This window comes from Diadema antillarum, unplaced genomic scaffold (genome assembly GCF_040938485.1).
Source record: "Diadema antillarum isolate AM-2024a unplaced genomic scaffold, OU_Dant_1.0 seq00000119_RagTag, whole genome shotgun sequence".
NCBI classification, from domain to species: Eukaryota; Metazoa; Echinodermata; class Echinoidea; order Diadematoida; family Diadematidae; genus Diadema; species Diadema antillarum.
Genome location: NW_027271200.1, coordinates 933,418 through 1,005,506, shown reverse-complemented (window position 1 = coordinate 1,005,506; position 72,089 = coordinate 933,418). Strand labels below are relative to the sequence as shown.

Genomic DNA, 72,089 nt, shown 5'->3' with positions numbered 1-72,089 from the left:
TTGTGTTCGAGACTCTGCGCGCGTAGCGCGCCGCAAAATTGAGAATAGTGATTTTCCTGGTGTTGTTTTAACTTTTATTTTTTCTATTGTATACCCGCGTTAGCAGGCCTGAAGCCAGGATTTTTAAAGGAAGGGGGGATTGCGTTAATTAACAAAACGGTCCTTTGATACTGTCCCGGGAGGGGTAGCGACAATCAAAAGGTGGACACCATGCATGCTTATACATGGACTTTCAAAATGGCCCCTGTAAACGAGTAATGATCATATGATTTTTTCGGGCCTTAAAAACAAGTATTCCTTAAATGTTTCCTGCACCCTAAAGAAGTACTTCATCATGATTGAACAATATACCATTTTCCCAAATTTCGGCCTTTTTGATACCCTTTGATTATATACGCTCGTACATCACACTTTCCATCTAATCCGTGAGAAAAAACGACCCCTATTACGCGTTTTCTTTAGCGAGTATGGTCACGGTGTCCACCTTTCAGTTGGAGTTTTCCATCCCATTGGATGCTGTTTGGAAGATGAAACATTCACTTTACTATACAGTATATCAGCCGTTGGTATGCGAGTTTGTCAAAAACGAAAATAAATAAGAACATTTTTAAAACAAAATGAATTGTAAATGTGAACCATTTATATTTTGCCTCCTTGTGGTAGGATATTTCCAGCATTTCCGAACTTTCAAATAATCATTTTAGATTTAATAATATTAAAGGTAGTAGATCCGATTCGCAAACATCTCCAATATCAGTCAAATGTCATATTAACCATCATGCTAAGAAGGTTTTCTTTGTGAAATTTGGAGGTCAGTGAAATTCAAAAATTAAACATCCGTTAGCCATTGGAAGAAGTTGAGTGCAAATTCAGACCTCAGGCTTAGTGCTCAGATGTTTTCCTATTTGATTTGATCTGTCTTACTGTGCACACTAAGATACATACTGGAATGGTTATTTCTTATTTATTAAATTACAGTAGCATATTTGGTTACTAGCTGTCTCTAGGCATTTTCGAATTTGGGCTGCAAAGAGATCCACTATCTTTAAGTTAGAAGAGAGATAAGTAAATAATGATAAAATAAACAAACAAAAAAGAATGAGTCTCTTTTGTAATCTGACAAACTTTTTACTTTACCATTTTACTTCATAGCTCAGCACTTTCCATTCTCTCTCATACCCTCTTACCCATTACATTTAAATGAAATACAACTAAAATGAGTTTGCGTGCCTGCATAATACTCTTTGGAAATTATAAGTGAAAATGTTCTTAGGTTTTGGCTCACTTTAAAATGAGAACCAATAGAACTGTCACAACATGAGAAAATGTATAAGTAATAATCAACACTACATTTCCGAATTTGGCCTGCAAAGAAATCCGCTACCTGTAAGTTAGAAAAGAGATTAGTAAATAATGATAAAATAAACAACAAAAAAGAATGAGTTTCTACCGCCGTATCCAGAACAGAGCCTGAAACGGTGCAGGCTCAAGAAATCGTTTGTACTATAATACGTCTTGAAGTACTGTGTGATACTGTTGACTCAGACTTCTACAAAGCTGTAAGTGAGAATTGTAATCCAATCCGACTCATTACCTGAGATATTTATGAAAATATATCAATAAAGAATGTAAATTAAATAACGATGCGTCACAATGCAGTCTAACGCTCTCACAATGCTATCATACATAGGGTTTTTCACTGACTGTTTTTACTCCGGAGCTCTTGCAATATTCAGGCTTTTCCTACTATATCTTTGTGAGACGTAGATATAAAATGTCTCAGGTTTTCGATTATAGTAATTTCGAGGAAATTTCTTTAATTTTTATCATATATGTAAACTTGAGGCTATTATTAGATTTTCATCCACTTACCTCTGTTCCTGTGAAAAAATGCAAGTGTCAACCTCAATGTCATCCACGAATCACACGTACTCGGGCGGCCAGTGGAAAAAAAAAACACCGGTCACACGCGCCAAGGGCCATGGCATGCAGTGCCAATATAATAATAGCTCGCACAAATTGATATATAACATTTGTGTTTGTGTGCATGGAGACGATCCGATGGTTCATACAACAAAAGGGTTTCGTACAATTATTGTTAACATTGTTAAACGTACTCTTCCACATTTACGTAGCGTATAATGTGTCTTTATATTTATTTGGATTGTTATCTTGAGAATCGCTAAAAACCGTTATTATGAAAGAGTGGACCTTTCAGAATTTTTTTTTTTTTTGGGGGGGGGGGTGCGTACGCACCCGACGCACCCCCCCCCCCCCCCCCCCCCCCCCTGGCTACGGGCCTGGTATATAGTAATAAAAAGAAAAGCTGCCTCCGGCGTCTTGAATATTAAAGTGCATAAGGAAGATGTGTGCAGTCCCATCATCATGTGTATTACGCAGGTGCAAGTGAATGCTTGCATACCAATGACCGCAGTCCACGACATGTGCTTCAAAGGAAAGAACTGTAAATCCTACCAAGGAGGTACTCTAGGACCTCCTTGATCCCACCGGATCATCTGGAGACGCTAGTAAGGTGTCTTAACATCACGCAGGTGTTTCCGGCACATCGAGGCCCGCTGGTTTCGTGTGTGGACTCTCCGAAACAACGACAACGTGCGAAGAGATAGGAAATCGGCCCCCCGAAGCCAGGGGGATGAGACGAGTCTCACCTCCCTGCCTGAATTCAACCAGCCTAGGTGATTTCACCTGACTTAACCAACAATTCGATGTGTGCATGTGTGTATGTGTGTATGTGTGTGTGTGTGTGTGTGCTTGTCTGTCGATCTGTATGTTTATCTGCCTGAGTAGCTCTCGTGTCTAGTCAATCAAACTCAGTAAAGATGTAGGGAGCGAAAATAATATGCGAAGAGAAAATGAAATGTAACATGAAGAGTCGAGAAGCGTGAGTCGGTAGCATTGGGGGCGGGTCTGTGAATCAGTTGCCATTTTAATCCTTTTCCTATGTAAACAGGAACGGTATGTGCCCTGTGTTAAGTCCTTAAAGGACAAGTTCACCTTCATAAACATGAGGATTGGGAGAATGCAACAATATTAGTAGAACACATCAGTGAAAGTTTGAGGAAAATTGGACAATCGATGCAAAAGTTATGAATTTTTAAAATTTTTGTGTTGGAACCGCTGGATGAGGAGACTACTACAGCTTGTGAGTCATATGCGTACAACAGTATAAAGAAAATGTAAAAGAAAATTCAACATATTTTCACTTTTTTCGCATAATAAAAGAGCTCTCGACTTGCCTCTTTCTAAAGGCAGGGGGAATAATATTACCCATAACATTTGTCGGTAACGAGTCAGGGGAATGTGTACTTTTTTCAAAAGATGGCATTTTGTGAAATTCTCTTTATATTTTCCTTATATTGTTGTACGCATGTGACATCTAAGTTATTCATACACTGCAGTAGTCTTCTCATCCAGCGGTTACAGCACAAAAACTTCAAACATTCATAACTTTTGAACGGATTGTCTGATTTTCCTCAAACTTTCAATGATGTGTTCTACTAATATTGCTACATTCTCTCAATCCTTATGTTTATGAAGGTGAACTTGTCCTTTAAGAAATTACAGTATGTCAAATGGAACAGGTTAGATGAGTATAAGAGGGTAACAAAATGTTGAAAGATGACATTCTGTTTCAGAAAAATGGGGAGCAAATGCCTCGGAAAAAAAAGTACGGTATTGAGATAACAAAATATTAAAAAGTGTTTTTCCTCTTTGACATTTCTACATCTTTCTACCACACTTTTTGCCAGTGTGTACATTATAGCCTGTTTCACTCCGAGAACCTCGATAGAAGGGGCTTACGTAAACGATGGCTACTACCGTTAGAGGGTGATATGAAACACTCCTTAAGACAGATCACTTACGGCTTACCGGTTTAGGAAACTCTCGGATCTCGATAAGACATAGATCAGTCTACTGTGCCAAAGCGTGGAATTATGAGAATCACTTCAAGGGGATTATAGTGATGTGTATGGTATATGATGATAAAAGGTCATCATGTCCCTGCTAGCTTTTTTTTTTTTTTTTTTTTTGGGGGGGGGGGCACTTTCGCCCCTCCCCGAAATGGCAAAGCAAGCAAGCAAGCAAGCAAAAAAACCCAAACAAACAAAATAAAACAAAACAAAACAAAACGACTACAACAGCCACGACAGAACAGTGACACAAAAACAGAGTAAAATCAAACACAAAACAAGGACGAAAACAAGAACATTAACAACAACAAAACCAAAGCATGCAAGCAAACAGACAATTTTAATTAAAATAAACAAAAAAGGGAGGAAAGAGTCGACTCGAGTGAAACGACAGCCGATCGAGTGCTTAGATTAGATTGTTATGTTACAAACAGGAGCCCCCACTTTGGACCCATGTGTGCTGTGGTTGGTGTTGTTGTCCCTTTTCTTATTGTATGATTTATATTCAGCGCTAAGTGATGCAATAATGCTATACACATCACTCAGACTACACTAAACTAATCATTATTTCATACGTCTTATTCATTTTTGTTACAATTGCAAAGTATGCATTGTTTCCGATTATAATATCCTTATATCTATTTTTTGTATAATACTTACGTGTTATGACAATATGATTTATAATTATATACATTGCTTAGTGTATATTTTGTATTACTCATTAATCATTTTACATTGATGGATTGAATTTTAATTGAATTGAATCACTCGTGCAGCATGGCTCGGTGAAGTTTGAACAAGAAAACAAAAAAATAAAGTTTCCTCCAGTCCTGTTGTATATATATATATATATATATATATATATATATATATATATATATAAACATTCTTGGTTGCTAGGCGACAAAATTGCTGTACTTTGGGCTTTCTGCACACCTTAGCAGCCATTGCCTGTCATTGCCTGTCAATCCTATTCAGCACTGTGAAAGAACATTATTTAATCAATACACAGTCATCACAGTCAATGTGGGTGAGATCTTGATAATAATTATTATCAGGTTCTGACACATGTCACTCTACAAACGAGGAGAATTTCCTTATGTATACTTCAATAAGTCACGTGTATTACAGGAACATCGGTAAGCGCATCCGGCATTTCAAAGCCAATTTGGATAAATTTTGATGCCCAAAATTAGTGTTCTGCTCCCTTGCTTGATCAAGCCAAACTGTGCTTCACCGGGTTAAAGGATGGGAGATCTTGTACTGTTTACCTTTAGGAGCAGTGATTTAAAAATGTTCAAGATATCGCTTGTAATGCATATGTGTAGGTCTGTTGTACCACAAAACATCGTACCACATAAACTTTTTGCTATAAAGCCTAAAATATAAGGATATATCAGTATTTTTCTCAATAAACCGTAACTGTAGATGGTTTAGTCTGGAGACATTTTCACTATAACTATTGTTCACATTTTGTATATTTAACAATACTTAACATCGGTTTTACTGAATCAAATTTTCACAGTTGTTTTCACGGTTGTTTCTATCCCTAACTCACATTTTAGAATTATTTTAAAGCACTAATGCTGGGTTTTTGTTTCATCTGCAAACGGTAAATTATGCCTTTTAATGAGTGGCTTATGATTTTTTTTTCGGCGGACATACACCATTACATTCTGAAATCCCGTGCAAGGGCAGGTAATATCACATCCATGTTATTCCACGTGCCGGGTGTAACATACTCTTCCATCCCAAGGGGACACGTGATCTCTCAATCACGTGGCAAATTAAAAGCATAAAACGCATCTTAAACCCTGCTGAATCACACACACACACTCACACACACACACACTCAAAGAAACAAAGCAAGAAAAGAATGCGATCTCTCTATACATACAAGGAACTTAGTACTGGTAGGAGCAAGGAGCTTCATTTTGAAGCTCCTTGATTAGTAAGGAGTAAGGAGCTTAAAAGAAGCTCCTTGCTGTCACGCACGTACATCCCCCAGAAACAAAGACAGCATGCCGAACCCGTCGTCCCTTTGATTTGTGGACGTAATTTCTGGAATGCAGTCCATAAATTTTCCCCGATAGATTAACTCGTTTCCTGAAGATCGGAAACAGTTTTAACATCAGAGCTAATTATGAGAGAGAAAGTCTGATGAAGCGTCAAAATCATCCAGAACTATGGTTTTTCTTTTTCCTTTTGGACGCGTGTTGTTAGTCACCAGATTTACTGTTGTGGTCAGAAGCTGTGCAGAGATCACGTTACCCACATTTTTGCTGAGACCAAGAACTTGGCTCGTGAACCGACACGACAGCCATCATCATAATTTACGATCAATGAACGAACACTGATTTTTTTTTTCCCGACAAGAAATAAAATATTATGTCCTGTACCATTTACATAACAAAATTTAGTCCAAAATGTCTTCACGGCTTCTTATATATACAGTGCAGGAGGGGGGGGGGGGGAGGGGTCAACTGATTCGAGAAAACGAATGTTATGATGAGACGGTGGGTTGACTCAGTCGGTAGCGCGTCTCTCTTACGATCCTAAGGGCCCGGGTTCGAACCCGAGTCTTGACTGAACAATATTGTTTGCAATCAGGCAAAACACTCTGTCAATCGGATAGGACATAGAGTGGAGGTCCCGTGTATGAGAGAGTCACAGCTCATGCACGTAAAAGATCCCGTTTCATTCATTCATCGCAAAGAGCTGGGTGTTTATCCCAGTGAAGTGGTTCCACCTCACATCCAACTGGACCCCATGGCAGACCAGCTTATCGTAGCTGAATACGAGCTATCCGGCCATCTCTTCAGACGGAAATGTACAAACAAACAACAGACTAGAATTAATTTGATCTGAGTTGATTTCTGCATTTCTTATGACAGCATGAATATGTATACTGTGATACTCTCGACGGGGCATTGATTGGATAAAAGCTAGTTTATAAAACAGGAATGTGAGAGGGGTGCATAAAGTCCTACAGGGGTGGGGCACAGATGGAAAGGGGGACAGAGAGGAGGAATAGATCGGAAGAGAGAAAGGAGAAGATAAGAGTGAGATGGAGGGGGAGGGACAGGAGAAGAGGATAGAGTGAATAAAGGAATAAAAGAGAAGGGACTAGATTTTGTTTGTTTGTTTGTTCATTTCTATCTGAGAAGATGGATGGACAGCTCATATTATTATTCAGCTACGCTAAGCTTGTGTGCCATGGGGTCCAGTTGGATGTGAGGTGGGACCACTTCACCGGGTTAAGCATCCTGCTCTTTGCGATAGATGAATGAAGCGGGATCTTTTGCGTGCATGAGTTGTGACTCTCTCATACACGGGACCTCCATTTTTAGATGTCCTATCCGAGGGACAGAGTGTTTTTGCCTCTTGCTAGAGGGTACGGTATGATTACACACAACATTGCTCAGTCCAGAGTCGGGTTCGAACCCGGGTCCTTAGGATCGTGAGGCAGACGCGCTACCGACTTAGCCAACTCACCGCCCAGTAAAGTAGAGTGAGAGAGAGAGAGAGAGAGAGAGAGAGAGAGAGAGAGAGAGAGAGAGAAGAGAGAGAGAGGGGGAGAGAGGGAGACGGAGAGAGACAGAAGTTGGATAAAAGGGAAGAGATTTCAATGTCAAAGAAAGGTGGCATCCGACAAAACAGATGCAGCGAGTGATATCGAGTACGGTACCATGGAAACGAAGCCAGGAATAGACTTTGGAATCTGTGCAGCCACGGAGGAAAAACCCGAACAGGCTTAGTACCACGTCAGTTGAAGGCAGACAATTCTTCCGGCTAGAAACATGAATAAATATACAAACACAACAGCGAAATCGTTCAAATTTGTTTTTACAGTAGACCAATCAGTGCACTCTGCGGCAGACATGTGATTAAAATGTGCTTAAGCGTGGTAGTGCAGGCTGCAAAAATGTGGAGAGAGTATTATAATTCCATGGTGAAGGAGAAAGAGAATTAGAAAATTAGTTAATTAGTTTTCTCTTGATTTCCCCGCGTTTGTACCTTGTGCCATTTTCAAAGGAGAACGAGTAAGAAATGTGTGCAGTTTGGAGTAGTGTAGAATATTTATTTTGCTTTTATTTCATACGAGTTATTTTTCAAACACACACACAAAAAAATATTATCCGCGTACTCTTACAATGAGTTCACTTTATTGCTCAGTGATAGGTCATTTGGGCCCTGTTGCGTAAAAGTTCAGATCAAGCATAAGTCAAAAAATCAAACATAAATCTCGGAATACTCGATCCTGACTGGCTCATACCTGACTTATGTTTGATTTTTTGACTTATGTTTGATTGCATCTTTTTAGGCAAATGGGCCCTGGATGAGTAACACCGTAAGTGGCGGCAGCTCGAGTCGCCAATTTGATCTCTGTGCACACACACACACACACACACACACACACACACACACACCCCACTGATCTTCACAGGAATACTTCCTATCAGTGCATGTGCATATCCCACGTCTTTTGCAGTCACCGATGGTCGTGTTCGACGATACTATAATTATATCGATCATGATCGTGATCCAGTCGGGTGGGCAGCTGTGTGCGCATGATTGTGAACACCCCCTCCATCATGAGCGGAAGATGCTTGGCACATGAGCATGGCTAATGGCTTGTTCGGTGGCGCGTTCACAAGGGTTCGTGGCGGCCGGCCCGTGAGGACGTCGGATCGCGGGACATTTTATATCGGAATTCAGCAATCATGAGCGATTTTGATATAGTCTGATGGGTAAATTGATTTTGATTTTGCAACTTTGCGCTCTAAGTTAATTGTCCTGGGGATTCAAGGTTCAGCACAGGGAATTGCATACCATAGACCCCTTGCATTCAAGGTGAGTACATACTGTTATTTACATTCACATGAATGATTGTTTTAGGTTGTTTAACCAACGTCTCTTCTTATTTTTCTTTTTTTTTTTGGGGGGGGGGGATGGGGATAGAGTTATTGAAAGTTTGGTTGTGATAATTGTTGTGTGTTGATAATTATATACAATATAGTATTATCCAGTATTATCCTCTATTATCCTTTATTTTAAAGGTTTCGTCTTGAGGTTAACATTCTATATAGATTGCATCCATTTCTTACACGGCATCACGGGGGAACTCAGCATGACATTGATTCATTTCAGCGTATGACGACAGCACTGAACATACGCAACGATGGATTCTCGATCATGACCTACCACTTTTCGCTTGTTAAATGAGGGGATCTAACCTTAGGGCTTATGGAGAAAAAAATACTAGACAAAACAAAACCTATGTTAGTGACCCATCACTGTCTCAAGCATCCACCCTCCCCATATCCTTGAAGCCAAATTTAGCACAAGAACTGATGAAAGAAATATTCTGAAATCATCAAAGGGGGCTATGGCAATATACTTCTTAACTTTGCTTTTTCCTTTGATGACTTCAGGCTGACTTATTCAGCTGTTTAAACCTTATTTTGCTTTAGTAGATGCAGAAAAAATTAGTAAAATCATATCTTCATTTCTGTAGCACAGTGAAAGAACACTTGTATATACACCTAAAGAAGACAGGGAGAATGATATTACACGTAACAAAATATTCATTTATCTCATTCCATTTCCAGCAGAAATATATACTTTTACAGAAATTGAATACATAAATTGTATTACAATACGTAATAAAAGTTAAGTTTACATATTTATTGTGAGTATAATGCTGGAAATATGTCAGTAATAGTCGAGGGAATGTGTACTTATAAGAAAATAAGTATAAATGAAATTATTTTAGAACACACTCTAAGGGCCAAGCACCACCCCAATCCCCTCACCGCCGTGACCCCATAGCCCCTCACGCACATGCACCTGCATCTCTTGTATTAAGAAAGTAAATTAAAACAGATGACAATTTTTTTTGAGGAGGGTGGGGTTGTTGCGTTTCAAGCTTTGTTGTTTCTGTAAATCCCTGCAAAACCATCAAATAATCTATTTCTAAACAGGAATAACACTAACTCATAATGCTTATTAATTATATTAACTCTGTATATTATATTGATTTACATCACGAATGTATTCAAATGTATTCAAACATGAAACTCGTGACCATTGTAATTGCAATTGTATATTGAATAATCTTTCCCTTTCTTGAGCGCATAGGAACATGTATGCTATGTTAACCACTATCAATCAGTATTATCATCATTGCTGTTATCCTTAGTACCATATTTTGTAAATACATTTCTGTGTAAAAAAAAATGTTCATGGAAAAGTGGCAGAAATAAAAAAATGAAATAGATAAAATGAAATGAAATGAAATTTTGAGAAAACATGTAGAAGTTTCTTTAAAATACTTTTTAATAATCTTCGTTGTCTAATGTAACATCACGCATAATTGTAGCCTACACATTATAATGATGATGTGAAGATTCATACCTTTGAACTATTGATCCATAATCCTCCATGCACTGATAACTGCACATGTTTTATTATGGTCTTGGGTAATTTCAACTGTCCAAAGGAAAAATAAATGTCTGTTCTGTCTAAAATTGCCTCCCTAAACATGGGTGTACCCATTGGATATTCTGTTTTCTCACATTACCAGACTGTTTAGATCTTTGAATCTTAAGTATTAAAATTCATGGTACCCCCTCATTCCCCCCCCCCCATGATACCAGTGTGAGGGTGATGTACCTTTGATCATGCAAAGATATTTGAACTTCGTTTGAGGAAAAACTCTCTCATCGCAACGAAAAAAAAAATGACCTGCTATGAATTACGATGCGCATTCGTATACCGAAATGGTTGCTAAGAACGGCTGTTAACTTCGTACAAAATCGTCATCATCCTGGTCCTACCATTATTAAAATGAAAGTAAGACTAGTTAGGCCTACTTGTAGTCGAAGCCATAAGATATAAATATAACACTTTTCTTCTATTGCATCAGGAAATGCAGCTAAATTTACCTTCTCGTGATTCATTCCACAAAGAGATTGCCATAAACGACCGTCTTTTCCTGTAAAACGGCTGTTTCGTTTCTCCTGATATCTTTGATGGATAAGGAATGGCATGATGGAAAATGGGCCTTCTATAACATGTATCAAAGGATTCCAAGAGTACTGTATACATAAATTATAGACTTACTCCCGTAGTCTGTATTCGTCGTATAGTGATGTAATAATATAAATCTACACACCAAAGAGAGACAGTGTTGTGATGTTATGAAATTTGCGATGAAAAAAAAATGTTGGCTGTATAAGTAATAAGAGCTTTGTTGAAAAGTTTGAAAGACTATAGCACTGTTCATGTTGATCGTAGAAAGGAGAAGCTTTCTGATAAAGACACCACACACCTGCCACAACATCGTGCATGGCTATACAGTTATTTTCATTTAGAGCACACAGACGAAGTAAGAAAGAAACCGAATTGAGTAAAATTACCTATATACAAATGTATAAGGTTAATGTGTACCCACCCCCACCCCCCCTCAAAAAAAAAAATACTAGTAATCTCAAAGGTTGTTATCTGCATAGACAAATCTGGCATCATATATATATATATATATATATATATATATATATATATATATTGTTAAGCATGCTTTCTCCTGTAGTTTCCCATTTACGCTTTCATTCATGCATGATTTATCATATGTACAATTTACTTTCATGCAGGCCATTTATGTGGTTACACAATCATCTCTACGTATAACTGAACTCAAAATATAAAGAAAATTCAACATGCTTTCACTTTTCAAGCGAAATGAAAGAGCACTTGACTTACCGCTTATAGAAAGCGGGGGGAATAATTACTAACCTTAACATGTGTCAGTATCAAGTTGATGGAATGTGTAATCATCTGAAAAATACATTTTTGGAATTCATTTTATATTTTCTTTATATTGTTGTTCACACAGTCATGAACGTCATGAACTTTATTATAGTCTCCTTATCCAGTCATTACAACACCAAAATTTTAAACTAAATAACTTTTGCATCGATTGTCCGATTTTCCTCAAAATTTCACTGATGTGTTCTACTAATGTTGCTCCTTTCACTCAATCCACATGGCTCTTTGGGTTTTGGTTTCCTTTAATGATAGTGCATTGCATATAGCCATGGCATTTCTTACGACCTTTATATATGTGCTGAGGTATACAGGGTTATCGTTTGGTTTTTAAATTCTATAGTAATATTCAAAGATAAGTTTTCATGTGACTCACTGTCATACACTCAACTACAGTATATGACGCTCGGAAGGACATAACGATTTCATCTGGACATCCGGAACTAACGGCCATAATGCTATCTCATTAAACATTTTTTTTTTTTAAAGATGAAGAACAAGACGCAGGTTGCTATCCACTCTGTTCTTGAATTCTTTAGTTTCGTCATATATCATTCTTTTTTGTGAAGATAATAATTTTCGATATTTTTTATCATCATTCTATATTTGAATATATTCCTTTATTGGTAAGTTAACATTGTACATTGAAATGGGGGGGGGGGGGGGGGCACAATCTACAAGCTTCGCTTTTCAGTAGGTCCCCCACCCCATCATCTGACTGATTTATCATTATGATGCTTATTTGTATAGAGCCCCTTACGACCCCTTTATATTGACTACTTATGTTGATTTTTTTTTAAACTTTCACGTACACTGAGCATAAGATACAATGTTATTGATTATGTTGAGATGGAGAAAAAAAAACAATGAAATGAACTGAACTATTGTATTTATTTTCGAGACACATTATCTCCATGCAATTTCGCACCAGTCGAGCCTAGGGCATAATACCGTCATAAAAACAAGTTTCAATATCGTCTGGAAGAAAACAATCACGCGACCAATTTCGCGTTACATCGCAAAGCTACACTCATTTGGTCTTTCTTCTTGATCTTATTTTCAATGCAGTTCTGCTTGTTTATCAAGATTTTCAGAGATCATTGCTATTAAAGTTTATTTTTTCATCATCGACAAACAATATCAAAATTCAATAATATCATGCTATACTTGATGATCATGACGTCATCATAGTAAGCCATCAGTAAAAATTTTGTCAAACCAGTCATGTATTCGTATACTGCATAGATGCACATGTATATGATTCACTTGTATCTTATATAAGTTCGCAATCATAGGGTAGGATGGGTTGTACAGAAATATTTGCATCTTGTTTACCGTCTTCTGTTGTTGTTTTTTTTTTGTCTGAGTCTCTACATCTGTCAATTTGATGATTATCGATTTTATTCCTTTCTTTTCTCTATCTTTACCTTTTCCTCTTTTTGTTTCCATTCTTTAGAACTGATCCTTGTATCATGAACTAATACGTAAATCTGTTTTCAACAGTGAATATGTATGGTTTATGCAATCATAATTTGTGTTATAAAATAAAAGGTTACTGACTCTACAGGTGAGATAGACTGGGTGGGGAGGGCAGGGATGTTGACCATTTGCGTCGGATCTACGTCGCGATTTAGGACTATTTGTTCCGTGGCATGGGCCTTGTCAAATTGGCCTTGTCAAAACTGGCAGGAAACTTCGAGGGGCATTTTAAAGTGCAAAACGATTGAGAGATTAAAGAGTGTTAATAGCTCTAATTAGATTTAATCTCGAGAGATCTTGCGAGGAGGCAGGGCGACAGAGGTATCGACTCAGAGAGGCGCGAAGGGGAGAAAGTGTTAGAGAAACGGGGACGTCTTAAGAAAATATTTAATTTTGGTGGGAAATATTCTTTGATATTGTCATCAGCTCCTTTGTCTAGGTTTACCACTTTTCTGGTTTTGCTTTATTCTTTTTTTTCTGATGTGCTACCTTAATTGATTTCATCTAATTCACTCTAAACGAACTATCTTTTAGAAACAAACTTTCCCTGAACATTCACACTTCCCATTCGATGACATGCCCAGTGATAAGAAAGAAACTTCGTCCAGACAAAATAATGCGTCGAATGCTTGAGATGTAGCAACTCTGGTCTTTAGAGGACCTTTCATTTTTTCCCCTCCTCAATACATGAATATACTTGTTTGGCTTGAAACAATGTAAACATGCTTTTAATTCATTAATTGCGTCTGTACCATATTCTCTAGATCATTTATGATTTTCTTATATTATGTTATGTTCTGTGGAAGAAGAAAATATGAAAATGATTCAAACTGACTATTTAGCGATCAGAAAATAGATATATTCATGTAGGTGAGGTATTGGTGTATCAAAAAAAAAAGTGCCGTAAAATGTTAAAATGCCACGAGTCCGTTAAATGCCTCATTATGTATATTCATCGTACTTGATGCAATTACACGAAGATTTTCTCGAGCATGAGATGTGAGAAACTGATAACCAAAATTACAAAAGTACAATACCTGATTGCCAATCTTAACAAAGAGACGCTGTAGAAACACTTTGAAGAAAGACATTAATGGTTGATGACAGTTGGCTTGATATTCTAAAACGTTTTCGTTTGATGTGAAATATATATATATATATATATATATATATATATGCATATATATACATATATGTATATAAATATATATATATACATAATTATATATATATAATATTATATATATGTATATATGCATATATATATATACATATATATACATATACATAATTATATATATGTATAATAGTATTATATATATATATAGACGATGAAGACAAACAAGTTGACATGATGCATTAGATTCCAACTTCATTTATTTGTAAACCAAATTTTTGACCCTTGCACGGATCTTCCTCAGGGTAGCAGTGATATTTGTATTTGAAGCTCAGCACAGAAAAATAATAATTATAATAATTTGGTTTACAAATAAATGAAGTTGGAATCAAATGCATTATGTCAACTTGTTTGTCTTCATCGTCTTCATGCTCTTATTCCAACACGCAGATAATAATACCATTATATATATATATATATATATATATATATATATATATATATTTCAGCCTTGCGTCATCGTTACCACCTTTCTTCCAATCACACCTTCATCTTCAACAAAATTTATTTTTCCTTTAGTTAACTGGGTAGTTGAATTGAGAGAAATACATGAATCTCTTCACTTTTTTCTCTCTTACAGTTGTCCCTGCCATATTCATCCTTATAGATTCTGTTGTGTTTGAGGTTGAGATAAATGAATAAACTAATAAGTATGTATATATATATATATATATATATATATATATACTCATATGATGGACTTCTGACACTTCGAGAATTAATATATCAATAGCATACTCGCAGTCTTGATGGTCAGTTGCATTCTGTTTGTCATAATCGATGTCCGGTGCGCGTTTCTCAATTCCCTCCCCCCTGTCGTTGTTAACATACATCAGTGCGCTATATTGGTAAGTGCAGCGACCCGTCTCCTTCACAATAATAGTGGCTGTTGTTTCTGTTGGTGAAATGCGCTTTTGTTTCCAAATTCTGGAGATAATACTGTGTGTTCACTGTTCCTCCTACGACGGCAATTAGTTCAGGAAGAGCTGAATTATGTCGGCCCATCATGGTCAATCGACGTGCGTGACAATCATCCCTGCGGAATCAGTTTCCACCCAAAACTGTGACGTAGGAAAAATGAACATTGGCGGAAAAAAGTGACAAATCGAGACACTTGGAAACACCCATCATGTTGTTTTGCTTCTCTTTTTTTTTTTCTTTCTTTCTGAAGGGGGTAATAGTTGCTGTTTTGCAGCATGACACACCGGCAAAGATCGTTGCACCCCTTTCTCGGAAATATCATTTTTACGACAGTTTCTACAAAGTTCACTTGCATTGTTCAGTTGTTGCGTTGGTATATGCTGTACACTAAAGATGATGCATTTACTCTACATTTGTCGGTGATTGATAGCGATTGCTTTGATGATGATGATGATAATGATGATGATGATGATGATGATGATGATGCTGATGATGATAATGATATGATATGATATATATATATATATATATATATATATATATATATATATATATATATATATATAGTTGAGACAATGTAGATAACAGAAGATGTCGCATGAAACCGGCAGAGTTGTGAAGCTTTCGACCGTGGTCTTCCTCAGCTTTAATGTCTGTTTGTGAAACGAAATATATGTTTTTGAGCATAACAAATCTGAAGTCATAAACACAATATATCAAATATAAGTTGAGCGTGAGTTAATAGTTACATGACATACTTGGCAATATTTTTTGGCACTTTGCAACACATTCAACAATGTATAACTGTAAATGAGTGTATAGTGAGTATATATAGCATACAAACATATCATACAATAAAAATTATCAAACGTATATCATAAATAAACTAAATAATATCACTACCTGCTAAGCAGACGTTTGCGTTGCCTGGATGTCTTGTGGCTGTCTTGTGGCGGGATGTGAGTGATCATGTGATATTGGGGGAAGGTTTGTGTGCGGTGGTGCATGTCAGGCAGGAGTGGGGTAGTGTAAAGAATTAGGTTCAGTGTATATTTCTGTGTTATGTACCTAGGGACAAGTGGCAACACACTATCCACTCTCTATCCACACTCTATCTGTACCCGGGTTCCATGCCTGCTATTTTGATTGTTGGTAAATCAGCTGTAGGGGTTAATGCCCACGAGAATGTTCATTGTATCGTAATTGTTAACAATTCTTTATCTGCACTGACACGACTGACACACTTGTAACACTGAACCTAATTCTTTACACTACCCCACTCCTGCCTGACATGCACCACCGCACACAAACCTTCCCCCAATATCACATGATCACTCACATCCCGCCACAAGACAGCCACAAGACATCCAGGCAACGCAAACGTCTGCTTAGCAGGTAATTATATTATTTAGTTTATTTATGATATATGTTTGATAATCTTTATTGTATGATATGTTTGTATGCTATATATACTCACTATACACTCATTTACAGTTATACATTGTTGAATGTGTTGCAAAGTGCCAAAAATATTGCCAAGTATGTCATGTAACTATTAACTCACGCTCAACTTATATTTAATATATTGTGTTTATGACTTCAGATTTGTTATGCTCAAAAACATATATTTCGTTTCACAAACAGACATTAAAGCTGAGGAAGACCACGGTCGAAAGCTTCACAACTGTGCCGGTTTCATGCGACATCTTCTGTTATCTACATTGTCTCAACTATAATTTCACTTAAGATGACAGAGGCGTGCGGTAGGAATATCAGCATCATCACACTATATATATATATATATATATATATATATATATATATATATATATATATATATATATGTATATATATATACGTCAATACACACAAGCCTTGGAAAGGACAACCTTGGAAAGGGATATTATATTGTTGTTTCATACAGTCGAGATTATATTGTGAATAGATGAGAACCGGTCATGGAGATATTCCTTCAGGGAAATTGGGGAGAATTTTAACATCGTTTAAGCTACTAGTTCGCTGTCATGATTAAAGAAGCATGCGCAACTTGGCAACTCGTGTCTATTACGATTGTTCCGTTAATTTGATTTGCAAGATTTGTGACTCGAGTAAATGCTCACTCTTTGATGACCCAAATGAGTAATTGCTAATAAATACAGTTCAAAAAGGAAGCGCTTGTCTTAGTAGTTTAATGAGTAGCTCCTGACGAGTATTACCAGGCCAAGTATTATCAAGACAATTAGTAGGAACAATCTTCGCGTTATCATTATTGTTTCATTGTTACGTAATGCGCTACACAGTTTTTCTGCGGGGATAAAACCAACCAATTCGTATCCATTCTTAATTGATGCTTCGAGGCACATTAAGACTGACAGCAACAGTCAGTTGGAAAGACAGTTGTGTCAAAGTTTTATGCATCATCATCTTTTTGTTTCCCGTCTGCATTGCTGCTGATCAAACTTTTGATTAGTCACAAAGTTGATCTCAATTGAAGAAGTTAAAGCTCATTCGCCCCCTCCCCCCTCCTCTCTTCATTCATGAAACAGGGTCAAGGAGACTGGGGGTGATTTTCTACCTGCTGTGGGTCTGGTACCAGGGACTTTGTCAGAAGCATTTGAGGTGGAGAGTCCCGCGTTTAGCAGTCAACATGCTGGAGACGAAGCTACACATTCCGACGGGAAAGGAGGCGGGACGGCGAACTGAAGGTATGTTTATTCACGATTTCATTTTTTATAGAAAATGAAAATTTCCGCCAAAACGCCGATTGTAGCTGTGTTCATCTATTATTGCGCTCTTCATGAATTACTTGATTAAACATGGAAACTTTGAATTGTGGTGTTTTTTTATATCAAATGCCTAGGTTTCAAAACGTGACAATCTCATGTCTTATAATTGCAATAAATCATCTAGTCGTAATAACTATTGTAGTGTAAAGTGATACTTTGCCAAAGTTTCTTTATTTGGTATCGGTGATTATTTTTTTTTCATTTATTTGTCGTCGGTAACATGATGTAACACACAAACATACACACACACACAACTAAACACACACACTGAAACAAACACGTTCAATGAAATAGACGCCTAGTTGCATAAGTCCCTTTCGACGTGTTTCACATAACAACCCCCCCCCCCCCGCAAGAAAGTGTTGAAGAAAATAATGTTTTGTCGATTGAGACAATGATGCATATTGCTAATCAACTGAACATACTGTAATTGATTTACGGATCAATCAGAGCCTAACGTGCCCGGAGGATGCCTTAACCACAAACCACTAAAGTTTTGCGAGGTGAGAAGCTCCAGCTATTATTAACACCAATCTCATCCAGCAAGGAGTCTAAATAGATGACATCAAATCAACGAAGGAATATAGATATAAACAAAAATGAAATCTTACCAATGCGGATGGGGAAAGTCATCACTTGGCATAGTGAGATAAAAATAATGATCATCAGGTGGTCAGACAAATAACCCAGTTTCAAAGAGTTTCATAGTTACCACTGAGTCTTCTTCTATGATATCACATAGGTGATACGTATACCATCATCAGCGCTACAACCCGTCAAATGAGTGATAACAGTATACCTAAACTGATCATTATACATTGTATAAAAGTGAGATGATTTGCAACACTTTACCATACGGGGCGGGATCCGAAATACTGCAGAGATAGCAGCCATTATAGAATACATGCATGAATTTGGAAGCCCATCATGTTTCGAAAGTGACCACTGCGATTTGTGCATAAATTCTGAAAATAACCGATATTTCTCCACCGGACAGCACGCCATGGCAGGGGGCCATCGCGCCCTTGACCGATTTGGGACGAGTGCCGTGACTAATCCGACGTTCTTTACAATCCTCGCGTTGCCATCGTTACTTATTCCTTTTCACCCAAAATTAGCACATATTACTGCACTACACCGGAAGTGATCAACAAGTTCGACAGCACAAGCACCCGTGCGTGCCAACGAATTCAATTTTTAGTTCACTGGTTCTTTTGTTTTTATTTTTACCTCAGCTGAGGAGACCATTAGATATCAATACCTAATTCTTTTTGCTTCTTCTTCTTAATTTGTTGTTTACCCGTCTCGGGTACATCGCTTACTTTCATATACCATTTCATGGTGTACATAGAATCTCCAGTGATAATGACAGAGCGTAATCCAGTTGGATGAGAAGTATGAGGCATTTCAATCATGCAATTGCCCCCCGCCCCCTCCTTTCCATTAAAACCACATTTAAATTCAGGGTAATAATAATGGCAGGGCCCTCTGGTAGAGCAGTGTCAACACTAAGGAGGCTACCCTAGATAAAGAAGACCCTGTAATAATAATAATAATAATGATAATGATAATAATAATAATAATGATAATAACAATAATAATAAAAATAATAATAATGATAATGATAATAATAATCAAAAAAACGATAATAATGATAATAAAAATTATTATCACTAACCATCATCATCATCACTATTGCCATTGTCATTGTCATTCTTATCATTTCAATACATTTTCACAGTCGAATAAAAGTGGAACACACATTTATAGTGAGATATCACCATAATTTCCTACTTTTCATGCATCCATTGATTCACAAAGCTGAGTTACAATAGTACCAGAGTTCACAGCAAAGGGGTTGCGTACGTGTTTGTGTGTGCGCGCGCGTGAGTGTGTTGTGTGTGTGTGTGTGCGTGAGTGTGTGTGTGTGTGTGTGTGTGTGTGTGTGTGTGTGTGTACGTGTGTGTGTGTGTGCTAGTATGTGTGTGTTGTATGTGTGTATGTGTGCGTATCCATGTGTGCAGGAGGTTAAAGAGATTGAATTCGTATTAGCGGACATTATGTAACACATGAATCTCATGATCGAAGGACGGTGAGAGGAATGAAGACGTCTACTGTAATTAGTCTTTCCTTTTTCGGTTATTAGAGGGGAAATTCAAAATCGACCACAGAATTAGATGAAGCCATAGGGCTGTATAAGGTCTGGCAACGACGAAACATTTGTGTTTCAAGGTTTGTAAAACGCACGCCTTAACGTTTACACATGACACATTTATAGACAACTAATGATATGCCATCATAAATTACAGCTTAATAATTATTACAGTTTCCATGAAACTTCTGGCGCACAGTATTACTTTCTGACTGAGTTATCGTATACAACAATGATCGAAATTCTTTTGCAGTTAAAGAGATTAGAAACATCGCCGCGTACATTTACAAAGATTCCCTTTTCCTCTTGCAGCAATTCTAGTTGGTAGAATCTCTGGCATAATGGCAGACAAATATGTTTCTGTGCCTCAGATGAGTTGTGTGTGTGTGTGTGTGTGTGTGTGTGTGTGTGTGTGTGTGTGTGTGTGTGTATGTGTGTGTGTTTTAGGGGGGAGGGTTTAAAGCAATTTCAATAACTAAAACTAAATAATTGAATCGCCCAGTTTCGGTAGAGGTTTTTTTCCCCAGTCTAATTAAATAAGCACATAAATAACCTACATTCAGAGATCAACGAGGATGACTTGCGCATTAAAAAAAAAATAACATGCAGTGCTCTACAAAATTCGCCTTCTTTTAATGGAAAATAAAAAATACAATCGAGAGTTCCCCACAACTCATCAGGAAGTGTAAAAAGATCATAATTGGCCACTTTTAAACCACTATTGTCATTGAGTGACATTTTTATTGATGACGGCGACTGTTTCATTGGAGTTACTTTGACATTAACACTCCAACAAACATGAATGAGGCCCACGTGTTTCGTTCGAGTGTATTTGCGTCGAGTCTTGTGTAGAATCTACCTAATATCTGTAAGTATCACGTAAAAGATTATCGAATCACATCATCATCACGAGCCCTCCGTGAAACAGGTGGCACTGCCAATCGAGAGGCGGTTTGGCAGAACCAGGCGTTTGGCCCACACCATGTTTTCGGCCCGGACTGTAGCCTTAATCCCGGGACACAGCAGCTGTGCCTCAACGCCAGAGGCATTGCGCAAGGTTGACACCGCAAAGATGTTGGTCTTAGGTGATCAATGCTGATCCAAGGATTAAGTGAAGCGCAATTTCCGCAGGAATCGTTAACCTCTCGTTTGCGTGACGTTTCATACTGTCTCCCAATCATGCCCACGCCTACGCGCATGCCCAGCAAGCTTTTACGCAAGGCATAACACAGTACGCGCTGGTATTTTTCTCAATGCTGAGCTTCAGAGGGCGCATTTATTATCTCCAGCATAGCAATAATACCATCTCCCTCCCCCTCCCAACCTGTCTTACTTCTTGACTGTAGAACACTATTCGCCATACTTGTCTCTGAGAATCTATCAAGAACGTGATCATTACAAGGCGCCTGATTCTAAAACGTTGTCCATGAACATAGTGCTGTAGCAACAACATCCACGTCAAATTCGCGCTACTGTTGCCTGATTTACTGCGCATGTGAATGAAAACTCACATCAAAGACAAGTGCTCTATATTGCCTTTGATATTACATTCTCATCATATTATCATACCATATAAAAATACAGAAAAGAAAAACTGTCCTTCGAGTTCAATATGCGCAACATTCCGTATTAGGCATGTTGAGATGGGTATAAATATCGTTAAGAAATCGCGTTGAATCTAAACACAAAAGCGAAATATCTATTCGACGGTCATTACCACACATTATGAAAAGAGGAAGATGATAATGGGGATATCAATAAACATGCATTTGATATGGCAGGGTTTCGGAATGAAATTGCACCTGTTGACCTCCCGAACCATCACTGGGTGCCGTCTTCTCTCAGTCCCTGTGATAAGGGCACGTGGTATAATGCTATTACAAGATTAGCCGGCTTGACACGTTATTATCTCGTTACTAGAAATCAAGTTTTAGTGATTTAGTGGTATACAAAAAGAAAACCTAAGTTTGTTGAAGAAAAAAAAAAAACACCTTCAAGTCTTCAACTTATTATAATCATGGTCATCAACTCCCCATAATACCGACAGTCACATTTTCCCATATCATAAGAATATCGACATATAGCAACGAGCTATTCGTCTGGTCCTCCTTAATGTTTCCCAATAATTGAAATCCAGTTTGCACGTACTATTTGTTGCCTTGTGGGGCAAGTCTTAGGCAAATTTTCAGCTTGCCGACATATTAATCTTCATACAAAATTGCAGAAGAATGCGTAAGGTTTGGATAGATAATAACAGTATGAATATCATGTGCATTTGTAAAACATTGTTCTCTCAAGGTCTCACGCCTATAGAGGATGGTCATATCTTTGCTCCATCTCATTCTAAAGTAATGTCATGAGTGCAAGTAAACATTACTGTTCTACTAGTAAATTAATCAAACAGTCTCGAATGTAATCTAAACATCTTGAGGGATTTTGCCTACTTTATCTAGGTTTTGTTTTGCTTTTTCCTGGGGAGTAAGCCGAGTTTTCATTTCATTTCATTTCATTTCATTTATTCCATTCTCATTTTTCTTTATTCCATTCTCATTTTTCTTTCAACAAAACATAACACAAAGTAAATCAAAAATTCAGTCATAAGCATATGTGACCCTGCACCACAAAATTTTTTTGTTAAGACCATATTCCGAAAGAGCAGACTTTAAGCTTTAAAATGGTGTATAACTTAAATCAAATGGACTCTCCTAACCTATCTAAATATTGGAAAGAAAGCACAAACTCAAGAAAAGTGTTAACTGAGAAAAGAGGCTCTGACAGTGTCTATTCAAGCTCTTAATCTTTACCAAGCCGTGCTGGCTGTGCGATGAATGGGACAAAAAACAGGAAGTAAACCACCAGACTAACAACAATGAACGGATTATCAGATTACATTGAAATTGAGCATGCCTCATTAACACATTCAGTCCATAATTAATGCCAACTTTCAAAGCAGTAGCATTATCCTTTCAAAACTTATTAGAGTTGAAAGTGAAGAGTGTGTGCAAGGTTTTTCAGAAATGAAAAGGGGACTCTAAAGACACACCTGATCACACTATTCTACCAAAAATGTTTGAGATAGACTGCTTAAAAACACACTTCCCTGCCCGTTTTATGATACCAAATTCGAGCATAATGTAAAAGAAGACTTGCTCTTTCAGAAAATATGAAAACGTCAAGATCGGCTAGGTTGACCCATTTCATTTATTTTCAGTTCTCACGCAAAATCAGTGTGTGCGACTTTTTGTTCGTTTTGTGATGCACGGTCACATATTATACATTACAAAGTATGACAATCAATGGTAATAAACAAACTAATAAAGATATGAACACATACTAGAATTACAAAGTTATGTTTGAAGGGTAAAAAATGAGAACTGAGTGGTCCACTAAAAAGCATTGCTTGTAGATTGTGGACCACTCTAAAATATCTTTAAAAATACTTACTATAATTACAAGTACATAATACATAATACAAAAAATACGACAAAATGAAACAAACAACAGAGTCACAACAACATGACATGACTAAACTGAGGGGGATACCATTGAAAGGAATAGAGCAAAAACAAAATTAAAGGAAGAAAGGAAAGAAAGGAAAGAAAGAGAGAGAGAGAATGCCTACACGCTGAACAAGAGAAACGGAGGAGGGGATTGAGGAAGTATTTCGGACAGCTGGTGACTGCACGCAGCTGTGGAAGTTTAAACGAACTAATCTTTTGGCAACTACATGTACAATGATTTCATTTTTTTTTAGTAGATAATCTCAAACATTCTACTCTGCAAATTTTCCCCAGATACAAGTATAATCATCATCTTATGTGATTTAATGAAAAACTCACTCGCATTCGCCATACTTCATTCAACCGCTTAATGATAAATGGAGTTTACCCGCGCAACGATAGAAGTTAACCAATAAAGGGCAATGCATTCTTGAATGGTGGTATTCTTTTATAAGGAAAATGAGGACGAATGATTTTGCTCGGTTCGCGTGATGTCATCACACACAATCCTTTAATGGATACCCATCTTTAACATGTTGATGACGACAGAGTCTGCATTGCCCTGAGATGATTCACAAAATGATAATGACCATAATAATGGTAGCCCTCCATCATAATCATTGCGTATTTCTACCTGAGTAAAATTGATGACAACAAGAGTGATGGAGATGATGATATCAATACCTTTACTCTTATCAGAATTACAGCTGATCATTTCAAATGTTATCATGATAATATTTATAATACGCATATTACATTTATTTGTATTCATAGCATCGCATATACTGGCTGAAAATTGACCACAAGTTAAAACCAAAAATTATGGCCAGAATGCTGTCATAGTTTGGATTTGGAGAGCGACACGAAAAAATGTTGTCAACGAACAGTGTGCGCATTATGTTTGAAAGACCATGCAGGTCAAATCAGGTTTAGAAACGGGTGAATTTACTGGTAGTATTTGCTTTGCAGACACGACAAGGAGGAATGAGTTTTCAATTATATGATGGTTGAACAGATCAGCACCTAGTGAGACCACAAAAACAAACCTTATTGCTCTTTCAGGAATATTTCGCACAAACTGAAACATAGTTGACTGAAGCGTGCTTTAATTCTGTTTTGTGATAGTTCTCTCAAAAGAATGTAATTCATGACAACAAGATTATCTTTGGTTCATATAAAAACGATATGAGCCTAACATTTATATAAAGAGTTTCAAACGTTATAGTCAGATCGTGCAAACATCAAACTACAGTATAGCATATAATGAATACAAAAGTGATGATGACAGATTATAACACAATGTCACTTTATATTCTCCCACTTTCTCCGTTTCAACCTTGTCGTCTGTATAGATCCCGGCACCGCGTGTTACTGCGTAGCTCAGATTCACCCGTTACCAAAAGCGAACTTAACACGCACCGAGCTACACGAATCGCCCGACTTTGCCCCAACCACAGAAGAGTTGGAGGAAGCCAAGATAGCTGCTTACAATGTCTCTCAAGATATAAGTAAGACATCACTCATATCATTTCTTCTGAGACTAATTTTCTGTCAGGGCCATTTTCAGTTCTTGAGATCGTGACGCGTTTGAACTTGAGCGAGCTTTAAACTGGGGCGGCTAATAAGTCAAGAGGCGGTTGTCTGTTCGTTAGATCAGATTAGCGAGTGATTCAAATATTCCCCTCCCCTCACACACACACATGCACACACACACACACACACACACACACACACACACACACACACACACACACACACACACACACACACTCACACATCATACATTTTTTCACTTCCATATCTTTCCCCACCACCTCTTTCTTATCTCCTTCCCCTCTCTATCTCTTCCTTTCTCTTTCTCATTCGTCTACCTCCATCCTCCCTTCAGTTTATTTTGAGTGTGTGTTTTTACTTTATTAAACTCTTCCTTCAACCTTGTCTTTCTCTTCAGCCTCGAAATTCGGTTTTGTCCATCAATACTTCCATGAGATGATTTTGTAATGATGTTCTACATAGACCATTTGTAGACAATGAAATCGGAATTTGTTCCTTGTGTTATCACAGTCATGATCAAATAGGGTAAATACTAATGTTTAAACAAAATATCATTTGCCATTTCACAGGCGCAAAATTGTTTTAACGATTCACGTTGTGTGAAAAAAAAATAAGATAACGTTCTCTTAATAAAACGAATTCAGTTTCTTTAAAAGGTAAGGGGAATTCACGACGATAGTGCCTACAATATTATTAATAAAGTTAGTCATTCTCATCCCGGATAAGTCACCGCAGGAGAGGGCTAAAAACGGGTCAAGGCGTGATTTTGCGGCAGGGCCAATAAGCCATATCATTTGGCCGAACGACTTGTAATCTTCCAAATAGTTTTTCCCTCGTTCTAGTTAGTCTGTTATTGTCTGTTAATTGACAAAGAAGGGATTTATACACACCTTAGCCATATTATTACAATAGATTTATGTTTCGCAAAACAACGTGAATGAGAAGAAATTTCCGTGGGAGCATTTCCAAACGGCAATCCCAACATCTCTTGCCCTTTTCTTTGCCAAACAAGCAGGACGGGGGTCTTGTCTCAGGATAAAAACGATCTCACGCACAGCTGTGTTTTCGTGAGTGGAATAAACGTGATACATAAACTCCGCTGCGGGATTGTGGGAAGTAATCACCAATATGAGTCAAAGTGTCTTTTATTTTGCGAAGATGGGAGGGGCGTATCTAGAGTTCGTCAATCTCATTCCTAGTCTGAGAGGGAGGGGGCGGGGGGGGGGGGGGATTGAGGCACTCGCAGAACCCTCGCCCCGTGGGATCGTGTCACGAAGGATAGGGACAAACTGCGCTATTTTCTCGAAAAAAATAATTTCCTCTTCGCTTCCCTCATTATGTAAGCAATGATCCTATCAGGAAGTCCCTTCGTTATTCCTAATTCTTTTCTACGAAACTGATGATGGATAATGTAAGCTTTCTTGCTCGACTGAATGCATTCGTAAGTGCATAAAATTGATATGAAAATGTTAATGGCATTAGAATTGTACATGTTATTTCGATAACAAAAGCTGTCGCATAATCTGTTATTTGTTATACACGGAATCCCATTTTTTTCTTTGCTCATTTTTCCATTTATAATTTGTTATACATGTAACATTACTTTTCCTTTTGTTGAAACACCCAATGATTAAGTTATCGGTAGGTTTCTATGACAAACTGAGTACAATGTCATTGTACACAATCAGTTCGGAAGTATATGATAAGATTATTAATTACGTTTGAAAATAAGGCGATTAAACTACTTTAATATCTAAATGCGATTCCGCAAATTGCGCACAAACAAAGAGAATAGCTCTCAAAGCATAGAAAGTCCAATACAAGTATCATTTCCAAAAGATTCTCTGTATTGTACATTTCATTCGCTTGTGACCATCATTTGCCTACATCTACTCAGAGTTGTCATTTATTATTTTCATTTTCGACGATTATGGTGTATTCCATCCCACAATCTAGCACAACTCAAAATCTACACAATCATCTCAGAAAATGATGGTGTCTTCATTTGATATCCGATGTTGACAATTTCTGCGTGATTGTTTATGACGTTGTCTTTTTGTTTATCAATTTATTGTTGTTGTTGTTTTTTTCAATTTTCAAAGTGTTGCCGACTGTACATCTTGGCATACACGCTTTCCCATGTGTCAAAAGCCAGAAACCGTGCGTCATGAGGCTCTGTCAGCTAATTAACTGCCAAGACTTCGGAAACTATTAACGAGTTGTCTCATTTCTATAGCACCTGGCACTGCCCGCCTAGGAAATTAGCGACAGTGCGATTCTTCGGATGCAATTAGGTCTATACATCACACCGATTTAAAGGCATTATTTGCCATTTGCAGATGAAACAAAAACCCAGCTATAATAAGTGCTTCAAAATATAGTTAAAAATGTGAGTTAGGGATAGAAACAACTAACGTAAAAATGTTAATCAGTATAATCAATGTTAATTATTGTTAAATATACAAAATGTGGGAACAATAGTTGTGATAAAATTGTTTCTAGAATAAACTGTCTACAGTTATGGTTTATTGAGAAAAGTAGTGATATCTTCTTATATTTTAGGCTTTATCGCGAAATGTTCATATGGCCTGGGTATTTAGTGATACAACTGACCTTATACACATATGCATCAAGTGTGATAACTCGAACACTTTTAAATCACTGCTCCCAATGGTAAACAGTACTTTTAATGGCGATGACCAATGAATAAAAGAATTGTCGTCTTTGCTGTTGTCGCTCGCCAGCTACACAATACAAAGCATCTTTCCAATAATATCAGATCACATACAGAAACTTGTCAGACGTTGTTATTCAGTATAACTTTTTTTTTTTGTCTGTGCAGCATATAAAGATATCTACTGATACCCGAATTCTTCAATGACGTGTCAGCTTTGCATGGAGATGGATGAAAATATACCCTGGTTTCTGAGCCATGTATACAAAATGTAAGACGCAGTACGCACGTTGCCACATGGCACATTATATCGTGAAAACAGAAAAGAATCTCATGCCATTTTAGTCAGCGTGATTATACAAGCTATCACCAGGACGACAGCAAGTGAAAATAATGGACATACAGGATATCCTTACTTAGTGCCATTAGTATCAATAGCATCCTGATGGGATCGGGATGAAATATAAACAACTTAACACCAAATTGGAAAGATTTGCTAGATAATAATATTCCAACATCGTTATGTCATTTCAAATAAAAAGCAGCTTGCATCGTGTATAAAACAGGCACTAATGCTAATATAGATATATTCATCAAAAGAAGAAAATGATATCGGTCAGAAGCAAAAGGCCCTTGAGTTTGACAAGTTGAATCTGAGCATGAATTGAGTTTTTGGAGAATAGCTCTCTTTAGGGATACAAAATTCGGTAGGGGAAAAACTGACGTTTCTGCCAAGTTTATCAATTTGATTTGATTTATATTTACTCAAACTTCTTGTCATTGTCATCGTTACAATGGAGGTATTGAATCCATTAAATCGCGTTCCCCGACAACGACTCCGACCCCTTATTTAAAAAAAAAAAAACAAATTACAAAATAACAACAAATGGTGGGCATGGCATGGTCATGGTGGGCACCCTTAAACCAAAAAATATAATGAGATAATAAACGGTCGATGATCATTATGTGGTATGAAGGGCGTAATATATTATTGCGAATGGCCATTGTAAAAATTAACAATAAATTGAATACAGCTGTCGAAATGAAAAAAAAAACAAACACATTCGCTTCAATTGCGACTTTTTAATTACTTCGTTCCCGTTAGACAATGCCATTTTCTTTTCCTCTTTGTGCTAACTGACATCTGTTATACAGGCACAATTTATCTATGGATTAATGACACAAAATTTACAATAATTGTTTACGAATATTTCGAATACGATTTTCCGTTATCAAAGATTTTCACCAACAAAGCATGCTGTGAGATTATGTGCTTTATTTGTTGTGTTCAGCTGAGTTCGGTCAGAATTATGCTAATATTGTTTTTGCCTGCCTGCAGGAAAATAATTCAGCATATGATTTCTTTAAATCTAGAATAAGTCTAAATAGGATTGTCTGTTACAAATGAATTGTAGTGATACAATAGACGATGAAATTACATGCGTGTATACTTGTCTCCTTCTTTTTGGTTGACTTCAATCAGATTTATGCGGATTAATCTCCGTTCCTATATACAGGCAAAATTGAAATGTGAAGTTTACGAACTAAAAACTAATTCATTATCGAGTACAATATTGCCTGTTATAAATCTCTTTTCCTAAAAAAAAAAACGGAAAAAAAGACAGATTGTGTGTTCATCAGCCTGTGGGTATAAATAGGCAACAGAAAATGTAGCATGATTTCTTTGGCTCTAAAATGAAACTGATTTATCATAAATCGGATTATCTGTTATATGAATAATTTCAGTAATACAATAGACAGTGAAATTGTGTGCCTTGTGTTCAAACGCAACTGTCCGTTATCAATCATTTCCACTTCCCAATGAACAGTGAACAAATTGTGTTTTTGCCTTAAATGAGTTAAGACATGCGCGGATCACAGTAGCTGGCAAAGCAAAAGGATAAAGTTTGTGAGAGAGAAATGAAAATACAATTTAGTATTGTGCATACGATTTTCTGACAACAGTATCACTATGCCTCATTGACACAATCGCCAAATTTGCATTCATCCCGTTGTTTTGTTTTGGTTTAGATTATTTCAGAATAGCAGTCGAGACTGGAGAATGAATTTTACTAAACAAACATTGTATGAAAATAATTTATTTTGAGTACGATTGTCTTTCAGTTTTCACTTCACTCTCTAAAAAAAAATCGAGTGAAAATATTCACTCTTAAAGTAGTGAATACAAAAAAGAGTGAATTTAGAGTGAAATTGGAGTGAATTTCGAGTGAAAATATTCATTTTCACTCATTTTGGAGTGACCTCAGGGATCACTCAAAGATTTTGGAGTGATACCTGACGTCACTCTAAAACGAGTGAAAATTAACATTTTCACTCAAAATTCACTCCAATTTCACTCTAAATTCACTCTTTTTTGTATTTACTCCTTCAAGAGTGAAAATTTTCACTCGATTTTTTTTAAAGAGTAGATTAAATGTTTTCCTCCTTGTTAAGAGCCGATATCAATAAGAATTATACGGCACACTCTGCGTTCTTGCTGACGCACACACACACACACACACACACACCCACACACATGTTAATTGTATGAAATGAATATGGAAATGATTCAGTTCCCTAGAAGTATGATTTTTGCTATCTATTAGTTTCAGCAACACAATGGGAAGATAAATTGTGTGTTTGCCTCTTAGTTCGTAATAGATTTCACTCGCATTTACAATAAACATTAAAGGAACTTAAAGTGTGCGCGTTTTGAAGGTGCTACATAATTGAGTATAAGGACGTTTAACTTGGCGTTATCAACAAAGAATGCTACACCACGGTCTATGAATAGGATACAAAGGATGTGTTTAAATTAGTGATATTTTGGGGTGCCGTCGTAACTGATTTTCCTTGCTTGGTGCTATTAGTTGGATTTAAAGAATGGACGTTTATCACATGCTTGTCATCTGGGCGTTGGTCAATGTGATTTGCGTTATAGATTGTGCTCCTTAACAATATGAATTCTGTTTGAAGCATATTTACATACAAACCAATACCATTTGTTGTTTGAATCCAATTAATCCAGAGATCGAGAAATGTTCAAGTATGTGTATTGTATAAGAGAGGCCCAACTTTCTTTATTCTTTATAAAGCTTGAACAAAGCTATCTTGGTTTTCCGACCAAGATTAAATGAAAAACCGACCTATTCTTTGCACATGTTATTCATGCTCATGCCATCCAACTGTAAGACTAATTATGCATGAACATTTCAAGGCCCTGTCACACCTTTCCGGGTAAGCTACGCGGGCTTGTTGCGAGTAGGGATTTTCCAGCATGCAGGAGAATTTTCTGCGAGCGGACAAGGATGTTGGCGAGTTCCGTAATTGCGTCTTACTGCTAGACGCGCGCTACTTACCTGCTCCTTGCGTGCATTCCGTGTGACCTGCGTGAGAGCTTTGAAACCGATCCATTTTCAGCTACGAGCGACATTGGGGGACTGCGAAGTATCTGCGTGGGAGTTGCCTGCGAGGTGCTGCCGCTAAGGACCTCCTACTGGTGTTCTGCGTGTATCTCTGCGGGCAACCCTTCGCGACTCGCCCTGAACGAGTTTTTAGCATGCTCAAGTCCTTGTCACACCGTGTCTGGGGAAGCCTTGCGGGTTGACTCGCGGGGAAAAAATTTGCTACCCGGACCACCCATACAGTTGGCAGTACCTAGCGCGTATCTCGCCCGTAGTTGCAGGAGGTGCGCACGCAAGTCCAATTAACCCGCAGCCTATATAGATTTGAGCATGACCAAATTTTTTTTTTCCGGGTGAGTCGCGGGGATTGCCCACAGAGGTCCACGCAGAACGCCAGTAGAAGGCCCTTAGCGACAGCACCTCGTAGGCACCTCCCACGCAGATACTTCGCAGTCCCCGTATGCGGCCAAGATAATGACATTCTGTGGGGTCGACTTCTGCTATTCCTTCAGAGGGATTTCTTCACCGAGTTGTCAGTTCTCACTCGCCACCCATGCGCATTAGGGTGTGACAGAGCCTTTGAAGTCGTTCAAAATCTACAATGGAACCATCAGACATCGGTATCAAGTTCGCGGGGTGCTGCTCTACGCTCCGAATAACAGCTTTCTATCCACGTAGATGGCGCTTTGCTGTTTGCATTGACAATGATTGATTTCGATTTGCGGATTTTTTGAACGACATTAAAACTCAGTTGAATGGCATAAGCGGTTCCATGACATTTGCTTCTGCGACAATTGCTCCCATGAAATGTCTGCCAAAACATAAATTTTACCTACAAATGTAACCCTAACCCTAATACTAATCCTGACATGAATCTAAACCTAAATCCTATTAAAGCCCTTACCCTAACCCCAAGTCCTTTGAGAAAATAAGACCGGATCGATGTCGCAGGAGCAAATGTCGTTTCACCTGCCTTATAAACCCAAAGCTATTGTCTGTAGAGTTCTAATATGTGAACAGTTTTATCCTATTTTCGTGTAGTGCTTTGCTTTAAGTTAGTATCAGTCTTATTCATAAACGCAAACACAATGATCCCTGCTGTTATCCACGATTTAGTTTGTGAACACATTTCCTCAAAAAATGACTGACATTGATCAAAACAAGGTTGTGCACAGAGCATCGATTCTGAGAATCTACTCCCTACAAGCAGTCCTTTCATGTAGATTTCTCACATTTCACATGTACTCATTCGCTTACTGTTATTATGACAATTCTGTACGTTCAATTCTTAATAATGTCATAAATTTAACTCTCTAATTAGAAATGATGTGAGATGCGAATGAGGTCCATACATTATCCTCGCACGTCTACGTATTTTTGTCAACGCATCTATTCATTTAATCAATCAATCAATCAATCAATCAATCAATCAATCAATCTTCCTATCTATCTATCCATCAATCTATCTGTCTATTTATGCATCTACCTATCTATAACTCCATATTATACGTTCATATATCTGTTTATTTGCTTTTTCTTGTCTAGTTCTCCAGTACCAACTCTCCGCTGCACAGCATGAGATCGCGAGACTCAGACAGCAGCTTGCTGATAATTCCAAGCAGAGGTACGTAGAGGGCGCAGCTCAACAGCGGTGTAAAATGGTTTTTCGTGTATGTATGTAAAGGCCTTTTGTATATTTATGTATGTGGTATATGTTATGGGCGGCAGGTAAAGATGGTGGCAGTCAACACGCAACACGCATCATCATCAGTGACACCTAAACAAAAAAACTGTACCACCACCAGACTTCTTTGAGAACGGCAACTTGACAATTTTATTCTCACCCTCGAGTGCCATGTCTGTCTTCGAAAACTCTCGAAGCTTTTCTACCCCCCCCCCCCCCCGGCTTAGCATGCTACACTCATTTACATAAATACATATCCATGAAAATGATATCTATGCATACATAATGCATGTATTATGTGTGTATGTATGAATGCAAGAGTATAACGTGTGTAGGAGTGTAAATGATCTTTGAAGACGAAATTTAGTGCCGTTTGTTCTTATTGTCGATTTAAACAGACAAATATTACTCGGGGCGAAAGTTTGTACAGATCTTGTCAAACGATGAGTATGAACATGTAGTATGCGGAAAATAGAAATATTCACTGAGCGTGGCTAATAATTTGATCAAAGAACGCTCTCGCCAACACTTTCATTACTCTGAAGCGAAGGATATCAAAGTGCATGTTAGCAATACTTTTATTTCCGGATATTTCAGAACAGGATAACATACTCAATTATTCTTATCATTAATTTTAAGATTTATTCAAACAATACAAGTTCCTTATGGTTGCATGCATCCCATCCACAGTCACATCACTTCAGAATATAGAATGGATTAAAGGCAGAACTAAGCTTTTGGTAGAAGAAAACAAAGTACATCATGTCTTTACATAAAGCAGGAGTAGCGCCACCACCGTCTAATTCGGTCAACTTTTTTTTTTCTTCGAATTCAGTTCGAGTCATTGGGTAACTTGGTTTTGCACAGGATTTGAGTGAGAGATAACGAGAGACTTCGAAGTCACTAAAGAGAGAGAGAGAGAGAGAGAGGGGGGGGGAGAGAAGGAAGAGGGAAGTGGGAAGGGAAACAACCGTAAAATCCCTTGATTTTAATTATTATTGTTCATTTCTATCTGAGAAGATGGCTGGATAGCCTATATTCAGCTATGCTAAGCTGGTCTTCCATGGGGTCCAGTATGATGTGAGGTGGGACCACTTCACCGGGTTAAACACCCTGCCCTTTGCGATGAATGAATGAAGCGGGATCTTTTACGTGCATGAGTTGTTACTCTCTCATACACGGAACCTCCATTATATGTCCTATCCGAGGGACAGAGTGTTTTGCCTCTTGCTAGAGGAGACGGTATGTTTAGACTCAACATTGCTCAGTCCAGACTTGGGCTCGAACCTGGATCTTTGGGATCGTGAGGCAGACGCGCTACCGACTGAGCCAGCTCACCGCCCTTGTTGAAGCCTTATAGGGATGCGAAATCATGAGTGTGCTTTAGGAGGAAAGCTGCAATTATAAACATCATATCGAGGGTAGAGAGTAGAGTAGAGACGGATTCAGAGATTTCTAAATATACCCAAAGGTCAGTATCCAGGGTAACTTAAGCAATTAGTCATTGCACCATTGTTGCTATGACTACGGTACAGCGCAGGAGATAATGAAAAGTGAGAAGTAATCGGCTGGGCGTACTGTCATGGTGGCTACAACTGGACAATGCGGCGACCCATAAATAAGTGTGGGATGTACAACGCGACCCTACTTGACTCATAACATTCAAATCATCTTCATCCCTCAGCGGATGTGATGGTGAAAATTACGTAATCAAAATGAATTCAGTACACACCATAACTCTCAAGCTTTTAGCTGTTAGGCAGTCGGAAGGATTGGGTATACATACAACACGTGGGCCAACCTGCAATGATTATGATGATGGTAAAATAACACATTCATTGAATTTGTCATAAACATGACAACTGATTTTACTGCTTGTACTACGCACTTCATCAATGGGTGATAGAAAAGCTTCGACCACAGTTATGGATACTTCTTCTTCTATTCTAGATAATATATAAAATAGTATGTGTGTTCTTCCACTTTCTTGATCGCATATCAATAGAAGAAGCACTACTTACTTTTACTACTGCTGCTGTTATATACTTACTAGTGGCAGCAGCAGCAGTAATGACATTTGTGGTAGCAGCAGCATGAGCAGCAGCAGAACTTGCGTTACGTCCGCCATAATCACTCAATCACAACCGCAATATCCCTGATATATTTTTACCTCTTTACTGGCTGCGACTGGTATTTTCATCAAACGATCCAAGTGATCTATAAGATCGAAACCTAGAGACCTTGACTCTTAGTGATGTTTGTACTGTATGTTCGGCTCATATCCTCAAGACGTTACCACAGTCAGTCGGGTTAACAACCCTAAATGCCACCTGATACCAACTTCTCAGGATCGGCTCGCCCAGGGTCAGCTCGCCCAGGGTTAGCTCACCCAGGGTCATTACGTCGCTCCCAAAACGACCAACCCGCCCTCCTTTCTGATTTCCGAGCAATTCATGCAATGCATCAAAGTCGTTCAATCTGCAGTTTTTCGTATTTGGGGTCACAGGATTCGACGTCTCTTTCTCAAGACATTTTATACCAAAACAAAGCGTTCTTCCTCGATGCTTCTCTGCGTATGACTAATTTCGCGGCTAGAATGGTCTTACGTCGAGAAATAGCTTCCCTGGGGAACTAGAACTTTCGCAGTGTGACGCAAAACTTTTCCCCGATAGGAAACTGATTTTGTAATAGAAAGATCCTAAATATGCAAATCAGCAGTTTTACGTACATATTACATCGCGGTTACAGCACATTATTTTCTACGCAGATATTTTGTTTTACGTGTTTTTAATCATTATGTAATAATACATGGTCTTCTTTATCCAGGGTAGCCTAGCTTATGCGTGATGCCACTGCTCCATCACAGGGTACTGTATTGCCATTATTATGACCCTTGCGTTGCTAGGCACCCATTTATACACGTGGGTCGAGAGGGACGTAAATAGTGGGTGAAAACATCATGACCAAGAATGTAGGCACTACTTGACGGGATTGGAACTCGGGATCTCCGTTTAAAAGTCTTGCAAACTATGCCACAGTGCGCCCAACTATCTATCATTATAGTATTATCATGATTGTAATTATCAGTAGTTTTCTATCAAAAATAACGATATTCTATTATGATAATGGCTGTTATCATTATCTTAATCATCATTACTAAACAAGAATCGAAAATGTGTCGATACTGACAAATTAGGTGATCCGATGTATCCGGAAATAAATGTTTTGACCCTATCCATCACATCTGCGAGTTGGAGCGAATGACCATGTGATTTCTGACATCCTCATCAAAGAAAAGGGAATCGAAGCTGTCATCATGACTACAGATTTTAGAATTGAGATGGATCCACCGCCACGACCGTGAAAACGCAGCAGTAGGGGAGGCAAGTAACAGAGGCTGACTTCTAAATGGACCCCATAAATCCAGTCCTAGCAATGATAGGACAAGTATAGGTGTTGTCAGTGCTGCGTAGCATGGCAACTGGAGAAGGTCACACATTTAATTGAGTGTAATCTTTGGTTGCTCATCGTGCGTGGTACATGTACTTTGCTCATTTATTTTCATCCCCTCCTCCCCTCCTTTCTGCCCCTCCCTATTCCTCCCTCCTCCCCGTCTCCCTCCTACTTCTGTTTCCCCCTTAAACATATACTCCTTCTTCCTTCACCCTTCCTCTTCGTTGCTTCTTGCCCCCACCAGGCTGGATCTGATTCCCGTGAAGGTACACGAAGACATGCTGAAGACTGCCGAGGACAGGGCGGATAAGGCAGAACTGAAGGCATCCTTGTTGGAAGAGGAGGTGAAGTATTCTAATCTCACGTTTGATCTAAATTGAGCTTTGGGTGCTATCTCGTCAGCATCCCATTATCACCATCACCATCACCATCATTATCATCATCGCTTTGAGTAAGAAAATAAATGATATTCATGTTCATGAACATTACGTAATCATAATAATTATTACCATCAGTGTACGGTGATTTGCAAAAGGAGACGACTGAAAGAAGAGTATAAAAAGATGTTTATTAGAGTCATTTATTGTCTCTATTTGATTGATATCATGATATCGTGTCTGTAAAGTGCACCAGCTAATTACCCCATGTTATTCTTATTCAGTTTGGAAATAATAACCGTAGTTATAATGTTATGTATCATTTCTCTTACTGTCAATCAGATTAAGCGACTTAAGGCAGAACGATCCCAAGCGCGCACATTCACGCCGGCTGCCATGCCCTCTATCACAGAGGCACCAGGAGAGGAATACGAGGAGCCACACCCTTTCCTCCTCCGGGATGCCGTCAACCCTCCTCGACCCTCTCCGAGGAAGCATGGAGTAGGTTTCTCATCGTCCATCACGACATCCACTCCTCGAGACAGTCGGAGGATGCTCAGGAACCAAGATGCTGATAAAGTCGAGATTCTTACGCATGGCGACCATATCGACAAGACCAGATTGCAGTCGCATTGCCATCAGAACGGCCACGCCAACCTCCATGTCAATGGTCAGCTCAACGGCCAAAAGGCCAGGCACAATAACGTTTCCTTTGCTCACACCGTACGTGGGATCAGCGTGATGCCCTCAGTGGTCCCGCAGCCCTTGCCGTCATCTCTCGCTGACACACCCGATTCGGAGAGGCGCTACCCCAGCAGCAATGGGCATTGCGAATCAAGAGTCTTCAGCGGCTCACAGACTCTCGGACGCAACTTTGCTCCCTCGCAGAAGGCATTCCGCAAGCGCGACGGAACCATGAATCTGTCGGGTTCCAGTACTGTCAGCAACATGGCGCGCTTGGCGTCAAAGCCCAAGATGCGACGAAGGCCCAGCGTGCATTCCCTGGTGAGCCTGTCGGAGTCCATCGTCAACCTGGACGACAAGTGTGAACAGGAGCTGATGGAGGAGTTGGAGCGAGAGGAAGCAGAGAGAGCAGAGCAGGAGCGTCTGGAGAAAGAACGCGTCGAGAAACTGAACAAAGAAAACAAACAATCTAAACTCAAAGGGAAGCTGAAGAAAACGGTCAAGGCCTCCACCAGCAGAGCAACCGGTAAGTCACTTCTGAGTAGAAACAAGGCATCTAAGTCTTCGTCGCCGAAAAAGGCCACGCAGAGGTCTCTCTTGAGTAGGATGCAAACAAAGTTCTTCACAAGTCGAAGAAAGCCTGTCAGGCATATCTACGACCTGCCCGAGGTATCTACCTTAGAAACGTGTAGTCTGACGTCAGATTATGAGACGCCTGCACAGAAGATGCAGAGCTTTGCTGCCACGCCCTTAATTGGTAAGTTTGGCATCATCCCGCTTGCTCCGTGTTGCCATCACCATCTCATCTCATATCAGACCTTCTCGATTCTCACCTTCACGGCTCGCCCCTATCATTTCCTCTCAAGAATGTACTTGAAAATAAAGTATCTATCATCTTTAAATAAATTCATACGGACTTCTATTCTGTGGATCCACTATTAACAACCATTTCGTTTCTCTTTCACGATGTGCAGTGACGCCTTATCTAAACTTGTAACTAAATCTATACTATCCGCTCGTGTGAGATTTTAGCAGTACTCCACTTGACTCTCTTTTCTTACAGGAGACATATTCGTAGCAGTTCAATATATTTGTACCCTTGTCGTCATCGGTACTTTTCCGGCCACCAAAGTCTTCAATATGATTTTTTTTTTCGGTCATGAAAATGTTTCAACATTGCTAGCTAACATTGTCACGACTACATTTAAAAGTTCGAGCGACCAAAATGAATTTCAGCCATGTTCCTGAGAGAATCCTTTATTTTTTATCAGTTTGTAAAAATTCCCCTGGGACTTTAAAGGAATCGCGCCGATTCTACTTTCTTTTTTTTAAAGTTTGGAGGGCGAGCGACCGTCCTTCTGGCGATGACAATTCAATCAAGTTACGGAATCGACAAGGAAGCGAGATGACTAAATTGCCGGGCGACTTTATTTCTAAGTTGTTGCATACCAAAAGACATGGCTTTTCTGGTTCTAGTTTATCGTTCCGCTGAGAAGTTCTTGTCACTGTTGCTACTGCGCCTCGTTTCTTTCTACAACTTTTTTTTTCTGTGTCCAAGTCCCTGAATTGGATGCGTCACTCTACACTGAATAGTGAGCATGCACTGTTGCTGGATGAGCTGATTAAGTACTTGAAAGTGACAAGATAGTCACTTGATATCACCTAATGTCAATTGATATGGGGAGCAAAGTAATGTAGTACAACGGAAAGACATCTGTATTAGGCTCTTATAAATCCTTCCATTTTTTTTCCGAGCATTTAAACAAACACTCATGGACCGAATCGTTCTACTTTTCACTCTTCTGTAGTCAGATATTTTCAGTATTGACGTCAGAATCAGAGAGAAACCCAAACTATTCTTGCTCCTCGCGCTCTTCTGTATCCAAAACCTAGATTTCAAATGGAGCAACAAGATAACATATTTGAACTTGCCTGAAAAAAAAGGCGATGATGATATTAGTCAAGGTTCCATGACATTTCCTCCTGCGACAATTGCTCCCATGAAATATCTGCACGCTGTAAGCCAAACATAATTTTTGCCCACAAACATAACCCTATTAATCCTAATTCTCACGTCAAACTAAACCTAAAACCCTATCACAAAACCTAACCCTAACCCTAAGTTCTTGGAGAAAATAAGACCAGAGCAATTGTCGCGGGAGCAAATGTCGTGTCACCATTAGCCAAATGGCACAATTTTGAAGGGGAAGTCTATCCTAAAAGGAATAAAGAGATTTTTTTTTGAATTTCCAGGAACTCTATTTTCATTTCAGCTAATCAGAAGTGTATGTCATTTTGTCTACCAGGTCTAACGCCTGTTCGAACAAGTCGAAAGAGCCGAAAGAAACCTCATGTATATCCCAGAGTGAAAACGCTCAAAAGGCGTTCAACCAGGGGAGCTAGAAGCAGACGACGAGCCCCACCTGGTCAGTAATTTCCCGCCATTTTAACCCTTCTCAAATCGAATGAGGTCTTGCACACAAGCTATTAATCAACGCATAATGATGTCGAATTATTAATGCCAGGTGTAAAAGAACATTTTGCTCCTTCTTGAATTAATTATTCTTTTCTATGCCTTGGAAGTATCGCATGGATTCAGTAATAGGCACACACTAATTCATATTCAACATGGCTTGTTGGCTAATCTTGGAGCATAGATGTAAGCAATTACGCTCGACGCCCGTAGAAAGCAATATCTGTCTTCCCCATGCTCCCCCTTTCCCACCTGCATGTTCTCCGCCATGCTTGCATGCCCGCGTGGATGGTTAGCTCGTCAATCTTTCGATTGCATGGTGTTTGAACGATTCAGTGTTTGGTTCTTTTTCAGTTATTTGCAGTCATCAAAGGTGGTAATTAGTCGTTACAACTGATTCAACATACTGTATTGATATGATGTATGCGAACCAAAATGTAAATTTTACATTTTGGTTCGCGTAGTTAAGTACTGGTATAAAACTTGATAGTAGATATCAAACTACCTGCTACCACGACTACCACTATTACTGCTGCTACTATTCCCACTTCTACAATTACTCTTAAATACTACTACCACTACTCCTTCTCCTATTACTGACCATCTAACGAAGTTGGAAACATTATGATTGCAAAAATGAGATGTACAAGCACTATTGCTTCATCATTATGGACATTTTATTGTACTACTACTGCAGTTACTGCCACAAGTACTACAATCACCAGGGTTATTTCTACTAAAGCATGCTACTGCTAATGACAATGATACTATATATTACTACCGCTACTACAATTGATACTGATACTACTACAGTAGGCCTACTACTGCTGTCACTATCTGCCACTATATACAACTGAACCACATAGGACAGCCTCGCCTATTTTATATGCCACTATATTCCCCAGCTATACTACTGCTGAATATTAAAGTTTGCGTTCTTCATGAACTTCAAGAAACAACTAGTTTTTATGTGTGAATCAGCTTCTTTCAAAATGACGCAGAAAGTTATTGAAACCAAGGACGGGGAATCATCAAAATTCTATTTAAAGAGGGAGAGAGAAAAAAAAAATTGGTCCAAGGTGGAGAGCGAGAAGTGAGAACAAAACAAGCTCGCTTTAACTACATTGTGACGACACAATGATGATTCTGCCTCTGAACAGCGGAATGCTGCTTGTACTTTATTATGTCAATGTATGTGTGATCTCCATGACCGAAAGAATAAGATGTGACGTCATGGAGCACAACCAACATCCTCCCTGACTGTGACGCCATAATGAATCCGTTGATATGGCAACCGTACAAACGCGGAAGATATTGCCGCAAGCTCCACGTGGGATCTCGACCACAATGTGTCCAACTCTTCAGAAACTCGGCCTCATAAGTTTCCCAACTTCCGGTGGTTTTCATGATTCACGTTTGACTCAGCTATGACCTTGGTCACAGTAAAAAAAAGTATATAAAAAATGCAAAAAAATTGTCAACAAATTGAAAACTGACCTATAACTACGAACTCTACATTAATTGCATTATCGATTACGTGTATTTATACTGTACAGGCAACGAGACGGCCCTCGAAAGCTATCCCAATTTCCGGCAATAGTGTGAAAATTATGGCACACGAACCATCTATTATCAATACCGCGTCACCTGTGATTTGAAACAGTAAAAGGGTCATTCTTGATAATTAACAAGCAATTGCTATATAGGCCTATAATTCATAATTCTGGAATAAGTCTTTGTGTGAACATCACTTCATACAAGGTTTCCATGTAGATTCCGTTTTACATTGTGGCCATTAGTATCTGCGAAAGAGTGAGCAGAAAATATGGTAAAAAAATAAATGCAGTAGGCGATGAAGTAAAACAAAACGTCACCTAAGGCAAAACGTGTAATAGATGGTTCTTCACTACTAGTATTTGATATTGTTTTGATATGTGTTTACATTACGTCTTTTCATATCGGTTTCGAAAACAAAATATGAAAATCACATTCATTCTGTATAAATCATAATTGTATGCATTATACATTATGTATAACATAGCGTGATATCTGCTGCCTAGAGAGTTAAATGATTAAGAAATGGAAGTAATAAACGTTAAAGGAATGGTATAGTTTTTGGTTGAGATAGAGCTTCAGATTTTCAACCTTTTTGTGAGATGATACCATCCCTAAGTGTAATAAACGACGTATTTCTGACTGGTCGCTCTAAAGTCCACATGCAACAAAGAAAAAGAAAAAGAAAATCTCTATACCCGTAATATGAGTGAAAGCATGGTAACCCAAAGCTCTGACATTATTTTCCAAGACTGCTCATATTGCATGTCATACTTCAGATTCATTTCACCCATAATCACAAAGAGTGCGAAGAACATCCGGTCTCGTAGCATTGCTATGCACTGGTTTGTTTTATTGAAATGTTGATATATCCCTTTTCAGAAAATGACCTATTTGATGAGTCATTTCTGAAGTGAGAGCGATTAATATACTATCCGTTTGTTGATGAGTGGGATGAACATTTTACGAAATACAGATGTTGATTTATACGGGTCAGTGATGAGTTGTGGAAAATAACTCATCAGATAACTTTGTGATTAGAGTGATAACTTGTGGAATGAAAAAAAAATGCACATTTTTACAAGGAAAATACCCATTTCATACCATTAGTGCGTGTCCATATCTTCATATATTTGTTCGATAGGAGTGTTTAACATCTATAGATACAAATTTAGAGTATCTGGGGGAAAAAAGAAAAGAAAAAAGAAATCTGAATATGACTGATGTTGGGAGTTTTGATGACTGCATCCTTATAACCTTTCACACTAACCACACGTGATAACACTTTTTTTTTAAAGATAGATAAACCAAATCATCAAACTGAACAATACTTGAGATCAAATAAACAAGCCGTCCACATCATTGGCTTAGAAGTGGTGCCCTGGTTAAGATAAAAGAAAAGCAAAATAAGCCGTGAGGGGTAGATAAAGAGGGGCAACAACTCCAAGTTATCATTATAGGAAGGAAAAGCTCATATTCATTTGAGAGCAAGATTTTACTATTCTTCGAACTTATAGTTGTCATGCATGATATATTGAGATAAAGAGGACCGTACTTCAGTATTCAAGAAACAGGCTCCTTTTTTCTTTTCTTTTTTTTTTTTAGATGAAAATCATTCAAAACGAGTGTCGCAGTGATGACAGTATATAGAAACGACTCTGGAATGAGTAGAATCGAAAAAGTAAAGGATGAGGAAATACGATGGCATAGAATTTGTTCGTTACAGCCATTGTGAACGAGTTCAGTGCTCGTGAAAATGAGAATGCTTTATGTTGAGCTCTTCTGAGACGGCGAGAGAAAAATATATTGCACTTTTGATGATTGCTAAAGTCAACAGGAGTACCAATGGACAGTTGTTCCTTTTCGTGTTCGACATAGGCTATATTTAGAAGCCGTGACTTCACACTTGGGGCTATAGTCGGGAGATGGTGAGTGTGGGCATGGCTCCCGACTTGACTCAACCCCATTGCGATGTGTCTCAGGTTCATGGATTGATGCATGCACCATGCATGGGGGACCATGGAAACGACTACAGGCGACATTACAATGCAGTGATGGGCGGGACTTGACTGCGTCATCGGAGGATACAGAGAGAGAGAGAGAGAGAGAGAGAGAGAGAGAGAGAGCCGGGGGATGATAGTGAGACAGGAACGGAGATAGACAAGAAAGAAGAATTGATATAGAGAACGCGTGAGAGAGAATGGGAAGAAGGGAGAGAAAGATGCTTACAGGGACTTTACCTTATCGACCTGGGAGACCGTCAGAAAAAAAAAGAAGATTGAAATGTTTAACCATTCTTGCACATTTTGCAATACCAATAAACATGTCTTTGAAAATGGTTTTACAGGGAAATTGCTCCATGTCCATAACGCTTTCACCCCTCGCCCCCCCCCCCCCCCCCCCTTTCAGGTCAGGATGAGATCAGGATGAAATACTCGAAATCTTGTTCAGTGACTAGACTCTTTACGTCAAAACATGAAACGAAGCACACACGATGACTTCCCAGGGCAGCGAAAACGGTATAGGGGTGGGGGGAGGGGGCGGGGGGGGGGGGGGGGGGGGGGGGGGGGGGGGGTGTGGGCTAGGTGCTGATGGGGTCTGAACTTTGCTTTGCCTCTAGAATCATCCTTTTTCCATCTACTATAGTTTGTTTCCCTTTATCATACACATAAAAAAGATATGCATGAAGAGCCCTCACAATTCCAAACCCGTAGAGTCCCTTTAGAGAGGAATTCGACTCATTTTTAAAATTCGCTTTCATAGGCAGAATGTAATCATTGGTATAGATGGTTCATCAGAATCGGAAATAAACGTAGATGGTTATGAAATCTGAAAGTGTTATTATGATTTCATGAAAAAAAAAAAAGATGTTAGTTGTAGCTCATATCCAAATTAGATTGGGCCTTGATGTCATCGCCTCGCAAGTTTTACATGAACTTAATCACATGTATTTTCACTGAATATCATTATGCAATCAAGCAGAGGAAAAACATTTGTATCATTCGTATCAAATTTGCAGTGTTGCGATAACATACATAACAATGATAACATTTTATGAAAGAGTAGGCCTATAGGTTGCTAAATTATGCACTGAAATTTGCTGTTTTTAATGAGCTTTAAACACAGACCAGCGGGAGAATTGTTAGTTATAATTGATGATAATCGTTACCAACTCAGCAGTACATCGTATTATGTGGTTGGAACCAGTATTACTGTATACTCAGTGAGAACGCACGACACCATACTTCTTTTCATTTCATCTATTTCTGTTTTTATGGCGCAGTGGCGCATGAAATGTATAATAGCATTACTCATTTTAATGGGATGGTATAGTTTTGGTTTAGATGGGGATCCAGGTCTATGAGATCTATCAAAGGCAAGATTTTTTATATGCTACTAAAGTATGATTTTGTGTACAGACGTGGTGGTAAGTTGCTAGCCGACGATGATTTCACCTTCTCATCTAATTTGCATTCAACGGTGGTTGATCATGCAGACAGGGCCGAAATACTTATATACTGGAATGATCTCCCAACAGAAGCCACAAGCTGTTTATCTTTACCATCCTTATTAAGTTTCAACACCGACAGCACTTTGATTGAATGGTTTACACCACACAAGTGCACTCAAATTTTTTTCTATTACGCTTATGATTATTCTGATGTACTGTCCGTTGTTGCCATGCCAACAGACTTGAGCTATAGTTGCTTGCACTCTCGAATTCCAGTCTATCAGTGTGTTCTGTCCACTTTAAAGGCATAATTTACCATTTGCAGATGAAACAACAACCCAGCATTAGTGCTTTAAAAAAATAGTTCTAAAATGTGAGTTAGGGATAGAAACAACCACTGTAAAATTTTTGGAATCGGTCAAATCGATGTTAGGTATTGTTAAATGTACACAATGTGAACAATAGTTATAATAAGAATATTTCCAGAGTAAACCGTCTACAGTTATGGTTTATTGAGAAAAAATACAGATATCTCCTTATATTTTAGGCTTTATTGCGAAAATTTCATATGGTAGGACGTTTTGTAATACGACAGACCTACACATATGCATCGAATGTGATATCTTGAACATTTTTAAATCACTGCTTCCAGAGGTAAACAACAGTGGTAAACATAACCTTTAAGTCGTAGGGTCGCGGCACATGCTGTCATTGCTTGTCTCTTTCTTTCTTTTCTAGCCTCAGCAGCTGGCTGGTAGTTCAGAGCTAGAAATTGTTGGTACTTGTCTTTCATTTTCCAACACTTCTTCTGTGTTTTCGATGGGAGCCGTAATGAAAAGTTCTTGTCGCAATCACATTATTGCACCGCTGTCAATACTACTATCATAGTGTGTGTGCAGTATGATGTTATTTGTTTTCATTACTTGATTATGCCTGAGAAGAAGCTTACCTTTAAGTAGGTTCCGTCATATTTCTCCATAAGTATACAGCATTCTTTTGCTTTGATCGAAACTGACACATCGACCGCTATGTTCTATGAATAGTATTATTTTACGTTCATATCCAAGCGGGACATTATGTATCACTGTATTTTGTTATACTTCATGTATTTTCCATCGAGAAATACGAAAAAACATGGAACTGAACTGAACTGACAATGTCACTGTTTGATGAAAACGTGAGAATTCCAACACAAAAACAAAAGCAAATCTCATGTTCGTGTTTAATAAACTTATAGCATTGTGTTTCTTTGATATCACTCCACGTAATGAAGTCTACCTGGAAATGGAGTATGCATTTCTCTTCGAGCGCCCGTACTCAGAAGAAACATGTTATTCAAAAGACTTCTTAAAATTCCCCCTTTGTTGTATGTTTCGTAACCGCGTCGACCTTTTTGTGTTCAGAGCGTAAAATAGCCTTCTGTTTGCTTACAAAATTCCGCATACCATGTGGAATTACGTCGACGCGTTGTATGAAGCAAACGGGGATTTCCGAATGTAATGTATATCAATCTGACGTATGAAACCAAAGTACTCTTTGCACGCCTATTATCAGTTACACTCGTGTTATTAGGTTCCGCTCACATGCGTGTTGGTGCAAGCCAAGCGTTGTTTATTTGTTGTTCCTTGCAATACTGGAATGCATGCATGTAGAAGGAAATGCGCAGAAGAAAATATCAAAATTACTCCATTTCTTCCTGATTGAAGTCAGAAACAGCCGTGCAGACCAGCTTCGGTGCAGCAACGACGGTTGATTTTCGCGTGGCTATGTGATACTGGTATACGGTGATAAGATATGACATACTATATGATAGCGAGGCGTCATGCTTTGATGTATACCCTCTGACTCGGTGGGCTGACGCATTGCGGTGTAGGGTGTATCAGGACAGAACAAAAGCGGATGAAGCAAAATAATAATCACCCCCTTAAACTGTCAGACGTGTCTAATGTATATAGTGCAAAGGACTGGTGCACACAATTCATGTGATTCATTTCAACGTGGAAGTCACTACGTTCTGCACCTCGAATCACCACACGGCATTTGAAGACGGGAGAACAACGGTGACAGGACCATTACCTCAGGTAAGCGCATTCCAATTTCCCCTCCTTTGTAAACTTAATGATTAGAGTTGTTCAGACCAGGGAGGTGTATGGAAGCCCCCATGGAGCTACAGGTAGCTTTATGTTCAGACGGATAGAGTGCGGAGGAGTAGCAAGTCTACTTTCAGACTCTTTATTTTATTTTCCAAAGGGTCATCGACCTTTATTTACAAAGCATCAGGTAAGTGGAGATTAAGGTGGGCGGCACAAGAATAGCCATAATATTCATTACGACATAATGTGATAATGGATTAGGCCAACAGATGTAGTAGAGTGACACCCACTGTATGCTCATTACTTAATGTTGTATAAATGTACACTTTTTGTCATCAGAAAACTCCGCTAAAATGGAAAACGAAAACCTCTAAAAACGGGGAAGGGAGCAGAACAGATGCATACAATTAAAGACATCTCCATATTCAGTACAATGTTTAATGGATGTATGATGAAGTTATAACGTAATAAAAAAAGAAGTGTCGTGTAAGTCCCTTAGTGCCTCCTATATCACGAAGAAACGAGTATAGAAAGATACGAAAACAAAAATAGAACCGGATATTATTTTGTTTACCATAAGTGATTGTTGTTGCAAACGCATAAACTCGTTCATTAATTCGCTCCATGCAACTAAAAAAAAAAAATAAAAAAAAATGCAACATAACATTGGACGAGGAGGATTCGGACCATGCCCACTGTCTGTTTCTTCTACCGAATTCCTTTACCAATTTGTTTACATTGATTACAGGCGCTATCAGTGATGACATTCCTTTATCTTTGATCGTTTATCCGCCCTAAAAAGCCGTGTAGTTATATCGCACAATAGGAGAAATGATAAGCAAAGAGCATTTATGTATGTTAAATGTTAATACACAACATTTCGAAGGAGGGATGGGGCCAAAGCGATAGGGATTTGGCAAATCGAGTTAGAACCTACATCTCCAATGAACAACGTGGATAGTAATTAGTATAGCCAATGTTTGGTGTATGTGTGTTGCGGGGATATTGCAATTTATCCAGGGCGAGTGTCCACAAAACAGAAAAACAATTCAATTCGATTCAATTCAACTGAGATCTTATTTCCAATACAAGTTCAAGGAAAAAATTACAATGTATTACAAGAATATATATATATGCTAATATATATATATATTATATGCATGTGAAACTTAATGTTGAAAATAATTGTGTTATTGGAAAAGAGAGGCCCACGTAAAGACAACAGGAGCGTGCTGCTTAATGATTTGATCTTAGTCGTTGAAATTCATTACCAATACACTACGTATTGTTCTTAAGTCTTAAACGAAGTCTTTAAGTTGCTGTCAGCCGATGTCTATGACGTCGAATCCCAACTGTAATAGGCTAGTGACAAATTTAGAAGGAGTGTTATCGACCACAAAGGGAATCTTCCCGCCTCTCGAAGTTACTTTCTATAGAACGAAGTCATTGTTCTATAATACATTTTAGATTACTCACACTCACCAGAGGGATCGAAGATGCAATTACACAGGTAGAGTTACAGAGAAAGAGCCCCATTTCTCTTTATGAAATACTATCATATTTGCGAATAAATTAGTGTTCTTGTATAAACACCCATGCAAACCACAGTACGTAAAAGTTATGATCGGGTAATTTGTCTCCAGAGTTTCTTTTACTTATGGATATCTACACTGAATTCATTCGATCATGGTCGGCTTACTCCCCCAAGCCACTTTCGCTAAGGGTGGGGTAATCATATACATCTATTTTAATCAGTAGGCCCTGATAATCTCCCCGCCACTTTGATATACATTATGTGATGACATAATGTCCGTTTATCATTACCTGCGTGTCATTTTCACGTGCATACCCAAGCCCCCGGTATACCTGCATACAGCGGAGAGTTCAAATTACGTGTCATAGTGTAAGTTGTGATATGCGTCGGCATGTCAGTTTAGGGCTGTCAACTCCGGGATATGCTGACAAGCTACAGCTTAGTAATGTGTATGGAGAGAGATAATCTATAGAAGACACGTTCGCACCTGACGTACTGCGTTAAGACTAAAGTTAGTGCCACTGCTGTACATTGAAAGTGAGTTAAAGATTTCGCCAGTCATACAGAACTTTGTTGTTGTTGTTGCAGTTGTTGTTATCGATACTGTTTTGTTGATGTTGTTTTTGTTATTGATTTTAGAAAGGGTACCGGAAGGCGATAACCCTATTTTAATCTTCTTCTTTTTTTCAGGTGAAATGATCTGTTGAATCGACTTCATAATCGAACACTTGATTCAAAAGACATATTCTATTACCGATTACGTTTTGTTCTTTTTTGTGGTAAATGATATCAAAATGGTACCGGATGTTCTGATAATTATCACATCGTGTGATGTGTCATTATGATATTCATAATAGATACTCAAATACATTCATACTTCATTATTCTATCTCCGGCTTTTCTTTGCACAATGGTTATGACTGTGATACATTATCATCATAAAGCGGTGTCAGCAAAGATTATGATTCGGGGGGGGGGGGGCTCGAATGTTGAATATGTTGCACCACGTTTTCATCTTTATCTTTTCATTTTGGAGGATCTCATCATTTCTTATCTTAAAGGTAGCAAAATCTATGGACATTACTGAACATTACAATTATCTTTTTTTTTATGAGGGTTCCATCTTCAGCTTGATTATCACTGCATGTAATCATTATCTGTCGGGTGTTTTTTTTTCATTATCATCATAATTATCAATTAGATTGAGTATTTCGTTTCTATTTTGCTAATGCTTGTTGTGATGTAATATCATCTTGCCATATACATACAGTGTATTATCATAAGAAGAAAATTTAGAGTTGATTCTTACACTTCCAACTAACATTGCCCTCACCACGGAACCATGGATTTTATCTCCATACCCTGGTATTACACTGAAATATTCATCGATGTAGAACCATGACCTTATGTCTTTTTCTTTTTCTTTTTCTTTTTAAAACCGATGTATAGTTTCAATAAAGCGAGGTTCACGTGTTGAACATTTATGGCTCGCGCTAGACATGCGGGTTAGTTTCTATATAGCGCTCTCTCCCTTTCTCTGCTTATTCCCTCACCGTCTGTGTTTGAATAGACACAGTGCCGCCCTGCATTGTCGAGTGCGCCACGGATGTGTCATGATTTTCTTAATGTGTGCGTCCAATCTGCATCATGCACTTACAGGATTCGTGCCTTCGTGTATAACGGCGCATAGGAGGAGGAGTAAGGAGGAAGGCAGGAGGAAAGAGAGACGGAAGGCATCAGTACTGGTGGGCCTCCTTTGTGTTCTTGTCTATACCATCACCATCTGACCCCCCCTTCTTCTTTGAGGAGAATTATTAAGCTGAGACGGAGCGAGATTCTGTGAAGAGGAGCCATCAGGGGAAATATTACGTCATCCGTTACATCATCCCCGCTTTCGCTACCAGGCAGTATCATCATGCCGCGGTCAGAAGTAGCTTACCAGGCCGTCGGGAAGGAAGGAGGCGAGAGGACGGAACCACCGAAAGACAAACCAAGAAAGAGCGTCGGAGGCAGGGAGGATGGGGAGGAGGAGAGTGTCGGGAATGATGGAAGACGGGGAAGGGAGGAGAATCGGGATTTGAAGACGGCGGAGAGCGACGATGCAGATTCCAATAACAACAGTCATTCGCTGCGACACCACAACGGCATCGTAAGACGGACAATGTCGTTCCTCGCCAGTCTACCGCGGAAGCTCTTCAGCTATGTGCGGGAGGTCTTCTACTCACAGCAGGAGCATCGCTGGTCGCGGGGTGAGTATCTTCGTTACATACACATATCGTCGTCAGCAGGACACATAATAATTATGCTCTATAGATGACTGCATTTAAAGACTAGTCAAATGTCGTATACAGTGAACGCACAAAATGTTTCCATGTCATACACGGATGATTGTAAACACATCGTGAATATCTAAACGCTTACACTATTCCAAAGGCATGCCTATCTTCGAATGTTTCAATGGTTGATTAACATAATCCACTCTATGTTTGCAAAATTACCTTTTCTACCTTTTATCCGAACGGCAAAATTCATTTCTTTCGGTGAAGGGAAAATGTCAATAATCACATAATCATGATGAAATAAAATTGTGAGAGAATGATATCACATGTGAACTTGTTGTGACTGAGGATTATTTCAACGGAGGGTTAGATGAGTTTATGCCATCAATCGTAACGGGGAATATCATACGCGTGAGTTGCGATTGTTGACATGGTCTGAAATGGCGGATGCTTCCCTTGTAAGCAGCATGAGGAATGACGAGACGAGATTGTGAGTAATATCGCATTCTCTAGCAGGAGTGCCGCGCTATTTTAAGCTCTCTTCGTCGCCCCCTCAGCAGGGGTGTGTGTGTGTGTGTGTGTGCGTGAAAAGCGTGCGTTTATATCGAGTTTCGCATTCCTACGCCATGCTGAGCGACTGAGAAAATATGAAGTGCAATTTTTAGACCATGTAGACGTGGAATTCTGCATTCAGGCAACGAAACCTGGATTTGTTTAGGGCTTTTTACACTTGTGTTTCTTAACCCCGGACTTTCTCTGACCCAGGACTATCGTTAGTCCCGTACCAATTTTTTCAGCTTTTTACACTCACCAATTAGTCCCGTACTATCTCTTGTCCGGGGCTAAGGAGAAAACTGACCTTTTTACACTCGTATTTCTTAGCCCCGGACTTTCCAAACCACATGAATATTCATAATTACGCTGTGTACTGTACACGTACACGCACGCACCGGCAGCACTTGATTACCTCGTTTCTGATTGGTCAGTGAGGGTCGGACTTCGTCTCCGTTGCTTAGCCCAGGATTATTTTTTCGTTCTGTTTACACTCACTTGCTTGGCACCGCAATTGCGGTGCTAACCCCTGCTATTTTGCAGGGCCAGATAGTACCGTACTATCGGTGGGGCTAGCCCACTTTGGCAAAAACGAGTGTAAACAGAAAGTGGGCTAAGGATAGTCCCGTACCAACGGTGGGGCTAAGGCCCCCCCTTAGCCCCACCGTTGGTCCGGGGCTAAGCAAAAATTTACAAGTGTAAAAAGCCCTTTAGTGGCTTAGTACTGATACTGTTTCTTTGAGCTATCATATACAATTATACCAATTATATTCAGGCCTGTATGGGGAAGGGGGGGGGGGCTTACACTTCTAGATGACGACTGAAAGTTCCTTAACACAATTCACAACACACACACACACACACACACACACACACTATGTACGCATGTTAATGAATGCATATGTGACTTGTACACACATACACACACACGCACACACCCACACTCATGTAGGGCCTATTTGCATACATAACATAAATATATAGATCTCCTATAATCATAGTATGTACACATATACATTTTAAACATACACGCTTGAATATTCAATTCAATTCAATTCAATTAAGTTAAGTTTATTCCCCATCATTTCAGGATTACAATAAAAAACACAAAAATGCATAATCATATACAAAGTAAGGTTAAAGCAATGCAAGAATAGTGGGAACCCAGGGAGAAGCAGTGCTTATAGATTAGGACCCCGATACATAATTTAATTGTACATAATCAATTATTCAAAAGTCTTATGCGTACATAATATGCATACACACGGACACTGAACTATACGTGCGGATTTGAGCAAATATGTGAAAGTGAAATTGTTTTTAATCATCCACCCTGTAAGATCGGCTACCATAAAACTGATTAAAGGTACTTGCTTTTCATTTGCTTTCTCTTTTATTTTGCTTTAAACAAAACAATCATTTTACTTTTCTTGCTGCCCCAAAGTAATTTGAAAGAGTTCCTGACATCCATTTCCATGTTAACTTTCGATGTGAATCCATGAAGTATCATAATTATTGGTTTTGCTAAGTTTGTGATGTGAAGACCTTTCACATCGCCATCAATTAGAAGTCATCATGGAATGACATTCTAAATATTTTCGAGGAAGAAAATAATCGTATATAATGATAAGTGAATAAGTAGATGTATATACACACATACACACACACACACACACACACACACACATATATATATATATATATATATATATATATATATATATATATATATAATTATTGTATATACTATACATACCTGCATACCACTGCACGGAACTTACGGCACCTAAAACGAGTCACCAAAACAGATCGCAGGCGAACGTACTTTTAGTTTCTGCTGGCGGAAACTCGATCCGGTGACAGTTCAATTTTCGCATGATTGATGCAGCAAGGGGGAAAAAAGGAGGGGTAGAAAGTTGTATGTGAGGTTGTATCTCTAACAACACCTTATGCAGGAAGAGGACAGAGATTTTTAAGGAAGGGTCAGCAATGTCGTTACGCCTCCACACTCGAGCTTGATTCATCGTCTGCTACTCATTACCGCGGCTTTTCACACTTTCACCGCAATGAAGCATTGCCCTCTGATAAATGACCGCCATGGACATGGTACAAGAAAGGAATGAGAAACAGAGTTCTCCAGTGCAGGTTGTTTTTATTGTTCCATATTCCATCTTACTATTTTTCTATATTACAAATAATAAACCATAAACATAGCAAGAAATTGAATATGCCAATTGACGAATACAATGTACAACAAAATAACAGAACTTTTACTGATAACATGAATGATGCAGTGTTGAGGTAATACAAACCCTAGATCTTAAGTATTCTACTGAAAAAAAGCATACTTTTGTTCAAGAAATGATGCAAAATTTAGCTATTCATATCGTCAATTGATTATTTACTTCGTCAATAGAAGGATGTAATAAATGCGAGCTCGATATTCAGACGTATACATCAAGACATGCGTGACAGTGGATGGGGTATATACTTTAATTAAAACATAAAAAATACCAATCAAAATCATTACAAATGGCTTGACTGTACAATGTAGCCCACTTCCTCTATCTGAGTACGTAAACAGAAGTTCGTAACTTCTATTTCTGTCCTATTCATAACTTTAAGAATGCCAACGTAATGCCAATTCATCCCTCACATTACTTTGCTGCAAATCGACAATAAAACATGAAATTAGATATTCTGGCACGCAAGCTCTCTGCCATTCTTTGCTTAGAATTCATTCCCACTGTCTGTTTTACTGCACTATTAAACATGCAGGAAATGATATAACCGGTGAAATGCAATAATGATAGGCTCCGTATAGTGCACCTGTATCTCCCATCAGCGTCTCAAATGAATAGTTCACATTCAATGTGGAGAAAGAAGACCCTTAAAATTAGTTTTCCTTGATTTTGTTTCGACGTTTTCATATTAAGGTTTGGATGGCTGTGCTTACAGGCGATCTTGAGCAAAAGCAGGACAGCCAAATGCTTATATGGCTATTACCAGTTATGATTGTAAATGGTTTTTTATTCTTACATAGTAATTAAACAACGTCATACATCATTATCAAATCATAAATATGTGCTAAGCCATATTATGTCTGTAGCAAGAGCAGATGGTAACTGAAACCAACTACTCCTTTGAGATGTCGACATCCAATTTGCACTTACCATTACTGGGTACCACGACACCCACGGGGGTTGTAAGGGGGGGGGGGGTGCAGAGCAGGATCTCTTTCTAAATCAGATACATAATGGGCTGCAATCCCCCTTTTAACATTAGATTGTATAAATAGAAAATAATAATATTATTTTAAGCACAGATCACAAGAAAAAGTGATCAGGCGGTGTGACATAAAGATTCCCCCTCTATGATAAATCTATGCTGTTTTGAAACACTGTACCATATGTCGGCCATAACGGGGGGGGGGGGGGGAGATGGGAGAGGAGACTTCTAAATTATGAAGAAAAGATGATTCAGCGGATTACGCAATGAGTCAGGTGCATTGCTATGTCAATGCATAAAATCATCTATTGTTGGGCATACTGAAGCCCCAATTTATGGCTGAAATAGGCATTAACACACAAAAAAAACCCTCAAACAAACAAACAAACAAGCACCAAAACCTAACAGGTCTTTTTAGTCAGCTTTGGACTATCTTTGGATACACCAGGGCCCCGTTTTATCAAAAGATAAAATCGATTTTAAATTGCCTTACCACACAGGCTGCCATAGACTTACAGTTGAAATCAACTATATAATCAATTTTAACTCTTCATAGAAACAGGGCCCAGGTAGGTGTTATAGAGAAACACTTCACTGGACACACACAGTTCTAAGACCAAGTAACACCAATTAGCTTTCAATAATGTTTTTAAGGGAGGCGCTCAAAACAGTGTTTCTACCGTTTAACCTACATAAATCAGACTTTTATGCGGGAGGAAGGCATATTTAAGATATAATGATTTATGTGTGTGTGTGTATGTGTGTGTGTGTGTGTATGTGTGTGTAATAGTGCGTGCGTGTGCATGCTTGTTACATATCTAAAGGAGCCTATACACACGTATCTCACCACAGACAACGGTCGATTGTGCAGGGGCGGATCCAGGAATTCTGTAAAGGGGGGGGGGGGGGCGCGCAACTAATATTTCTGGTTCCACTTCCGGGTTTCATTTCATTTTTTTTCTTTTTATTTCTTTTGTTTTTAACGATAAATAAAGGGGGGACGTGCGCCTCTTGCGCCCCCCTCTGGATCCGCCACTGCATTGCCATGCATAATCAGAACTTAAGCTTTTACCCTCCACGGTTCATGTAATAATGTCTCGTGCGATCACATAATCACAGCCCAGTGTATCGCAGTGTACACACCGAAGGCCAAGACTGAAAGGTTGATCCGTGTGTTTAATAATAAGGGTTCGTCCTCTCAATCCTTGTCGCCTAACAGTCAATGCCATGATTGAGAAGGCATGACGAATGATCTCATTGTGTGTTTATTTTCTAGTGCGACGCCATTATGCGTCCCTAGCGAGCACAGGTGGTATTATAGGAGGAGTGTAATGTGTACCACAGGCAAACGGCACAGCATTGCACACATAGAAACGACGCACACACACACACACACACACACACACACACACACACACTCACTCACACACTCACACACACATGACATACACAATACACACACTCGCTAACACTGACAAATGTCTTGACCTATAAGCCGCTGACAAGAGTAAAAATACACCCCCATCAAAGTGAACGTGATACCACATGTCTGGCATACTATTCAGTAATGGATGAATGTGATTTCAACGCAAGTTATGATAATTGTTTGCAATTTATGCGTAATGTATGAGTCGAAATGCTTTCTGTGAGCGTTTTTATATTATAAATTTTAAGTGGTGCAAAGAGTATCTTTGTATGGATTTCAGAAAGTACTAAACATTGGCCGATGTTGACTAGTCTAATGTTTATGGATGCTATTTTCAATCTATGTACAGCGCATTGAACATTAAGTATTTCTGTCGATGAAATTAGTTTTTGACATTTCACCAAAGGATCCGTTTTCAACTAACTTACTTTCTGTTTTTAGCATTCAATATATCATGCGAAGTTTATTGTCTTAATTAAAAACAAAACAGCATGGTCCGGTCCCACAAGACATCTGCTATTTTTTTTTCTGGTAAGTCAAATAATCACACACCAACCCGCTCTTAATTAAAGAAAATGATTGTGAGGCTTTTGACTCAGCAAAAGGAGGCGGGTCAAAGGCCATTGTTACAGCTCCAAATGCGCGTCGTCGTTCGGACTATAATACGTGCGACGCCAGATGAAAAACCTCGCTTTGCACTGGATGCAGCAATCAGTACTGGCGGGTTAATTACTGAGTTTGGCTGTCAAGAAAGAGAAAGAGAAGCCAATAGTCATTCATACAGAGCGAACTCCGCTCTCGTTTCGGCGCTCATAATGGAACCGCCTATGCGTCATCATCATGAGCCAAAATTAACGAGAGATAAAAAGGTGTTACTATGGTTACCTCTAATTAATCCTGCTATCTCAGCTTGCTCGTTTGCAGATGCATACGACGACCGATGCATCAACGCACGAAGCATGTCTTTACGCGGTGTTTCGCTGTAATGTACGACGGAATTTGACCTGGTTGATGTCGTGAAGATTATGATTTCTGCTGTGATCACCTGTCTACACCAGACCAACAAAATGTCCACTTGTTGATGAGGTGATCAAGCAGATGACACTTTAGCTGATGATTCTAGCATCAGCTGTACTCCAGGGGGCACTGCAAGCTTTCTCTCTGTTTCTCTCTCTCTCCCTCCAGTATACATGTCAATGCAATCTTTATTTCCAATTCATTATATATAATACATGTAAATATAAGCAATTATATACCGAAGTATATAGGTATATAAGACAGTGAAAAAAAATGAAAGAATATAGCGAGATTATGAGGACAAAGCATGGGGGGAACAAAATTAGCTAACAATAGGTATAAAGATCATGAGCTCAATTAAAAAAAAAAAGGCCTGTGTGTGTAGACGACCGGAAAATGGTATGTGCGTAGAAAGCCAGAATAGCCTTGTAATGTTAAATACCCCCAAACTGTAATCATTATCAACAATTCATAAAACTGATTAGCACATTTTTTTTCTGATAAAGAATAAAATGTACCATGAATACCAAAGTACACACACAAAAAAAATACCTACCGTTTATATTCATGTAACATTCTTATAACAAAGTCGAAAGAGATTTATAAGTATTTACTAATCATTTTTGTATACTGTCCTTTATGATTATCATTAAATTGTGTATCAAATTTACTCACATCTAAGATATTCCAAAAGGCAGGACCAGAATGACGTTATGAATATTCAACGTTGTCAGTTGAATCATCTTCATCGATGAAAATGATTTGACGAGCTCGTATGATTAATATAATTATGTATTTTAGAATTTGACAGAAAACACACGTAGTAAATAAGGTGACAAAGTTTGAACATGATAACGTTGCATGGAAGAACATGTTATTTGCGTCTCATTCAAGTGTGGCAATTTGAGGATTTAAAAGGATTTAAGCAGTTTCGATGTTGATTCTCTATAATCTGATTTCGTGCATAATCTAATGGCTTTCCTCTGCAGTAAGATAAATTTTTGAATTTGGCAAGAATAGCGACTTCTCCAGATTGAATTACAGCAAGGTGAAAGAAATTGAAATATAAGCATTATAAAGAGCTAACGAAATATAACTGGCCAAATAATATATCAGTCAGTATAAAATTCCAATAAAACGAGAGATTTTTTTCTTACAAACACTATCGATACAATTCCAACTCAAGTTACTATTTAATGGAACACCTTGAAAATTTACAGATTGATAACATTTTTAATGTAAGCCCTGTTTCACAAATTTTCAAAATCATATCATGAAAACTATCTTACACACATCCTATTTGAAAATACGCTTTGTATTTTACTTATATTTAAAAAGAATCTATTGCACTTGCACCAATTTTATACGTAGGCAAGATTTTTATTCTATAAAATTCAATCTACCACTGTCGTTATGAGAGGCAAGAAGCGAGGAATCATCTGCATATAGAATAAAAGGAGATTCGTTGCAAGAGTCTGCAATGTCACTTATTTCAAATAAATATGAAATAAAGGTCCAGGAATGGACCCTTAGGAATAACCGTATCAGTGTTTTAAAAGACAACTGAAAAGAATCATTAACAGTGAATAGTTTTCTACCACATAGATAAGATCCAAACCAATTAAAGCATTCGCTTCGGACACCATAATATCGCAGTTTTTAAAATATTTTTATGTATACTTTTATGCGAAAGACAGTCGATAGCTAATAGAGAGATCCATAAATACTGCTAAGACATCTTTGCCACCATTAAGTTCTTGAATAATTTTGTCCTGCATGTATTTCCATAACTTCCATATTTGTTGACAAATTTTGTCGAAACCCTTGCTGACTGTCGTATGATAAATTATGTTGCAGCAAATGTATATATATAATTGTGAAGGCGAGTAAAAACATTTTTTCCAAATATTTTTGATAAACAAGACAAGGTGAATATCGGACGGTAATTCGTAAATATTTCATTATCGTCTTTCATGAAAACTAGTGTTATTTTTATGTATAGAATGTGTATAACGTAATTATTAATCTGCATAATAACGAAATGTAAATACATAATAATCTTAAACACTATTACTGTTTGTCTTGATCTCATTGTGTATCGCACTATACCATGCCTGAGTTCTCACAACAATATTATCATGACGCAGCTTGTGAGGAAAATAATGATTCGTCACTTTATCATCTCATTGTGTCGATACTATAAATCAGGCTTCTAACCCGTTCTTTACAAAAGTTGGAAACTCCATGGTCCTCTTGCAGCACCCACTAAGTTCCCATCACACAGGAATTCAGAAGAGGATACTTTTAAACTCAAGGACTAAAGGACTGTTTTGGGATGACGCCGCACTATATACCACAGCATTGACTCTGTATTTCTTGAACCTTTAACTGCATCCCACAGCGATAACTTGACGAAAATGAAAAATAAACTCATGACTCATTAGAATGATGTCATAAAAGGTGACGCCATTACCTAGGCAACCGATAGACCACAATTTATTATCAATTTTAAACTTAACCACTCGTTTTTGTCATAAGTGAAATCTGTCTGCATCATCCTGCTCTATCGTTGCACATGATCAGTTTGTCTGTACCAGTTTGTATCTGTCTTTCTGTCCGTGTTTTTGTCTGTGTGTCTGTCTGTTAGTCTGCCTATATTTCTTTCTACGTTGAAATATGCATGCGAAACCAGCTTAAGGACATTACTTTTTATATGTTGACTATTTCTTAGCTGTTTTGTATGTGTCCTTCATTCCGTGTGTGCATTCAGAATGAGAACTAACATCCAAGGTCCGATATTCCTCTCTTCCACCTCCCTGATGTATTCTATGTCTCCTAAACTGTTGTGTTTTTTCCTTTTGCATGCTTTGAGAAGAAAGGGTATTCTAATCCCATGCTGCCTGCTTTGTTTTCTGACCTTATACACGACTATGTGTGCCTGCGATTTCGTCATGCACGACAACATCACTGCAAAAAAGCCTCGCAAGTCTTGCATGCTGTGCACACTGCATATAGAGTGATAATTATGTCCTGTTGTTTTACAGTAGAATTCCTGTTAAAATAGCATTGCCTACAAAGTACTCTCTAAAAAAAAATCGAGTGAAAATATTCACTCTTCAAAGAGTGAATACAAAAAAGATTGAATTTAAAGTGAAATTGGAGTGACTTTTGGGTGAAAATGTTCATTTTCACTCATTTTGGAGTAACCTCAGGGATCACTCGAGGATTTTGGAGTGATCCCTGACGTCACTCTAAAACGAGTGAAAATTAACATTTTCACTCAAAATTCACTCCAATTTCACTCTAAATTCACTCTTTTTTGTATTCACTCTTTTTGGAGTGAATATTTTCACTCGATTTTTTGTAGAGAGTACGTAAGGCTCAACATAAATGCGAGCATAAGTGGGCCTACACTACATACATTATGATGGTATAGGTATACACAGTGGTCCTTATTTTGTGTGTATGGGTGTGTGTACAAGATATAGCTCTATAAACATATATCACTCTATTTACATATATCTTAAAGGGAATTCTGAAAAAAAGGCCTGTCTTATTTCCTCTTGATGGACAGCAAATATTGTAGATATAGGCCTATCTATTGATCATCCTCTTTTGCGACCCCTCCCTTCTTCAATCAATATCAGCACCACCATTAACCACTACCACCGGGGAGAGGGGGGGGGGGGGGAGGAGATATTGGTACCATAATGCTCTATAGCTCCCTGTTTGTATCGATACCTGACCATGATGCTTGTTATGCTAGCATAACCTTTCTATACTACTTGCACTAATCTCTCCAGCCTCTCTCTCCCTTTAACTTTATTTCCCCCCCCCCCCTCTCTATTTTCCCTCAACTTCCCTCTACCAAGGAAAATAAAGTGTTGCAAGGTTTAAGCCCTGCTTTTACTTTGACTTCCATCGGAGAAGCGCGTTAATTCAGGTTAAGTTATGTGCTGCTGGAAGTGATGAAGTCACGTTGTGAAATGTATGATTTTAATACATTTATGAGCATGATGACGCATGCTTAGGCCTACATTTCAAAATCGAATGCTACTATCTTAAAGGACAAGTTCACCCAATATATATATATATATATATATATATATGTGTGTGTGTGTGTGTGTGTGTGTGCGTTTGAATCAGGTGAATGCAGCAACATTAGTAAAACACATTAGTGAAAATTTGAGTAAAATCGGACGATCCGTTCAAAAGTTATGAACTTGTGAAGTTTTGGTGCAGCCATTGCTTGATGAGAAGACTGCAATACCTTGTGCATGACGTCACGCATATACAACGATATAAAGAAGACAATAGTTATGAAGAAGATTGAGCATAATTATTTTCATATTTTCTCGCATAGTGAAAGAGCACTTCACTCACTCTTTTTGTTTTTCAGAAAGCGAGGGGGCGATAATGCCTTTAACATACGTCAACAACAGGTCGAGGGAATGATTTGTGTACTTTTCAATTTTAAAAAAGTGAAATTTTCTTTATAATTTCTTTATAGCGTTGTGTATTATGTGACATCACGAACTTTGGTAGTCTTCTCTTTCTTTTCTTCAAAGTTCACTGATGTGTTCTACTTATATTGCTGCATTCACTTAATCCACACACACTGCATATTTAGGCGAACTTGTCCCTTATGAAGGCTACTGGACGACACTTTAAAGGCATAATTTACCATTTGCAGATGAAACAAAAAACCAGCATCAGTGCTTCAAAATAGGTCTACTATGTGAGTTAGGGATAGAAACAACCAATGTAAAAATTTGAACCAGTATAATCGATGTTAAGTATTTTTTAATATACAAAATGTGAACAATAGTTATAATAAAAATGTTTCCAGACTAAACCGTCTACAGTTATGGTTTAATGAGAAAAATACTGATATCTCCTCATATTTTAGGCTTTATTGCGAAAATTCTATATGGTAGGATGTTTTGTGATACAACAGACCTACACATTGCATCAAAAGTGATACCTTGAAAATTGTTTAAATCACTGCTTCCAAAGGTAAACAGAACCTTTAAGCATTGGGAAAAAAAGTGAAAGAAAAAAAAAGAATACGTATCTTTATTCACATTTTGCAAATATCTGAACAGCAAACCAAGTATAACTAATACGTATGCCTGTAGATGGGTATAGCCTGCATGTAAAGTAACTGACGTCAGGTGGTTTATAGGAGCAGCACCACAGTGCAAAATTATGATCGTCACTTACCCTGGACCCCCCCCCCCCCCTTTCGTTTTTCTCTTTTCCTTGCCGGTCAGCCTGACGACGGTTTGGAACGGTTGTTCCTATCCCTCTCATTTGACTGTTTAACATCTATCTTAATTCATGGAACATCATGCTATCTGTTATCAACTCTCCGATAGGAGAAGCGGAAGTTAGTTTAGTTCATTTCCTTCTTCTTTGAGACGTGGATATAGATTTCTATTTCGTTGCATTTCTTTTTCATTGGACCTTGCATTCTATTCTTACTCACGCAGATCTCCAAATGTGGCTACAGAGTTTCTGAAAATGATAGGAAAGATAATCAATATTTATGCCGTGGTCACGCTGGAAAGAGAGGGGAAAAAAGACAAACAAACGCCAAGACTGCGGAAAGTTCACATCAGTGAAATCGAGCAGTTACGATTTGAGTAACATAAAAACAAGAAGATGACGTTTTCGGATGTGCCCATGCGTACAGCTTGACGCCACGAAAGCTGAAAGTGTGTCAGGAGTGTGATATATAAGGCTGTTAGGAAACTTTTGTACAGACTGGTGATATGCTCATGATTCTTAAGGAGTCAATAACTGTTGATCCTACGCTTATAGAAAGGAGAATACCATCTTTGATCTGGAAATTATAACTTACTGCGGTCCCGCCATGTTGCATTTTGAGTTTTCACACGGCCATTACCACCACAGAGCATACAGGGTGCTGGAAGGGTCCGAAATTGCACTGCCGCTCATGAATATCTCCCCATATATTTCCTTCCACTGGCCAGTTGGCAACGATCTCGAGGACAGCGAGGAGAGTGACTGGTCATCGAGCGAGGACGGGACCACGACCCGGTCTGCCAAGCACAAACGAGCGACCACCAAGTCGAGGGACAGACATCGGACAAACACCAACAAGTAAGTTTGACTTTTTACAATTATTCTCCCGACTCGCTCTTTGCACGAATTAACATGGCGTATACACTAAATATCCATCGTTACTCGAATTGAGCGTTTCACATCTTATGGACTATGATGAGGAACGCTGGAAAATCTGCTTGGGAAAATTATTTGTGTCCATGCTTTGGTCAATTTAGTCAAACCCGGAAAAGCAAAGTTGTGGGCCACTACCTCTTACTCATTTATGGATTAAGTAGGCGTCATTCTTTCATTCAATTCCCCAATTGAAATCAGAAAATCAGATTTGATCAAATATACGTTGTATATGTATTAGATGAAATACCATTCAAGCAGCTTTAAAGGGATCGTGTTGTTTTGGTTGAGACCTAATTTCAGGTTTCTAACATTTTTTGGTGAGATAATGAGAAACCTCTTATAAATATGAAAGAGCATGTAATTCCATGAGGAATTTAACGTTTATTTGTTGAAAATTGGTTTTGAAGTGGCTGAGATATCCAGAACAGAGTGATTCTAATAAGTGTGGGACCCACACTTTATCATGATCGCTTTGTTTTACTTTGTTTTTGGATGTTTCAGTCATTCCAAACACGATTTTCATCAAATAAACTTTGAATTCCTCGTAAAATGGTATGCTCTGAACTATTTCATAAGTGTTTTTTTGGTATCTCGCAAAAAGTTTAAAGTCCAATTCTCATCTCCACCAATACTGTACTATCCCTTTAAACAAGCACATATTGCAAAGAAGTTTAGATTTCGTTGGGATAAGCACAGGTCATCATGTATCCTATCAAAGGCTCAACCCATAACCGTCAATTTCAAACTTAATCACGCATAGACATGGACTCGATCTCTACTGCTAGGCATACTGAAAACAGATTGTTTTTCAGCAATCTGTGTTTATGTTACGTACAAAGTGCTTGAATCTGTTGTAGACATAAAATCTGTTTTAATAACGAATCCGCCGAGCATTCTACTTTATTTGGAGGCATTGCTTGCCAGTAAAATTAGTTCATGCTACGTTGACAACGGTGAATATCATATGACTTGCATCAACTTATTACAATATGAAATTCAATGTGTACATTATTATGCTTCAAATTCATTATGCTTCAAATTCATGAAATTCTTCCGTCGAGATCTTTATGCAACTGATATCGATGTAGGGCAATTTGTCAAGCAGTTGCATTATTATGCTTGTCTCTTATCACGTTGTTGGATGACACTTTTGAGTAATTTCCTTTGTTGTTTTAAATGGCGATCTGTTTCAGTAAAATAGGAAGAGTGATGTTATGTAACAAAAAAAAATACGTGAAGTTCGCCGTGTAGCAATGATTACGTCGTATAAATTCAAGGTACGCAGATAAATATTTCTCATTAACGTCAACACAATAAAGATATATCTCAACAAGAATTAGCCTGCCTTCTCCGGAGCATCGGTATAAATCTCATCACTGTGTTTATCCTACAACTTCACGCGATGTTTTGAAGCCGGTCATTGTCTGTGAGGGACATGTGACGAAGAAGAGGAGATTGTGAAAGAATACCAAATTCCTTAAAGATGCCCATGCATGGCCTCTCTCCAAATTGAAATCATTTACCTCTCTCAACTGTTTTGACTTGTTTTAAGTTCATTGATCGAACTACAGCTCCCAGAAATTTAAGGGCTTTTTAAAGAAAACCTATAGCCGCTTTCTAAGATAGTTCTAGATTATTCGTATTAAAAAAAAATACAGAAAGAGCATTCGTTGCTTCCATGCCGTGCCTTTTGGTTGTCCTCTCTTTATGGGTCACTATCTCACTTTTAGAACAAGCTATATACAAGTATGCTTGTATAACATGTCATGACAGAGCTTCATATTAAAGTGACGGATGCCACAGTAGTTTGAATTTTGCCTTTCACTGCAATGAATTTTGTCATTAGGTTAGTCCCTGTGGCACATCACACACCTTTCATCAACGGGTTGGCATTATCTTTTAAAAAGTTTTATTGCAAAACGGGCTAAGCGCCGTATTTAAACAGTTTAAAGTAAGTCTATCATCAAATACAACAAAATGAAACTTTTCCAGTGATACCTCACCTGTTGCTTAACAAGGAATATTCTTGAAACCACAGTTCAGAAATCCCATCCTTTCTTACTACTTTTTTTTTGTTTTGTTTTGTAGCAGCTTTAATCATGAATATTATCTCAAATTAACAAGAATAAAGTCAAATCGTTTTGCGATCAAACTCTTCTTTATCATTTTTGTCGTTTATTGGCGCAATATTACCACAGAATAATGAGCAGGATGATAACGTATTCAGCTGCAAAACGATTTTGTTTCCTTGCAAGATCATAACCCAATCGTGTGTGTTTTTCAGTTGTTTGTTTGTTTGTTTGTTTGTTTGTTTGTTTGTTTGTTTGTTCGTTTGACGAAAGTAAGATATAGGGAGCCGGTAGTTTTCCCGAAAAACAAAACAAAATCTGTACTATCGAATTCTTTCACGTACTGACGTACTGACTCTACGATGTCTCGTCCGTATACTGCTTTGTATTCCAAATAACGGTTTCCAAATAACGCATTTCGAATAACGCGCTGGAAGCCCGTCGACTTGAAATCGAATCTTTGCGACGTGATTTTCAAACACCAGCCTGAGTGCAGAATTTGTGACCGGTCAATGACCCGTCGAGGCGTCCAGCATTTCCGCTTTGCCCGACATGTCTCTTTGCGTAATCGAGTTACCGCCTGATGTGCTCTTTGTTCTGCAATTGTTGTTCTCTCTTGCTTGATTTGGTCAACAATAAAGGTACCGCACATCTCCTTTATTTGTTCAACTGACATAGGACAAGACCTAAACAGGGCTGCGATCATCACTTTCGACATTAGCATTTGAGTATGATTGAAGATGTCAGCCTGCATTGCAGAATCCTGCTTGTCCCGAAAGGGAAACATAATTAAAGTCACGTTTCAGAGATTTGATTTCCACTGCTTGGGATCTTGAGGAAAACACAAGCGCACACGGACAGTGGGCAAATGCGCATGCACAATCATGTACAATCATGTACACTCGGACACAAACAAAATACCAGTTTTTTTGGTGTTTTTTTTTTTGCGAATAGAATAATCAGATAAAAGTGAGATTTGCAGATAGGGAGACGTCATATCAACGTCCATTACTAGCGTTTACCTAACGGTTGATGTATTGTTGATAGCAGGGGCGGATCCAGGAATTCTGTAAAGGGGGGGGGGGGGGGCGTGACTAATATTTCTGCTGCCACTTCCGGGTTTCATTTCTTTTTTTTTCTTTTGATTTCTTTTGTTTTTAACGAAAAATAAAGGGGGGGGGGTGAGCGCCAGTTGCGCCCCCCCCCCTCTGGATCCGCCACTCTATAGTGTTTTATTTATAATCTTTTTCACGAGACCACATGGAGCCAAGTAAATAATATATAACATTTTTATGGTCTCGCTCGTGACAATTCTCTTTAATGCAAACTGGCTGCATGCAGAGAGCGAAAGGGCAAAGAAAAGGGAAGGAATCAAGTGAATGGGCATGAAACATAATGTTCGCATACGCGCACGTATTATTTTGTTATGAGTTCTGGACTGAGGTATGTTGAAGCCCACCCTTTGCTGTGCAGTTGTCGTGGACGAAGGAATAGAAGCTCTAACTTTGCCACTACTGGCAAAACCGTCTATCGACCAAACGTCCCTTTTATCAATATCATCAATATTTTTAACGTACTGAGTGTCACGTTTTACATTCAAAACCATATAGGGCTCCTCCACCGATAGCACCGAAACCAAAGAAGCACACTGCGAAAGGGCATCGAGCCGGAAGTGGATCAAGTAACCCGCCCTCATCACCCGACTCCAATACTCCCGACACCACGCCAGAGATTTCCTTCGATGACGTAAGTAGCAGAGGCGATGGCAACCCTCATGTCATTAACGAAGAAATCCACCCCAATAAATTAAAAAAAAAATTCAAAAGAAAGAGAAAAATACTCCCTACAGAATGATAAAAAATGGCAAAAATCGGACAAGAAATAAGGAAGATATGACATTTTTGAAATTTCACATTTTTCGGGAAAACATTTCTTGACCAGTCCTAATGGATATTCAGATGAGCGAGTTGATGATATCATACCCTCACAATTTTTTCACGTATATTATATATGAAATTCGGAAAAATTGCTATTTTTAGCTAATACAAGTAAATGCATGTCACCATACCAAGATATTTTTTAATTTGGGTGGTTTTGAGACAAGTTTTACATTGGTACAGCTGAACTATGAGATTTTTGTCATTTCTGTAAATGAAATGAATAAAAAATTGTGAGAGCATGACATCGTCAACTTTCTGAGTTGAATGTTCATAGGGACTGGTCAAGATTTTTTTCGAAAAAATAAAATGAAATTTCAAAATGTCATATCGTCCTTATTTCTTGTCCGATTTTTGTCATTTTTGTATTGCTCCGTAGGGAATATTTTCTCTTTGTTGTGAAGTTTATTCATTTTGGAGGTGGATTTCTTCTTTAATACTCCATTATCTTTACCAATCTTTTTTTTTAGGATTGCTCCCTACGAAGTCCTCATCTAGAGGGTCCAAATTCGTTTGCATATCAATTTTTGAAAGATCTGCTGATTAGTCGTGCAAGAATATCATTTCCACAGAAGACATGATTATGTCAACATAACATTTACATTTTTGTTTTTTTATTTCCGATGTATGTTTCATTCCGTGAGTGACCCAAAGAGAACTGTTTGGCTAAAAATTTTTCATGTAACATTCAGAACATGAATTTACCTGTGAGACAAGTTTGTTGTCTTTACACATAATATAATGAAAGAATTAAAAGATCAGGTATATCCTTCATTGTTCGTGAATCAGCGGTCTGAAGTGAGCCAATATTTGCACATTGGTTCAAACTTAATGACCTTTCTGTTTTCAAGGTTGATTGGGCATTTTACCCGTTTTTAAAGTGACATAATGCATATTCTTGCCCGACGTAACTATTTTATGGAATTCATGCTTAAACAAAGCATGAACTTGCATAGACGAGATCAATGATCCGTATCCATGTTATTGTTTCGCATTAAGAATGGGCCCTTGAGAATTCACTGACAAACAATTATTTCTATTAATCTTCCAAAATAACAGGCCTGCTATCAGGTTGATGTCACCTTGCAAGCAACATTGATAAGAATTACAGTCATCAATAACCATTACTTTACAGATGCTTATCTCAGTGAATATAAAAACCAACATTGCCCGTGGGTACAATGACCCTTTTAAACTCATGCGCAAAGTTGGACTACGAACTGGTTTGTTTTCCGATTGTACCTTATGTCCGCCGGCTCGCGTCTGAGGTTGACGTGTGGACTTGAAACATCGAAACTGTCAACGGTAGTGGTTTGCGTGTTTGTTCAACAATGCGAAGTTAGTATTTTCAACCATTCAAGAATGTGTCGATATTATTAACTTATCAACATGATGACGTCTTATATTTATAATGATGATGATGTTTACGTGTCTTCACCCATCCCACTGCTTAGATCGTGATTGAATCGCCTCAGCTGAAAATGTACAAACGGATCCACGGCCCCCAGGGGAGAAGACGCCCTCAACGGTACTCCAACCAGTCCGAAATTCGTCAGTCCGAAATAAGCCTGGTGGCTGAAAATGGAACGCCGTAATCAGTTACAGACACAGTGGGCGCGTGTGCCTTTGCTACCATCTCAGTGTGTCTGTGTATGTGTGATGGAATGGCGACTATCAAGAAGACGCCATGTTAAAAATGGACGTGACAGGAAACATACTGAACACGTGACAGGACGTAGTTGTTTACAAGGCGGGACCTGAGCTGATACAGCAGATAACTATGGCCACAATGTGACTTCCTTTCGAGATTGAGGTGGTAAAGACAGATCCGATGGAATTCAAGCAGACGATATCTAACTGTTCGACAGACAGCAAGCAACATCAGTTAATAGACTGTTTGTATTCGTCATCGATCGGCTCTCAAATTTTCTCCCGTCTTTCTGGAGACAAACAGATTAGTGATGTGGTGACGAAAATACTGTTGTGTAACAGATCGTCTGTGATCATCATGATTAAAGAAACGCAAATTAACCACTACTGACCTTTTTTGTTTAGGAAAGTCCTTCTATGGTGGGTCTATATGCAAAGAAATTTACGTACGAATCACATGCCACTATCATAAAAAGATAAATTAATACTTCAAAGCAAATTGACGTAACACTTCAGTAGTATTTTTTTTTTTAATCATCATCTCAGTTCATTAGTTCAAACTTACCTGGTATAAGAATACTTGTCATGAACATCCGGAACATTTATTTTACCACCATAGTGAATTGTCCCTATCATAATTATATCGATAGGAATTTTGAGAAATATTCATGAAATTATGCCATTCTGTTTAATGAAATATGTGGGCGCAAAAGACAACAAAATAGAGCTGTGTCCACGAAATCTTTATCATTGTGTTTACGAGGTCAGGTTATTAGTAAAAAAATGCAATGGAATATATTGCGATCACCACAGCGATAAAATCTGCAAATGATCGATATAGATATGAAAAAATGCGTCACCTGACAGTCGGAATACGAAATCAGGCATAATAGATTCAGGTTACGATATTATCATCAACTGTACTGCATATATCTAACATGTAGGTACTAAGCAGGCATTGCGTGTAAGCGGCACTGTGTGTGATAAATTGCTAAGTCTGTCTACAATGTACAGAATTGAAATTCCACCACGTCATGGTGAATGTTGCATCACTTTTCCCCTCTTTTGTTACTGCAACGAGTGACTAAAAATGACAACTCGTGATATGAATACGACAAATGCAAATCTGAGGCAAACTTTAAATCATTTTACCTGACTTTCATTTGCAATGTCTGTATCTCAAGGAAACTGCAATTAATAGGAGTTTATTGGATTTGACTGAGTGCGAATCAAGTGTGGGTTTAATGCGTATTTCAAAAAAAAAATAATGGTGCTGTAATAGTGTTATGTAAACGAAAGATATACTTTGATCAAAAGAATCGTGCATTGTGCTTAAGGATACTATAAGGTGTGTCGGAGAGCAATCAGAAAAGTAATGTGCCTATATAATTATGATTTGTACTATAATGTAGAGTGCAGTTTGCCTTCATTGAAATGCCTAACGTAGTGATTGTAATGAAGAATGAACCAAACGCTACATTCGCAACAATTTATTGCAATCATCGTTCAATAAATCGGTGATTACAAAATAATAATACGTGCTTCATAATTTATATGCGGTACGCAGGGCGAACAGACATCGTCATGCGAGAGAATAGGGAGCTTTAGATTTGTGGCGCGGACGTTTGAGACGACGAGTGCGTTGGACGTTCTCCTCTCCCCCTGCGTCGTGCTGAAATGTAGCTTCAGATTACGCTGGGACGGAACGTATGAAATCAAATGGCGCCCCCATATATGATCGGTGGTGCATTAGGTAGCTTTCTACCTCGTGAATTGAGCGGACGTAAAAATAGCCCAGAACGCGTAGTGAAAAACGCCGACGACGCGAGCTATAAATAGATCGACTTGATGCGCGCTTTTGCGCATGCTCAGCATAGGTTTTTTGTTTTGTTTTTTTCCTCTAAACGTCCCCGTCGCGAAAATCTAAAGCTCTCTAACGACAAGCAAAACGTACATTCCACTCCCTCTATATTTAGATCGGCAGGGATGAGTAATTTATGATAATGTGAATAGATCTTTTGCGTTGTTAAACAGAAATAATGTAGGAGAGAAGCAGCCCGTGATTGTCTTCGCATTTTACAGACTTTCATGTGGGCCTACTTCAACAGTATTCATTGTAAGATGTCGGAAAACTGAAGCAGTGCTTTCACATCGAAAGAAAACGCAAAATGCATAATTCCGCACCCAAAAAGTATTTCCAGTGCACTCTCCGCACTGTTACAACAGCTGCCTTGTAAAAATATCGCCAGGAGAAACTACCAACGGCCCATTACATCATCTTCCGTATACTAGTACCGGAGAGTTCTACGGTCTGCGCTATGAGGTAGAGTGTATTTTTTGTAGTACGCCCTCTTGTGTCGTATAGCGATCTCGCTTTGATGTCATTGCTAGCCATAAACTTTTTGATTGAAAAATAAATGTGGATGTACGTTGGGCCAGACCAAGACCACCGTTTTCATACAACATTGACTCTCCAAACCTCATTTTTATGAATAGAAAGTTCAAGTTTATAAACAGAAATACCTGCAACTGTTTTCTCATTAATCGTACTTGATGCTCTATGTATGAACGTCATGATTATTACTAGGTTTTATCGTTAAGTCCACAACCAAAATTCGGATTTACTGTAGATGTCAGAGTGACAATGATGGTAAGAAAAAGTAGAATCAAACTTGGTTTTGAAAGCAAATACAAGTCTATGAATGTAATAGACGACATAAGTGTAGAAACAAATTAACGTTGATTTTTGCTCTATGCTGTGGCTTTTAATTCATCGTTTATAACTTGTGTCATACGATGATAATTGCTATTACTGATGAGACACTTAATTAGAAATTATTGTGCCTATTGTTGTAATATATGTATGGATTGAATAGCCTATTTCGTCAGTTTTTTTCTGTAAATTTGACTTATGTACATATTGATATCTAGCCGTTATGAATCTTATTCTCGAATCAGATGCTTTAGTAATGGAGGAAAATCGAATGCTGCCGCTGAGAAGACGTTTCCAGAGCTAAA

General features: G+C 38.4%; 1 protein-coding gene across 1 annotated transcript; it reads left to right on the top strand.

Moving 5' to 3' along the window:
* Positions 1–17,983: 17,983 nt before the first annotated feature.
* LOC139727126 (uncharacterized) lies at positions 17,984–70,448 on the top strand. Its single transcript, XM_071638107.1, has 10 exons — positions 17,984–18,041; positions 21,203–21,331; positions 25,127–25,282; positions 32,952–33,030; positions 36,788–36,887; positions 37,263–38,389; positions 39,933–40,030; positions 63,208–63,337; positions 67,095–67,230; positions 68,876–70,448. The coding sequence occupies exons 1-10, from the start codon at positions 17,984–17,986 to the stop codon at positions 69,014–69,016; spliced, it is 2,154 nt and encodes a 717-aa protein (XP_071494208.1). The 3' UTR covers positions 69,017–70,448.
* The last annotated feature ends 1,641 nt before the right edge of the window (positions 70,449–72,089 follow it).

What these genes read in the sequence shown, in the direction of transcription:
- LOC139727126 (XM_071638107.1), top strand. Translation starts at nt 17,984, where the DNA reads ATGCTGGAGACGAAGCTACACATTCCGACGGGAAAGGAGGCGGGACGG. An exon ending in CAGACGACGAGCCCCACCTG is followed by an intron (nt 40,031 to 63,207) that starts GTCAGTAATTTC and finishes TCCACTGGCCAG; the next exon opens with TTGGCAACGATCTCGAGGAC. An exon ending in CATCGGACAAACACCAACAA is followed by an intron (nt 63,338 to 67,094) that starts GTAAGTTTGACT and finishes AAAACCATATAG; the next exon opens with GGCTCCTCCACCGATAGCAC.